The 67,122-nt window shown below is 38.9% G+C and overlaps 1 protein-coding gene across 1 annotated transcript; it reads left to right on the plus strand.

Moving 5' to 3' along the window:
• The first annotated feature begins 15,675 nt into the window (after window positions 1-15,675).
• On the plus strand, window positions 15,676-56,993 carry FBXO28 (F-box protein 28). Its single transcript, XM_004464698.5, has 5 exons — window positions 15,676-16,020; window positions 28,777-28,886; window positions 29,914-30,052; window positions 49,927-50,122; window positions 52,222-56,993. The coding sequence occupies exons 1-5, from the start codon at window positions 15,754-15,756 to the stop codon at window positions 52,614-52,616; spliced, it is 1,107 nt and encodes a 368-aa protein (XP_004464755.1). The 5' UTR covers window positions 15,676-15,753; the 3' UTR covers window positions 52,617-56,993.
• The last annotated feature ends 10,129 nt before the right edge of the window (window positions 56,994-67,122 follow it).

Raw genomic sequence — 67,122 nt, forward strand, 5'->3', positions numbered from 1 at the left:
CCAGGAAGAGAGGAACGCTAAACCCAGTAAGAAGCAAGCCCAGGAATGGGAGGAACCTTGAACCCAGAGAGAAGCAAGACCCTGGGAGAGAGGAACCCAGGAAGCCTGAACCCTCACAGATGTCAGCAGCCATCTTGTTCCAACACGTGAAAATAGACTTTGGTGAGGGACGTAACTTATGCTTATGGCCTGATATTTGTAAGTTTCTAACCCCAAATAAACACTCTTTATAAAAATTAACCAATTTCTGGTATTTTGCATTGGCACCCCTTTGACTGACTAATACACCAACTCAACAAGCAATACCAAATGGAATTCTTCAGACTGAAATGAAAGGTCATTAGACAGTGAAACAAAGCAGCATAAAGAAATAAAGACTTGTAGTAATGGTAACCATTTGCATAATTATAAATACCACTATTATTATAGTGTATTGTTTGGTATATAATTCTACTTCTTACTCCTACAGGTGCTAAAATACAAATGTATAGAAAGTAATCTGTGGTTTTGGACAAAAAATGTACAAAGATATATGTGGTAACAAGTACCAAAAATGATGGGTACAGAGGGATATAGGAAAAGTATAATGCATTCTATTGAAGTTGGTATCAAACTAAATATAATTGTTATATATTTAGAATGTTAAATTTTAAACTTATGATAACCACAAGGAAAACAGATGAAAAATATATCCTGGTAGAAATGAGAAGGTATTCAATAAGGTACAACACAAGAAAATAAAAAATATAAAACAGGCTTTAAGAAAAGTGAGGGACAAAAAGCTATAAGACTTACAAAGGCTAATTTGCAATATGGCAGAAGAAAGGCCTGTATCATCAGTAGTGACTCTACATGTAAATGGATTAAAGTCTCCACTCAAAATGCAGAGATTGGCAGAATGGCTGAAAAGCAAGACCCAACTATATGCTCCCTGCAAGTAACTCACCTTAAAGTTAAAGATAGAAGTAGGCTGATGGTGAAAAGATGGAAAAAATATATACCATGTAAATAGTAACCAAAAGAGAAATGGAGTTACTACACTAATATAGGATAAAATATATATTTTTTAAGATTTATTTTTTATTTATTTCTCTCCTTTTCCTCCCCCATGCCCCTGTGTCTGCTCTCTGTGTCTATTTGCTGTGTGTTCTTCTGTTTCCAGTTGGATTCTTGTCAGCAGCACCAGGAATCTGTGTCTCCTTTTTTTTCTGTTGCATCATCTTGCTGTGTCAGCTCTCCGTGTGTGCAGTGCCACTCCTGGGAAGGCTGCACTTCTTTTGTGTGGGGCAGCTCTCCTTACATGGTACACTCCTTGCATGTGGGGCTCCCTTATGTAGGGGACACCCCTGCATGGCACAGCACTCCTTGCATGCATCAGCACTGTGCATGGGCCAACTCACCACATGGTCAGGAGGCCCTGGGTTTGAACCCTGGACCTCCTATATGGTAGGCAGATGCTCTATCGGTTGAGCCAAAACCGCTTCCTGATAAAATATACTTTAAGTCAAAAACAGTTAGGGGAAAAAAAATATGGTCTTAGTTTTCCAAAGAGCTGCCAATGCAAAATACCAGAAATGGGTTGGCTTTTATGATGGGGATTTTATTTAGGGGGAAACCTTACAGTTCCAAGGCCATGAAATGTCCAAATCAAAGCACCATCAGAGATGCTTTCTTACCAAAGTCAGACACTGGTAAATCTGGTGTCCTGCTACAGGGTGATTAGGCATATGGCAGGTCTCACCTCCCCAGCCTTGAGCTGCTCCATGGCCGCAGCATCTTGGGGGCTTCATGCTTAAGCTTTGACTGCTAGTAATCCTCAAGTCCTCTCTCTCACATAGCAAAAATGGTGGCTTCCTTTCTCTGGGTGTGTCTTTCTCTGTCTCCATTTAAATCAGACCCAGCAAGAGGTCAGAGACCCAAGCTGGCTCATGCCTCATTAACGTATTCCAATCAAAAGCAATCTTATCAAATAACCTAATCAAAGGCTCCTTAACTGAATCTAATTCTGAATCAAAGAACCCCACACCCACAGGAATGGATTAGTTTAAGAACATAATCTTTTTCTGGGATTCACAAAATTCAAACTGTCACAGTCATTATACACTGATAAAAGTGGCAACTTAATAGGAATATATAACAATTACAAATATCTGTGTACCTAACTGGAGAGCCCAAAATACACAAAGCAAATGCTCACAGATTTCAAGGGAGAAATTGATGGTTCTAAATTAATAGTAGAAGACTTTAACACACCACTCTCAATAATGGATAGAACATCTAGTCAGAAGATCAGTAAGGAAGTACAGGACTTGAATGATACCCTAAACAACCAACTAGACCTAACAGACATACATAGAATGTTGCACCCAACAAAAACAGAATACACATTCTTCTCAAGAATACATGGATCATTCTCTAGGATAGATCATATTTGGGTTGTGTGTTGGTTTGAGTCTTTTATATTGTGGACCACAGAAAATTATATTGAACCTATTATGGCCCTTTGAATTAGACCAGTTAAGGGCCACTTGATTGGATTGCTCCCATAGGGCATAGTCCAGGGCGGGTCTTGATCCTCTTACTGGAGTCCTTTATAAATGGAGGAATAAAAGCCACAGACACAGAAAAAAAAAGTGGCAGTGTCAGGAAGAAGCCTCCAGAAGTTGGAATCAACAAACCTGGGAGAGAAAACTCACAGACAGAGAACCCAAACCAGAACTAGCAACACGGCCTGGAGGAGAGGGAGAAGATGAGTGGACACCACCACGTGCCTGATCACCCACAGCTGATCTCAGGGAGAAAGTGAGCCTGGAAGAGAAGGCAGACATCAGCCACATGGCACAAGTCCAGCCAATCTTCAGGTTGAGCTCTTCACCTGATGCCTTGATTTGGACATTTTTCCTAGCCTCAGAACTGTAATAACCTAAAAAATCTGATTGTAGAAGCTAACTCATTTCTGGTATATTGCATCGACAGCCTTTAACAAACTACCTACAGGTCACAAACCAAGTCTGAACAAATTTTAAAATATTTAAATCATACAATGTATATTTTCTGACCACAACAGAATGACCTAGAAATCAAGATCAGAGGGAGAAAGGAAAAAAAATCACAAATATATGGATATTAAACAACATACTCTTAAACACCTAATGGGTTAAAGAAGAAATCAAAAGCAAAATTAGGAAATACCTTGAGGAGAATGAAAATGAAAATACAATATACCAAAACACGGGATGATTGGGAAACGGACTTTGGCCCAGTGGTTAGGGCGTCCGTCTACCACATGGGAGGTCCGCGGTTCAAGCCCCGGGCCTCCTTGACCCGTGTGGAGCTGGCCCATGCGCAGTGCTGATGCGCGCAAGGAGTGCAGTGCCACACAGGGGTGTCCCCCGCGTAGGGGAGCCCCACGCGCAAGGAGTGCACCCATAAGGAGAGCCGCCCAGCGCGAAGGAGGGAGCAGCCTGCCCAGGAATGGTGCCGCCCACACTTCCCATGCCGCTGACGACAACAGAAGCGGACAAAGAAACAAGATGCAGCGAAAAGACACAGAAAACAGACAACCGGGGGAGGGGAGGGGAATTAAATAAATAAAAATAAATCTTTAAAAAAAAAAAAAAAAAAAAAAAAAAACACGGGATGCAGTAAAGGCAGTGCAAGGACAGAAACTTACAGCTCTAATTGCTTACATTAAAAAAGAAGAAACACTTCAAATCAGAGACCTAACCTCAAAACATGAAGAACTAGCAAAAGAAAAGCAAACTGGACCCAAAGCAAGCAGTAGAATGGAAATAACAAAGATCAGAGTGGAGGTAAATGAAATAGAAAACAAAACAACAACAACAAAAAACAACACTAGAGAGAGTAAACAAAACCAAAAACTTTTAGCAGTGGATGCTATAAACAGCTATATGCTAATAAATTAAGTAACTAAGATGAAATGGACAAATTCTTAGAAACACCCAAACTACCTATGTAAACTCAAGAAGAAATAGAAGATCTCAACAAACCAATTACTAGTAAAGATATTGAATTAGTAATTGAAAACCTACCAAAAAAAGAAAAGTCCATAACCAGATGGCTTCCCATGGGAATTCTACCAAACATTCCAAGAAAATTTAACTCCAATTCTGCCCAAACTCTTCAAAAAATTGAAGAGGAAGGAACATTTCCTAACTCATTCTATGAGGCCAGCATTACCCTCACACTAAAGCCAGATGAAGATACCACAAGAAAAAAAATGACAGATGAGTATTCCTTATGAAAATAGATGTGAAAATTCTTAAGAAAATACTAGCAAACTCCCAGAAGAAACTTTGGGGAAGCATTTTCAGGACCTTGTGTTAGGCAATGGTTCCTTAGACTTTACATCCAAAGCACAAGCAACTAAAGAAGAAGAAGAAGAAAAAAACAAAACAGAAAATGGGACCTCATCAAAATAAAAACTTTTGCTCCTCAAAAGGTCGTTTCATGAAAGTAAATAAACTACCAACACAATGGAAGAAAATATTTGGAAACTACATATCCAATAAAGGATTAATATCCAGTATATATAAAGATATCATTCAACTTAACTACAACAAAAAAAACACATTAAGAAATGGGCAAAAAATGGGTCACAAAACAGGTCTCAAAAATATTAAAATATTGAAATTATGCAAAGCACCCTCTCTGATTAAAATGAAATGAAGCTGGAAATCAATAATAGGTGGAAAAGGGGAAATTTTACAAATCTATGGAGGCTAAACAATACACTCTAAACAATCAGAGGGTCAAGGAAGAAGTTGCAAAAGAAATTAGAAAATATCTCAAGACAAAAGAAAATGAGAACACTACTTATAAAACTTATGTGATGCAGTAAAGGCAGTATTGAGAGGCAAATTTATAGCCCTAAGCACATATATTAAAAAAGAATAAAGAGCTAAAATCAAAGACATAACTAAGCACTGGAGGAACTAAGAAAAGAAGAGCAAACCAATACTAAAGCAAGCAGAACAGAAGAAATAACAAAGAATAGAGCAGAAATAAATGAAATTGAGAACAAAATAACAATAGAGAAAACCAGTAAATCCAAAAGCTAGATCTTCATGAAGATCAATAAAACGGGCAACCCTTAGCTAGACTAACAAAGAAAAAAAGAAAATGCAAATAAATAAAATCATTAATGAAAGGGGGGAATTTACAACTGATCCCACAGAAATAAAAAGGATCATAAAAGGATATTATGAGAAACTGAATGCCAACAAACTAAACAACCTAGATGAAATGGACATATTCCTAGAAATGCACAAACAACCTACATTGATGCTACAAAAAATACAAGCACTCAACAAACCAATCACAAGTAAAGGGTCTAATTTTTGATATATAAAAAAGATCTTACAACTCAACAATAAAAAGACAAATGACACAATTTAAAAATGGGCAAAAGACTTGAATAGACATTGAATTTGTCATAAAAAATCTCCCAACAAAGAAAAGTCCAGGACCAGATGGCTTTACAGGTGAATTCTACCAAGCATTTCAAGAAGAATTAACACCAATACAGTTTAAACTCTTCCAAAAAATTGAAGAGGAGGGAAAATTATCAAACACCTTTTATGAAGCCAACATCACCCTAATATCAAAGACAGATAAAGATAGTATAAGAAAAGAGAATTACAGACCAATCTCTCTAATGAACATTAATGCAAAAATCATCAACAAAATACTTGCAAATAAAATCCAACAGCATATTAAAAGAATTATATACCACAATCAAGTGGGTTTTACTCCTGGTATGCAAGAGGGATTCAACACAAGAAAATCAATTAACAGTATACATCCCATCAACAAATTAAAGGGGGAAAAATGACATGATCATCTTGGTTGATGCAGAAAAGACATTTGACAAAGTACAGCATCCTTTATTGATATGATGTGAAGATGGCTTCACAGATGATAGGAATAGAAGGAATAGATAGGAATAGAAGGAAAGTTCCTCAACATGATAAAGTGCATATATGAAAACCCTACAGCCAACATTGTACTTAATGGGGGAATGTTGAAAGCTTTCCTTCTAAGACTGAGAACAAGATAAAGTGCCCACAGTCACCACTGTTATTGAACACTGTACTACAAGTTCTAGCTAAAGTACTTAGGCAAGAAAAGCAAATAAAAGATATTCAAATGGAAAAGAGGAAGTAAAACTCCCACTACTGATAGATAGCATGTTCTTATATTTAGAAGACTCCAAAATATCTGTGACAAAGCTACTGGTGCTTATAAATGAGTTCAGCAAAGTGGCAGGATACAAGATCAACACACAAAAATCAGTAGTGTTTATATATACTAGTAATGAGCAAGCTGAAGAGGACATCAGGGGGGAAATTCATTTACAAGTAGCAACAAAAAGACTCAAATATCTAGGAATTAATTTAACTAGGAATGTAAAGGATCTTGTGTTCAGAATACTATAAAACCCTGCTAAAAGAAATCAAAGAATATCTAAACAGATGAAAGGATATTCCAGGTTCATGGATTGGAAGACTTAAACATTGTGAAGATGTCAATTCTACCCAAATTGATTTATAGATTGAACTCAATTTCAAACAAAACTCCAACAACCTACTTTACAGAAATAGAAACATCAATGCCTAAGTTTATTTAGGAGAGTAAGGGGTTCTGAATAGCCAAAGACATCCAAACTACATTGGTCAAAACAGCGTGGTATTGCCCTAGAGATTGAAACATTGATCAGTGGAATAAAATTGAAAGTCCAGAAATAAACCCTCACCTCTACAGCCCACTGGTTTTTGACATATGTACCAAGTCATCTTTTCTGGGACAGAGCAATCTCTTCAAAAATGGTGCTGGGAGACTGGATATCTATAACCAAAAGAGGACCCCTATCTCACTCCCCATACAAGAATCAACTCAAAATGGATGAAAGACCTAAACATAAAACCCAGGACCTGAAACTACTCGAATATAATGTAGGAAAGCATCTTCAAGATCCTGTGGTAGGTGGAAGTCTCTAAAACCTTACACCAAAAGCACTAGCAATGAAAGAAAAAATAGATATAGATAAACAGAACCTCCTCAAAATTAAACACTGTTGTACCTCAAAGGACTTTGTGAGGGGGGTAAAAAGGCAGCCTACTCCATGGGAGAAAACATTTGGAAATCACACATCCAACAAGGGCCATTAATATCCATGACTTATAAGAAGATTATACAACTCAACAATAAGAAGACAAATGACCTGATTAAACAATGGACAAAAGACTTGAATAGACATTTGTCCAAAGAAGGAATACAAATGGCAGAAAAAAAAAAAGTGAAAGGAGAACCAGTGTAGTTCAAGTGATTGAGCACCTGCTGCCCATGTACAAGATCCCTGGTTCAATCCCCGGCACCTCCTTAAAAAAAAACAGACAAACAAATGAGAAAACCAACTTTCTTTGGGGAGCAGATGTAGCTCAGTGGCGGAGTGCCTGTTTCCCATGTATGAGGTCCTGGGTTCATTCCCCAGTACCTCCTTAAAAAAAGAAAAACATGAGAAAATTGTTCAACATCAGTAGTGATTAAGGAAGCGCAAATCAAAGCTACAGCGAGATATCATTTCATACCTATTAGAATGTGGAGCTATAGCAACGCTTGTTCACTCTTGGTGGGAATGTAGAACGACACAGCAGTTGAGTAATCCTTTTGGTGGTTCCTAAGGAAGTTGAATATAGATTTGCCACTTGACCCAGGCAATACCACTACTAGCTATATACCCAGAGTAACTGAGAGCCATGACATGAAGAAACATATGCACACCAGTGTCCACAGTAGCATCATTCACAATTACCAAGAAATGGAAACAACCCAGCTGTCCACAACTAATAAATGGATAAACAAATTATGGTATATACACATGACAGAAAAGTATTCAGCTGTAGGAAGAAATGAAGTCGTGAAGTATATGTCAACCTGGATGAACCTGGAAGACATTATGTTAAGTGAAGCAAGCCAGACATACAAGGACAAATATTGCATGATTTCACTATTATGAACTGAATATAATGAACAAACTCATGGAGTTAACAGCTGGAATATATGTCACCAGAAAATAGAATGATGTTAGAGCATGGAAAGTTGAGGTGTGATCTGTGCAGAATTGGTAAAAAGGTTGTTTGTAAATGTCTGGGAGTGAATAGAAATGGTGAACATCAATTATAAACATCAAAGTGTTTATAATTAGCAGAGCTAATAAATAGTTATAATAATGGTTGAAATGGAAAGTAAGGTCACATATTTACTAGAAAGACCACTAAAAAAATGAGACCTCGGATTGTATAGCATAGTGAACCTTCTTGTAAAAAATGAGTATTATTGATAGTGCATATATAAAAATGCTTTTCTCTGAAATAGAACAAATGTACGTTAATATTACACGACGTTAATATCAGGGTGATATTTGAGCAAAAATACAATCAGAGCAAACTATGGACAACAGTGCATAGTAATATATTAATAGCCTTCCATCAGTGGTAAAAAAATAAATAAAAAGGAAATATGTTAACTGAAAGAAACTAGACAAAAACTACTGCATATTGTTTAACTCCATCTATACAAAATGTAAATACAAACAAATTATAGAGAAAGAAATCGATTAGCAATTGTGTATGGAAAAAGAAGGATAGAAAGATTGAGAAGTGGGAAACGGACTTTGGCCCAGTGGTTAGGGCATCCGTCTACCACATGGGAGGTCCGTGGTTCAAGCCCCGGGCCTCCTCGACCCGTGTGGAGCTGGCCATGCGCAGTGCTGATGCGTGCAAGGAGTGCCGTGCCACACAGGGGTGTCCCCCGCGTAGGGGAGCCCCACGCGCAAGGAGTGCACCCATAAGGAGAGCCGCCCAGCGCGAAGGAGGGAGCAGCCTGCCCAGGAATGGCGCCGCCCACACTTCCCGTGCCGCTGACGACAACAGAAGCGGACAAAGAAACAAGACGCAGCAAATAGACACCAAGAACAGACAACCGGGGGAGGGGAGGGGAATTAAATAAATAAAAATAAATCTTTAAAAAAAAAAAAAAGATTGAGAAGTGACTACTAAGAGGCAGAGTTTTTGTTTCTTTTCTTTTTTTTTTTTGGAGTAATGAAAATTCTCTAATATTTCTTGAAATGATAAATGCACAATTTTGTGATTATACCAAAATATACATTGATTGTAAAGTTTAGATAGACCATATGGCTTATTAATACATTTCAATAAAATTGATAAAAAACAAAAAAATATAAATAAATTTTTAAAAAAGAAATGAGCAGAAGACTTGGACAGAAATCTCTCTAAGTAAGATATACAAATGGCCAGAAAGCACATGAAAAGATGCTCAACATCATTAGCTATTAGGGAAATGAAAATTAAAACCCCAAGGAGGGAGAACGGATATCCCTTAAGTGGTTGACTGCCAGCTTCCCATGTACAAGGTCTTAGGTTCAATCCCTGGAACCTCCTAAAAACACACACACAATTAGATGCTATTTCATACCCATTAGAATGGCTATTTTTTTAAAAAAAGAAAATAACAAGTATTGGGAAGGATATGGACACTCATTCATTTCTGTGGCAACGTAAAATGGTGTAGCCACTGTGGAAGACAGGTGGGCAGTCCCTCAGGAAGCTAAGTGTAGAACTACCACATGACCTGCTCATTCCACTACTAGGTAGAAACCCAAAAGAATTGAAAACCGGGCTGGCATTTGCACATCAGTGTTCATAGCAGCCTTATTCACAAATGCCAAAAGATGGAAGCAACCCCTGTGTCCTATCGACCAGTGAATGGATAAACAGTATGTGGGTGAAACAGGCAATGGACTATTATTCAGCCTTACAAAGGAACCAAGTTCTGGTAACTGCAACAACATGGGTGAACCTCGATGACATCATGTTGCATGAAATAAACCGGACACGAAAGACAAATATTGTATGGCCTCACTGATTTAAAACAATTAGAATGAGCAAACTCATAGAGTCAGAATCTAGAGTATAGGTTACCAGGGGATGGGGTAGGGATAGGGAATGGTAAGTTAAGGCTTAAAATGTACAGGGTTCCCGTTGGGAATGACGAAAAGGTTTTAGGAATGGATGGTGGTGATGGTAGCAGAACACTGTGAATGTAATTAACAGACCTGAAATATACAGCTGAATATGATTAAAGGGGGAAATGTTAGATTGTATATGTAACAATAGGAAATAAAAATCCATGGAACTACACTGCACAGTGAGCCCTAAGTTAAAACATGTACTCTAGTTAATAGTACAATTATAAAAATGTGCTGTCATCAATTGTAATAAAGATTTGACACCACTGCAAGGTATTGGTGGTGGGATGGTATATGGGAATCCTGTATTCTATGCATGATTGTTCTGTAAACCCACAACTTTTCTAATAAAGGGGGGGAAAACTAAACACAAACACATACCCTGATCAGGAAGGCAGGACAAGGGGAGCCAGGATAATGCAGAGTGCCTGGGTGCAGTAAATTGACTCTAACACCTTCAACCCAAGTAATCCAAAACTCCACTGCCTTCTTGCCTTAGCTCATCCTCATATCAACTGTGTGAAGTGAAGGAAGACAGTATTTTTCCATTTTATAAATATAAAACTAGAAACACATAGATATTAAGATGTGTGTACCCACCCTGTTCTTGAAACCACTCTTTTACAAAGGTCCTGTGGTAATTTCTTGGCCTAAAACCACATTTTGGAACCCAGTATCCCTTCTAAAATCCAAATATTTGTTTTAATTACAAATATTTATTTTTATTATACAGCATATCCAAAAGAAGTATCGATTCTAATCCTTAAAACAAAGCAACTATTTGTTTTGAAAACTCTTTTAGCAAAATTAAAAAAAGTGTGGGAAATATAAGGGCACAGATCCAAAATACATAGACAGAAGACAATCTGAATGAACCGAATGGCAGGAAATGGTTTAAATTGTTCTCTAAATTATATCCTGTTGTTTTAGATCAGAGGTCGGCCTACCCTGGATGTTAACTAGTTGACCATACATGGAGAGTTAAAGGAGTAGGGGGCTTTTCACATGCACACTTCAAACAAAACCAAAACTGCATGTAAGACCTGGATTTACAAAATAGATACATTTGCGAGTGATTTTCTATGGGTTTTCTTTATATTGCGAATTCCCATAACATATATTTTTTTAAAGATTTATTTTTATTTCTCTCCCCCCCCTCCAGTTGTCTGCTCTCTGTGTCCATTCACTGCGTGCTTCTGTTTCCACTAGTGTTCTTTTCAGCGGCACAGGAATCTGTGTTTCTTTTTGTTGCATCATCTTGTTGTGTCAGCTCTCCGTGTGTGTGGTGCCATTCCTGGGCAGGCTGCACTTTCTTTCGTGCTGGGCAGCTCTCCTTACGGGGCACACTCCTTGCGCGTGGGGCTCCCCTCCGTGGGGAACATCCCTGTATGGCAGGGCACTCCTTGCACGCATCAGCACTGCGCATAGACCAGCTGCACACGGGTCAAAGACCAGCTGCGGACCTCCCATGTGGTAGACGGACACCCTAACCACTGGGCCAAGTCTGCTTCCCCCCATAATGTATTTAAAATATGATTCCATTACAGAAATTCCTTTTCAATCCAAACTATTAAGAAAGCATTTAGCTTTAATAAAACAAGATAGAAAATGAATTCAATTTAGACCAAATTGCAATAGATTTGATGAAGAGATAGCAATACCTTAAGTAGAAAAGTGAAATCTTTATTAGTGGAGATAAAACCAACATAAATACGCAAAGTGCCAGAAAATTGAAGCATCAAGTGTATGTTAATGCTAAACAACCCCCGGTAGGGGTATTTAAAAAATAACTTCAAAGGATTTTGCAACCTGGAACAATGGTAGGTAAAATGACCAACTGTTGACTTGACCAGTGAACGGGAACAGGATGCCCATTGTGACAAGCTAACCACCACATCACCAGCACCTCCCATTCATCTCTTTGCTTTAGTCCTCCCCCCCATTAGTCCTTAGACATGCTTCGCTTTCTTCTGCAGTTTTCATATTTACCATGCAACAATTAGATTCCAAAATAAAACTCCAAAGAAAATGCATATTGGAAACACTAAAATTAAGACACAGAACTAAAGAAGGGAAAGCTTCCAAAACATTCTGGGTATAGAATAATGAAAATGCTCTAAAAATGATTGAAGTGATGAATGTACAAGTATGTGTATATTAGTCAGCCAAAGGAATGCTGATGCAAAACATCAGAAATCTGTTGACTTTTATAAAGGATATTTGTTTGGGGTAGGAGCTTACAGACACCAGGCCATAAAGCATAGGTTACTTCCCTCACCAAAGTCTACTTTCACGTCTTGGAGCAAGATGGCTGCCGACGTCTGCGAGGGATCAGCCTTCATCTTCCTCTTAAGGCCGCGTTGTCCCAGCTTCCTTCGATAACAGCTACAGGCTGGGATAAGTCTTGTCTCTTTCCCAGGGTTCATTCCTCTCTGGGCTCAGCTGCTCTGCTCTCTCCACAAGGGCAGCTGTAATCATCAGGCTCTCTCTCTTCCCAGGGCCTCTGCCACATCTATGGAGCTGTCTCTGTTCCTCTGAGTTCTTCTCCTGTGTGTTTACTGCCCGGGGACCCAGCATCCAAGACTCCAACATCAAAACTCTAACTTTCTCTTCTGCCTTGTTGTTTTCTGTGAGTCCCCACTCACCAAGAGGGCGGGAACTTGAATATGTACTACGATGTGACCCAATCAAAACCTTAATCAAAATTTAATCAAGTAAAAGTGAAACCTCTAAATTCAATACAACCTAAGGGTATCACTAGCCCAGAAGAATAGACCAGTTTACAAACATAATCAGTATTTCTTTTTGGAATTCATCAACAATATCAAACTGCCACAATGTGATTATACCAACCATTGCTTGTACACTTTGGGTGGGTTAATATTTTATTAATATGTATCAATAAAATTTATTTGCTGAAAATAGAAGGACTCTGCAGACATTTACCTTTATCATAAAGTATTATGAGGATACAAAGATATGGAAATATCGAGCAAATTTTAAAAGCTCTTTATTCTGAAATAATTGCAAGATAATATGAGGGACTCTCATGTGCTTATCACCCAGATTCAGCAATTGTTAATGCTTTGTCATATTTGCTTTATCATTCTCATTGGCTATCTGAACTATATGAGAATAAATTAAGATATCATGCCCCTTTATTCTAAATACCTCAAAATATATTTGCTAAGAATAAGGGCATTCTCTAACAAGACCACAAAATAATCATCCAGATCAGGAAATGCAACATGATTACAATGTTATTATCTAATATACAGCCCATTTTCAAATTTTGCCAATTGTCCCATGTCTTTTGTGGACCCCAGAAAATTATGTTCTTCAGCTAACATATTCCTGTGTGTAAACCTATTGTATGTTGGAGCTTTTGGTTAAATTCAGTTAAGGGACCTACCTTTTGATTAGATCACATTTGATTAGAACTTCCGTTAAGTGCCTTTGATTACATTGCAGGACCAGGGTAGGTCTTATTCTCTTACTGGGTTCCTTCCTAAATAGAGGACTAAAAGCAGAGCAAAGGGGAAAAGCTGTAGTGACAGAGAGAAGCGGGAGAGACAAACCCATACCATCACTATGCACTGCCGTGTCCCTGGCAGCCCACACCTGAGAGGCTAGGCCCATGGAGAGAAGAAGCTGAAGGCAGCAAGGCCCTGAGAGGGGAGAGGAGCACACCAGCGCTGTGCCCTGTCATGTGCTTTATCGCCGTCAGCTACATGTCCAAGAGAAAGCATCTTTAACGATGCCACCACGTGCCTGATCACCCACAGCTGCAACTTGGTGAGACAGCATCTCTGGATGATGGCTTTGATTTGGGTGCTCTCGCAGTCTCAGGACTGTAACCTTTTTTTGTAAACTGATGTACAATTTTTTAATATCAATGTTACAAGTAACTCAGTTAACACAAGATAATAACTATTCCAAAGAACTGGAGAGTAGGAATTGGCTGCAAATCTGCTGGGTTTCGGGCTCAAGTGGCATTATGAACAATCTGAAGATTTAAGTCTCTGAGAAATATACTTAACATGTACATTGAAAATTATAGGTTCATATTAAAAAGAAGAATCATGATTAGGGGGACAATAACTGAGTATAACTATGTTATACTGGGGAAACAGATTTTCATGTATTCCAATTAGGGTCTGCCCAGGGGGGTATTGATTTCAGGAGGCCATGTGGCTTGCCTATGGTGTCAAGATGTCCCTAGAGCCCTTGGGATCTCTTTTGTTTGAGGTTTTATTTACTGTGGCAGTTTGTGAGATCTGCCTGAGACCTGCATTAGTCTAACCTCTGCAATGACCTCCCATCTCACTTTCAAATCTTTTAGCCATGAAAACTGTTCCATTTACTCTTTCCCCTTTTTGGTCAAGGTCTTTTTCCAAATGCATCACTGATTAATGCTTGGTAATAATCCCTCAGTGCCAGGGAGGCAGTACCTAATAAACTCCCATTATAAAAGCCAGCACATGGTTGGTATATTGCAGTGGCAGCCCTTAGAAACTAAAATGTTCCAATAACGTCCTTGATAGCTATTTTCCCCCTAATCCAGTATCCAACCCAGGATTACCCATAGATTTAGTTGTCATGTGTTTCTCCTTTAATCTGGCACAATTCCTTAGTCTTTTGTCTTTCATGCTACCAATATTTTTCAAGAGTATAAGCCAGTTATCTAGATTTGTCTACCTCAAATACAGGTTATGCATTATGCAATACTACATAATGTGTCTTTCTCAAGGAATCACATTGGGAGACACTCATGTTGATCTTCTCATAATTTGTCATGTTCATATTGATCACTTGGTTATAATAGTATGCACCAAATTTCTCTATTATAAACTTAGTCCTTCCTCTTTGTAATTAACATGTAATTTGTGAGGAATCATTTTGAGACTGTACACATCATATTCCTGATCACTCATTTTCCTTCTAGTTTGAGCATCTTTTGGTGATTCTAGACTAAATTATTTTGAGATAGTCACATACCAGAAAATTCATTGTTTTTTAATATTCGGTGTTTTTTTTGTATATTCACAAGGTTCCACAACCATCACCACTATCTAATTTTAGAACATTTGTCATTACCACATTAACAGTCATTCTTCATTCCCCTATCCCTAGTCCCTGGCAACCAATAATTTATTTGTCTCAATGGATTTAATTATTCTGGACATTTCCTATAAATGGAATCGTATGCTGTAATATATGGTCTTTTGTGACTGGCTTCTTTCCTTTAGTGTGTTTTCAAGGTTCATCCATGTTGGAGCATTTATCAGAACTCTATTCCTTCTTTCTTGCCTACACTAATTAGTACCACCACACCTGAAACATGGTGATAGTCGTTCCTTTCACACTCACCAGGTAACATTATTTTTACCACCCTTTGTCAGGAAGCTCTTAAATAAAACTGGACCGGTGCAGTTCATTTACCTGCCCTCAAGTAGTTTCCAATCTTAGCTAAAAAGGCCTGCAAAGACCACCTGTCCAGAGGTTTGCTTACTGCTCTCTCCCTTCCCCTTGAACAAGCAGCAATTTGTGCTCTCCTCCCGCCCATCAGCTCCAGGCTCCTCCCGCCCCGGGTGCCCCTCCCAGGCAGCCGGCGGAGGAGGAAGTGACGCAGCGGAAGTGCCCCTGTTCCCCTTGCAGTGGGGGGAAGGAAGCAAACCCCCAAGATGGCGGCGGCGTCGGAGGATCGAATGGCCGAGGAAGGAGGCGGCGGCCCCGGCGACGGCTGCTCCTCTTCGGCCGCCTGCTCTGGTCAGCGACAGCCCCCACCGCCCCCACCGCAGCCCTCGCAGCCGGGGTCCCAGGCGCTCCCAGCCCAGGCACTGGCTCCGGACCAGCTGCCTCAAAACAACACGCTGGTAGCGCTGCCCATCGTAGCCATCGAGAATATCCTCAGCTTTATGTCCTACGACGAAATTAGTCAGCTCCGCCTGGTGAGGCCCGCCCCAGCGGGACCCCCGCCGCCTTTCCCCGCGGGCTGAAGGCTGGGGAGGGGAGGGGCGGGGAGCGCGGCCCCTGGGGAGGGAGTCTCTCGCCAGCCCCAGCCTGCGCCAAGAGCACCAAGCGCGCCCCTCGCCCCAAACTCCGTGTCGACCCGTGGGAGTGGGCTTGAGCCCGATTGCGTTCTTCCTTCGGAGCTGGGGGCGACGACCCGAGGGAACTTCGCCTCGGGGGGCTCCGTGCACCTCACCCGGAAGCCGGGCAGCGGGCAGGGAGATGGCCGGAATTAAAATGTCCACGTCGCGCCGCGCCTGAGCGTGGAAACCCGAGGGGTCTCTTCGCCTGCCGTGATGTGTTCTACCTTCCAGCTCCCCGGCCGGGGGTTTAATTGAAGAGAGCGCTGGGAAGTAGGGAAATTATCCTAGCGACGGTTGGTTTGTCTTGCAAAAAACAGTGTATTATTTCCCCCAACCACCCAAGTGTCCTGTTGGAGACGATGAAGTAGGGTTGATCAGCTCGCCCTAAACCCAGGTAGATGTTCTGAGGAATTCGGACGTATTTTCCTAGCCTTAGACCCAGTGCCCTAGTTGACCAATAGAGTCGCGCCCTGGGATGTGACGGTTCCGCTGGCCCCTGCCTCTCTGACCGTAGTGAAGCAACTTGCCCCTGGACAGGCTTTCTCTTGCAATTCATTTTCTAACTAGTGGTTTACGTGCACCCTTCAGCTTTAGGAGAGGTTTTAAACCATAAAATCTTGTTCGTTCAGTCCATGGTTTCTATAAGTAACGAATTTGCCCCAGGGATTTTACTTCAGTCCAGACATTGATTGGATGGATGTCTTAGTTTAGTGCGGTATTTTGCTTCCTTCCCGTGAATTTATCTTTCTTAAGCGGATAAGGAAATTGAAGGAGGTGGACATTTTGAAAGGATTGCAAACCGATTCTGTGAAGAAGCTAAATCTATGGTCGGGGTTGTTTTTAAGAGGACAAAGACTTCTGAGTGCGCGGTGTAGCGTTTTTTGAATATACCATAATTTAGACTGACACCTCCAGTTTAAATTGGATATAATTATATTTTTAAGGGAAATAACAGTTTTGTTTTTTTTTTAAAGAACCCTTATAAATATTCAAATTGGTGGCCAGTTTTTTTCTGGTCAACCCAGTGTTTCAGCCATGCCAATCTGCAGGATGGAGAATTTTTTCTGTTGAAAAGTGATGTCTCAAAATTGATTGACCCTGAATTTCCAAAACATTTCATGGGGAATTTTAAATATTCTTTCAGATTTTTACAAGGAGTAGTTCATCAAGAGTCACGCTGTATATTCATGATTTCTGGAAATCGGGGGGTAACATTTGACTGAATTGAGCCATTCAACCAGACAATGGCATTGTAAAGCTTGGAATGTTCACAGTTCTGGTTTATAAGTGTTGAGAAAAACTATGGTTGGTTAGCTTGTTAGCCCTTTCACTTTAAAAAAAAATATTTTAAAAAGAAAAGCAACCTACCGAGGGACATCAGCTATTAATAAATGACATCCTCTTTCAAGTGAAATGGTCAGCTGCATTCTTAAATTTTAAGCAGTCATCCTAGTGTTTAAGAATACAGATTTTTTATTTCAAACATAAAGATTTTTAATGAGTCCCTTTCTTACCCACCCCCAGGAAAAATTACTGCAGCTGGTTTTACGTCTGCAAAAATGGTTTTTCATCTACCTTAATAATGGGGAACTCTTCTCCTATTATACTTTTTTTCACTTGAGGTTAATGGATAATTCTTAAATAGCTTGACTTATCTTTTGTGGGGATTTGTCAGTGTCTTTAGTTTTAGATTCATTGGTTTGGTGTCAGAAAGGACAATTCAGTAACATAAAAGAAGGATATTCTTCCCTGCCACTAGATGTCAGCATTAATTTAATTATCATCTTCTTATGAATTTGGCAGTCTAGAGACAGTGCCTTGTAGGTGCTTTACATGTCTTTTCAATTTAAGTTGTCATTTATACCTAAGGAATTATTTGCCATAAAAACAAGGACCTTTTTGTCAATATACTGCTATCTGGTTTATAAATTTGTTTCTTTTATTGTGGATTTCTTTTAAGTGGAATTGAGTCTGTATATGCTTGAAAGTGATATTAAGAACAGAATCAGTTTCCATAAAGCTAAATGTCAATTGTTCAGTGACTGACAAAGCAGTTTTATGTATTGTTCGGGTGTTGGGGTTTTTTTCCTCCTTGCTCTATTAGGACCCTAATCATAACTATTTTTAGCACCCAAATTGAGGACAGGTCCACAAATCCATGTACTTATTACTTGGTATTTTCTTTAAAAGATTTGCTGTAAGTTGATACTGCTAAAATAAGATTTTTAAATTATGTGTGCAGTTGAGCTGATGGTTGTCTTTGCCTCCTGTTACCACGATTAATTGAAATTTGACTCTCCAGCCCAGTGATTTCCAAGGATTGTCCAAGTGCTTTAGACTGAATTTTTTTTTCTATCAACTGTTCCTCCAAAAATGTACCCAGAACCTGAAAATCCTGATTACACAGAAATAGTTCTTTAAATATTTAACTCCTCTGGTGTACTTAAAATTATTTCACTGAACACAACTTTTGAAATGACAAAACATGTACTTTGAGTTGTTTTTCCAGGAAAACAGTCAAGTTTATGCTGATTCAGCATTAGTCTATCCACCTAGGCACCCTTGACAGGTTTGTGACGGACATCGAAACAAGTGGTAAAGGAACAATCAAAGCTAACTTTGAATCTATAACTTTGACTCTTAAATACAGTGTTCTCACCCGTTGAAAAATAAATACGGAAGACTTGCAAAGAAATTTTTTAAAGATCCTCCCAAATTGTTTTCTTTCGTTGTTCAATTGGAACTTCTAGTAATTTAATGGAATTCTTTTCCCTGTTCAGGACACAAATTTGCTAAAGAGCCTCTAAAAATGCCAGAAGACACAAGAATAAACAAAATGTATATTCCAGTGGTTGTCAGAGAAATAATGTTATTATCACTAGTCATGCTGCCCCTGGAAAACTCCTCTGTATACTTGTGAGAGAATGAGTAGAAAAGGCAAGTTACATTTTAGTATTATAAAATAGTTTGGGCTTGCAGACCCTTCAAAAACATCTTGGAAACCCCAAGCATCCTCAGGCCCCACTTTGAAAACCACTGCTCTGTACTCTGTATTGTTCATTTTGTTTTTGTTGTTTGCCATCTCTTCTTTAGGCAGTTGATTTTATTAACAGGTACTTAAGTTGGGGTAAGAAATTATATCTTGGGGTCAGTTCATTTTTCCTGCTAATTCTGGTATCATAAAGTGAAAGGGTTCAGTTAGAACCCCTGTCCACAATATCACCGTCAAAACAAGGTACACACCCTCCCTGAGCATACTTAGAAAGAAACTTAATAACAGATACAAAAATGGTAAATATGAGTGTTGAGGTTAATCCAGGAGAGTTTAATCAGGGAAGGCATCCTGAAAATAATGAGTTTTTATCCAATTAGTAAAGGTGGAAGAACCATTTCCAGCAAGAAAAAATATTGTATACTAATGAAGTAATTGGAAACAGGTGACTTAGAGTGATTGAGATGATTTTGGATTTGAATTTATAAAGTTTTAGATATTCTAGATTAACGGTCATTCTCCCTACTTGCCCCCAAATTCTTTCCACAAAGATGAGTCAAATTTAAGAAACCATTTTGAGAACCCCCTGAGTTGATAACTTGTGGAGGAAATAAATAAGGACATTTACAAAACAGTAGTGTCTATCACTAATACCATTGGCATTTTATAAGAGGCTAATTATAAGTACCTGCTGTAAACCCTATTGTAGATTCTTAGAATATACTATATTAAAAGGATGACCTATGCATATAAATTCAATTTAATGATTTTTGAAACTAGGAGCAAGAGATAACCTTTAATAGAGGCTTTTCCCAACTACATGCTTCTAGCATCGTGCACTTGAGAATGGTTGAAACAGGGAAGTGGATGTAGCTCAAGTGGTTGAGCACCTGCTTCCTGTGTATGGGGTCCCAGGTTTGATCTCCCATCCCCCCTAAAAAAATAAAGAATGATTGAAACAAATATCAGGCTCTTTCATTTTCCATATATCTCAGGACTCTCTAAGCACATGCTTTTCTCTTCCTGCATGTTTCCTTCTAGAAAACATCTGTGCCTTCAAGATATACCTTAAGTGTTACTACCTCAGTAAGGCCTTTTCTGTCTTTTAACCTTACTCAGGTCATGTGTCGAAGATGCCGTTACATCATTATTGCATTTACACATAATATTGAAATTATCTTTGGGAAGGACCTGTTTAACCACTTCATTTTTTTAAATCAGTAGGATTGATACATATTCATAAAGCATACATTTCATCCAAAGTATACAATCAGTGGTATTTGGTATAATAAGAGTTGTGCAATCATCATTTCAATCAATATTAGAGCATTTTTATTACCCCAATAATAATAAACAAAAAACAAAAAAACTCTACCCCTTAATAATCACCTCTCAATTTCTCTATCCTTCCTTTGCCGTATATAGCTGCTATTCCTTTTCCGTCTCTCTAATTTATTTGTATTTATATTTTGTATAGATGGAGTCAAACCAAACATAGTACCTTTTATTTAGTTTCTTTCACTTAGTATATTTCCTTTTTTTTTTTTTTTAACTCTTAGTGGAAGATTGTTGATATCTTCCTATACACTGTTGTCCATACATATTTTGGTTGTATTTTTGCCTGATAGTAACATTATGTATCATTAATGTACATTTGTTCTGTTTCAAAGAAAAACAGTCTTATATATGCTGTATTACCCATACTCATATTGCATATGAGGTTTTGCTATGCTGTACATTCCTGTGTTACATTTTTTTTAGCTTTCCTTCTGGTAACATACAAGATCTTAGACTTTATGTTTCAGCCAGTCGTACCCATGTATTAGCACTGCTAGTTACAAACACTATACTGTGTTTTCACCAAAGATTTATGAACAACCTTTTTACCAATTCTGCACAAATTAAAATTGAGCTCTCCATTAAAATTGAGCTCTCCATTCTCTAACCTCATTCTATTTTCTGGTGACCTATATTCTAATATTAACTACTTGAGTTTACACAATATATTTATTTCATAATAGCACAATCATTCGGTATTTGTCCTTCTGTGTCTGGCTTGCTTCACTAAACATAATGACCTCCAGGTTCATCCATGGTGTCATGCTTCACGGCTTCATTTCTTCTTACAACTGAATAATATTCCATCATGTGTATACGCCACAATTTGTTTATCCACTCATCAGTTGATGGATACCTGGATTGTTTCCATATTTTGGCAGTTGTGGAAAGTGCTTCTGTGAACATCAATGTGCAGGTGTCTGTTCATGTCAGTGCTCTTAGTTATTCTAGGCATATACCTAGTAGTGATATTGCCAGTTACATGGCAAATCTGTGTTCACCTTCCTTAAGAACTGCCCAGGAGTTCTCCACAGTGGCTGTACCATTCCACATTCCCACCAACAGTGAGTAAGTGTTCCTATCTCTGCACATCCTCTCTAACACTTGTACTTTCCTGTCTTCTTAATAGTTGCCATTCTCATAGGTGAGAATAATATCTCATGGTAGCTTTGATTTTTATTTCCCTAATCACTAGTGATGTTGAATACTTTCTCGTGTGTTTTTCACCGTTTATATTTCTTCTTTGGATAAATATCTGTTCAAGCCTTTTGCCCATTTTTAAATTGGGTCATTTGTCTTTTATTGTTGAATTGTAGCATCTCTTTATATATTATGGGTATTAAGCCCTTGTTGGATATGTGATTTGCACATATTTTCTCCTGGTTTTTCTTTTTTTTTAAGATTTATTGATTGATTGATTTCAATCCCCTTCCCCCCCACCCCGGTTGTCTGTTCTCTGTGTCTGTTTGCTGCGTCTTTGTCCGCTTCTGTTGTTGTCAGCGGCACGGTAATCTGTGTTTCTTTTTGCTGTGTCATCTTGTGTCATTTCTCCATGTGGGCAGCACCATTCCTGGGCAGGCTGCACTTTCTTTTGCGCTGGGCGGCTCTCCTTACGGGGCGCACTCCTTGTGCGTGGGGCTCCCCTACACGGGGGACACCCCTGCGTGGCAGGGCACTCCTTGTGCACATCAGCACTGCGCATGGGCCAGCTCCACACGGGTCAAGGAGGCCCGGGGTTTGAACCGCGGACCTCCCATGTGGTAGACGGACGCCCTAACCACTGGGCCGAGTCCACCGCCTTTTCTCCTGTTGAGTCAACTGCCTTTTCAACCTTTTGACAAAATCCTTTGAGGTATGAAAGTGTTCAATTTGGAGGAAGTCCCATTTATCTATTTTTTCTTTCATTGCTGAAGTGTTGGGTTTAAGATTTAAGAGATCCCCACTTACCACAAGATATTAAAGATGTTTCCCTATATTATCTTCCAGGAGTTTTATGGTCCTGGCTTTAATATTTAGATCTTTGATCCAGTTTGAGGTGATTCTTATATAGGGAGTGAGACAGAGGTCCTCTTTCATTCTTTTGGCTATAGATATCCAGTTTTCCCAGTACCGTTTGTTGAAGGGACTGTTTTGTCCCAGTAATGTGGACTTGGTAGGTGTGTCAAGAACCAGTTGGCCATAAAGGTGCGAGTCTGTTTCTAGACTCATAATTCTATGCCTTTGATCAATGTTTCTGTCTATCTTTATGCCAGTACCATGCTGTTTTGACCATTGTAGCATGTTTCAAGATTAGGTAGTGATTGTCCTCCCACATCCCCACATCAATCTCTCTTCTTTTTTTAGGATGTTTTTGGCTATTCAGGACCCCTTTCCCTTCCAAACAAATTTAGTAATTGCCTTTTCTATTTCTTTAAAGTAGACTGTTGGAATTTTGACTGGTAAGGCATTGAACCTTAGAATTAGTTTGTATAGGAGTGGCATTTTCATGATATTTAGTCTTCCAGTTCATGAACACAAAATGTCTTTCCATTTGTTTAGGTCCTTTTTTTTTTTTTTTTTTTTTTAAATTCAGCATTATTTTTGTAGTTTTCTGCATAAAGGTCCTGTGCTTCTTTGGTTAAATTGATTCCCAGGTATTTGAGTCTTTTTGTTACTATTGTAAATGGAATATTTTTCTCCCAATTTCCACCTCAGATTGTTCAGTACTAGTGTACAGAAAGATTAATGATCTTTGCATGTTGATCTTTTTATCCTGCTACTTTGCTGAACTCATTTATTAGCTCATGTAGCTTTGTCGTAGACATTTCAGAACTTTCTAAATATACAGTCATGTTGCCTTATCACTTTCTTTTTTTTTTTTAATTTATGTCCCCCCCCCCCCCCCGCCCAGTTGTCTGCTCTCTGTCCATTCGCTGTGTGTTCTTCTGTGACTGCTTCCATCCTTATCAGCAGCATCGGGAATCTATTCCTTTTTGTTGCGTCACCTTGTTGTTATGTCAGTTCTAGGTGTGTGCGGCGCCATTCTTGGGCAGGCTGCACTTTCTTTCGCGCTGGGTGGCTCTCCTTATGGGGCACACTCCTTGCTTGTGGGGCTCCCCTATGCAGGTGACACCCCTGCATGGCAGGGCACTCCTTGCACGTGTCAGCACTGTGCATGGCCAGTTCCACACCAGTGAAGGAGGCCCGGGGTTTGAACCGGGGACCTCCCATGTGGTAGGCAGACGCCCTATCCATTGGGCCAAGTCTGCTTCCCTGTTTTCACTTTCTTGATAGTGTTCTTTGATATACAAACAGTTTTTATTTTAATGAAGTCCCATTTATCAATTTTTTTGTTGGTGGTCATGCTTTTGTAATAGTTAAGAAACCCTTTTTGGAAATCCATGGTTCTGAATTTTTTTTCTCCATTTTCTTCTAAGAGTTTTATGGCTTTAGCTCATAAGTTTAGCTCTTTGTTCCATTTTGAATTAATTTTTTCAGTTGTGTAAGATGAGGACCTAATGTCAGTCTTTGCATGTGGCTGTCAGTTTTCTTAGCGCGGTATTGGAGAGACTATTCTTTCCCCAGTGAGTGGGCTAGGCATCATTGTTGAGAATCAGTTGACCAAAGATATCCCTTTTGTTTTTATAATGCGTATTTTTCCTAATCTCTCAATGTACTGATTTTTTTTTTACATAGTCATCATCACTGTAATGTAGACTCCAGGATTTTATATCCTCTCGTGTAAATTGCCAAATTGTTAGGATTTTTGTTTAAAAAAACAAATGGGGAAACAAAATGTCCTCTCTTTAGAATCTTTGGTGTTTTAAATTAGTTCAGTTGGATTTTAAATTTGGGTCTGTGTAGGGTCAGGCAAGACACACGTTGGGAGACCGAGACCATATACATGAGAAAAGATTGTTATTACTCGTAGGTTCCCAGGGGATGGGGTGGGGGTGTATGCCTTGAGCGTCTGGTAAGCTGAATCATCTCCAGGCCTCAGCCAGCTGGTAGGAGCACACAAACAGAGCAACAGGGACCTGTGGGAATGTGCCTTTATTGCCCAGGGGTGGAGTTAGTACATCTGCCTTGGAAGTCTTGGGTTGGTTAGTTTAAAGCAAGCCCCCTCAAAAAGGAAAAGGAACTGGGGATCTGAGGGCATTGTGATAGGTAGCTTATCATTTGGGGCCAGCTATGGGTTTTGGGTAATGCTTGTGGGTAATAGCCTCAGATGTGGATTTGCACTCTGGGGAGTCAAAGCCCCATGGGTGGAAAACTGTTAATTAACTAGGCCAAAGGTTAGTGTTGAGTGAAGTGGTTTAGCCAAAGTAAGATGGATACCAAGGCAGCACACAAAAATTTTGGATAGTTATGACACTTGGGAAATTATTAAAATACCCTTAAATTTAGAGGTACCTTTTAAATGAGATAATTTTTCATTGCATATTAGCATACATTGTCAGGAGTTATTAAACTGCTTGCCTTCAGGAAAATAAATATATTTCTGTTTCCCAGAGATGACTTTGCTTCTTTCTGAATCCTCAACAAAAGATGATCTTTTGTGTCATTATTTTTGTGATATCAGATAATCAGTTCTTATTGAACATTCCCTAAAGGAGATTACCGCATTAAATACCTTTCTTTTCTTGCAGTATTGATTGCTGAAAATCTTTTTGGTTTTTGGGGTGCTGAAGCCAATTTTTTATCTTTGCAAGTTCAATTTCTGTTCTTTCTGCCAGCTTTTAACTGTAAAAGTCAGTTGAGTTTTCATTTATAAGCCTTTATATTTTTTATCTTTCATTTCTTCTGTGGGGTTTCGCTACAGTGATTTCAACTCTCTTTATATGAAATTTCCAGAACCATTTATTTAGTCCTGATATTACAGTTGCTTATAGAAAGTAATCAGTCAGCTGTCCCTAAACCAGATCTTTTAAAAAAGGATATGGCAAGGTCTTTTTAATGTAATTTCTTGTTATCGTTTCATTCACCCTGCTAAAAACATGGGTGTTTTCACTCCCCCAGCTTTGTCCACACATCTCTATCTTCTGAAGTTTGCCAGACCTCAAATTTAGCAGCCCTTCCCTCCATTCCTTCAAAGCCTAAATCAAATCTTGTCATGTGAAGTCTTTTTTTTTTTTTTTTTTTTAAAGATTTATTTATTTATTTAATTTCCCCCCCTCCCCTGGTTGTCTGTTCTTGGTGTCTATTTGCTGCGTCTTGTTTCTTTGTCCGCTTCTGTTGTCGTCAGCGGCTCGGGAAGTGTGGGCGGCGCCATTCCTGGGCAGGCTGCACTTTCTTTCACGCTGGGCGGCTTTCCTCACGGGCGCACTCCCTGCGCGTGGGGCTCCCCCACGCGGGGGACACCCCTGCGTGGCAGGGCACTCCTTGTGCGCATCAGCACTGCGCATGGCCAGCTCCACACGGGTCAAGGAGGCCCGGGGCTTGAACCGCGGACCTCCCATGTGGTAGACGGACGCCCTAACCACTGGGCCAAAGTCCGTTTCCCTGAAGTCTTTCTTGATTGATCTTATCTGATTATTTATAGTCTCATTGTCTAGTCAGTATTCAAATATTTGGTTTAGTTTCTAGATAATTAAATATCTAAATCTTTGCAGTTAGACTCAGGGCAGCAAAATTCTAGTATAATAAAATAACTTAGATAGTTCCGTAGAACTTAATTATAGTATTATTTGACCATATTTTTTTCCTTTGTAAATATATTGCTGCTAAAAAATTAATTCCATCATTTCATTTCAAACTATCAACAAGGTTGTAGAGTCTACAAAGACAGGTGTCTTTCTGCAAGATTGTGTTAGAGGGTTCTTCAGTTTTCTTCTTTTTTTTTTTTTTAAGATTTATTTACTCCCACACACACACACATGCCACTTAAACACTTGCTCTCTGCTCTCTGTCCATTCACTGCACGTTCTTCTGTGTCTGCTTGTCTCCCTTTCTTGCATCATCTTGCTGCTCCAGCTCTCTGCGGTGTGGCCTAACTTGCCTTCAACAGGAAGCTCCAGGAATCAAACCCAGGACCTCCTGTATGGTAGGCAGGAGCCCAATTGCTTGAACCACATCCCGTTCCCCAGTTTTTCTTCCTAATCAGCTGTATATACATTTAGATGATTTAAAACATTAAATAGTTTTAACAACAAAAGTAGTTATTACAACACCAGTTTTTATTTCTTAGAGGCAAGCACTTTCAAATCTTTTGGCTGTTTTTTTCCTACTTGATATTATCTTTTGCTATTTTATTGTGACAGATGAAGATTTAACCCTCTTTCACTTTATTCCTGTTCAACACACACACATACACACACAGACACACTTCTTTCCTTCCTCCTATAACACAGTGAACCTTTACTTTTTTCTCACATACGTTCAATACAAGTGTTTTGGCAGTATGATTATTCAGGATTTGGGCACTGGTTATCAAAGTGTGGCCTGGGAATTGCCTTTTTTACTCTCATTTTACAATGGAGTTTCTTAGAGGCTATGTCACATGTGATATCATATTGATAACTAATGGAATGTATGCTTGTATATTTTGTTCTCTAGAATTTTCTAAGGTAAGAATACCTCAACAGATAGATTACCAAAGCAGATATGGGAATTCAGCTGTCTTCTATTGAGCCTCACATCAAAGAGATTTGCAAAACTGTGAAATAATGCAACTCTAAATGTTTGTTTTGGAAGAGTTACTTTTCATTTTTAAAAGGTTATTTATGTTAATATGTATTGGGTTTATTATGGTTATTTTTTACAATGGACACTGAAGAACTGTTGATGACTAATTTATTTTAGAAATAGTTCCCACCACATTTTAAAATATCACTTACTAGAAATTGCTTTTAGTACTAGCGCTTAAGATTTATTAGTTTTAGTTTGAAATTGAAAAAACTTTTCCTTAATACCTTTGGTATGCTTTTATTTAGGAAATGTCCAGTATTTAATATTAGAATACTTAAACTTTCATTAGCTTCAGTCCAGTTTCCACAATTTTTATCCCTATATTCTCAGGAGAAAGCAAACCTACATCAAGAGTTTCACCAAGTGTTTCATTTTAACAAATATTTGGCAAGCATTTGTGCTTGGGTACTGTGAGAAAAAGAAAGTATATGGGGAAGCGGACATGGCCCAGTGGTTAGGGCGTCCGTCTACCACATGGGAGGTCCGTGGTTCAAACCCCAGGCCTCCTTGACCCTTGTGGAGCTGGCCCATGCGCAGTGCTGATGTGTGCAGGGAGTGCCGTGCCTCGCAGGGGTGTCCCCCACGTAGGAGAGCCCCACGCGCAAGGAGTGCCCTCTGTAAGGTAAGTGCAGCCTGCTCAGGAATGGTGCCACACACACGGAGAGCTGACACAAGATGACGCAACAGAGAGAAACACAGATTCCCGTGCCGCTGACAACAACAGAAGCGGGCAAAGAACACGTAGCAAATAGACACAGAGAACAGACAACTGGGGGTGGTAGGGGAGGGGAGAGAAATAAATAAAATAAATCTTTAAAAAAAAAAGAAAGTATATGGAGCAGAGGTTTTGATTTAGTACTAAATTAAGCAGAAATTTTATTTAATATGATTTTATGTAGTATTTTAGAGTTTAACAAGTGATTTAATCCTAGTGATATCACTCTAAGTTAGATATTATCCCCTTTGTACAGATGGCCAACTAAGTCTTCCAAATAGTAGCTGAACTTGCTCAACAATAAGTATAGATTAGACAGAAATTTAGGTGTTCTGACTTCTGATCTTGTGCTTTTACTGTATATAAACACCATATTGAAACTATGCTTTGAGATATTTTGGAGGTTTCAACAGTTCATAGCATAGGGCATTATCCATCATAAATTCTCCATGGTTAACCGAAATCACTAGAAGAAATAGGTAAGAATTCTCATTCTGATTATTAAAGATGTAAACTATGTGAGAGCTTGGCCTCATTTGAATATACGTTTTTGGCTAAAAGGGAATTTTTCTTGTTTCAGACCATTAAAGCCTTCAAACAGTGTTGTTTTGCTAATCTCCAGGACTAAAATCTCTGACAATAATGGTGCAAATACATTCAGAACATGCAGCCTAAAGTCATTGATAATGTTACATGTAGGCAAGAGATTCATTTCTTAGTATGATATTGCAAGTGTCCCATGGTATCAGGACTTCAACAGTGTACCTGGTATTGATTCAGAGAGCAAACTGGAAAACAATGCTAGCACAGAGAACTTACACCTGCTGTGAGTCTAAGTTAATTGTCTGCTGTTAATTTCTTTATTAATTTTTAATTTTTTCTCTTCCTCTCTCCCTCATAGGTTTGTAAAAGAATGGACTTGGTTTGCCAGAGAATGTTGAATCAGGGATTTCTGAAAGTTGAAAGATACCACAATCTATGTCAGAAACAAGTTAAAGCACAACTCCCAAGGTATGTCATGGTTAGCAATTACAGTTATTTACAGTTGGGAGTTTTGTTTGTTTGCTTCTTGATTTCTTTATGTTTTTATTTGTTTCTTGATTTCTTTACACCCACAATGGCTAAAATGAAAGAGATAAAGAAAAACAAATTTTGGACAGGATTTGGAAAAATTGGAACCTTCATATATTATTGATTATAAAATGGTATAATCACCATGAAAAACAGTCTGACAGTTCCTCAGAAAGTTAACATAGAATTACCATATCACCTAGCAATGTCATTACTAGGTATGACTCCAAGAGAAGTGAAAGCACATGTCAGCACAAAAACTTGTATGTGAACATTCATAGCAGCATTATTTATAATAGGTAAGAGGTGAAAACAGTCCACATGTTCACATTTTGCCTCTGTGTTCATGGGTAATTCTTTTATTGATGTATTTTCTTAATACAGATTAAAAAAATTAAAATACTAGTTTTTTAAAAACATTTATTTGCTTTTTAATCCCCCCACCCATCCCCCACTAGCTCTCTCATCTGTCTGCTCATTGTTTGCTTACCTTTTCTAGGAGGCGCTGGGAGCAGAACCCAAGACCTCCCACATAGGAGGCTATGCCCAGCAGCTTGAGCCACAGCCGCTCCGCGCAGGCTGCAGGGTCTGCTGGCTTGTGGCATCTGCTTGTTTAGCATCTGCTTATTGCAGCAGGTGCAGCATCTGCTCATCTTCTTTAGGAAGCACCTGGACCCAAACCCAGGACCCCTCCCCCCCCCCCATGTGGTAGGCAGGCCCAACTGGTTGAGCCACATCCACTTCCCTGCTAGTTTTTTTTTCCTTAATAAAATTTTCTTCAACTATTTTATTAAGGAAAAGTAGTCCTTGACATGAATTTCTTGGTATAGTGATTCATTCATCATTAGATTATGACCCAACTGTAGATTTCTAAATTAACACATAAAAGACTATTTCATTAAGACATTTTGATGGTTTAACATTTTAGTTCACAGTACGTCTTTAATGGCCACCTCTTTAATTGTAGGAGAGAGTCAGAAAGAAGAAACCATTCATTAGCTCGTCATGCAGATATCCTTGCTGCTGTTGAAACAAGACTATCATTGTTAAATATGACTTTCATGAAGTACGTGGATTCTAATCTCTGTTGCTTCATCCCAGGAAAGGTAAGCTAGAATTACCTGTTTAGAATATCTGGATTGTACTATGTAAATATTAAAATATTATAAAGTTATAAAGTGGTTGCTGAAATGCCAGAATTGTTCCTCCTCCTCTGAATGAGTTTCTATGAATGGATTTGCTTGCCTTCTGTATAGTTATCAATTAAGTATTGATCTTTATATTTAAAATTATCATTATGGACTATGCATCAGAAGCCCTAATTTTCTTTATAGAAGGAAAACTTTGAGCATTCTTTGCTAAGATGGCAGAGAGAGTAATAAACAAGATATGTGCTATCCATACCTTCAATATTTTTATTACTTTTGGGAGTGGAGGGTGGGAGAGAAACTGGTTTGTTTTTTTTTATTTGAGAAATGTTTTATAAAGGCAACAAAAAATTTGAGATATGAACACATAATAAATGGATTTATTGCAATATACTCAGAGCTAATTAACTGTTGTTTCACATAGAAATAAGTATATTGTGGCCTGCTCACTATTTCTAAATTAATAGTCTATGCCTTGCTTCTTGAATTGAGTATAAATTCAGATGAAATATGTCTATATTGTTTCATATATAGAGGGGGTAGAGATGAAATTAAACGTCATTTGCTCCTTAGTTGGTCCTGGCAAAGGTTCCCTTAAAACATGGTTGGAACTAATTAATATTTATCCTGTAGTTATTTCCATAGATGATTAAAACTGGCAAGATTTTCTATGTACTTTATCCATTTTCAACTTCCTATAATGCTGAGTTTTGAGGGAAATACTGTTTGTTATTTTATTTGAAATTTTCCTTGGTATGTCTCACTTTTCTCATATTAGCTATAAATGCTTTTGTAACTAACTATACAAGAGTGACCAATTAGAAACCCTAGCTTCAGATTCTTAAGCCAGATTTTATCCAAATCTGAATTATAAGCCTAACTCTTCAGTATTCCTGAGAAGCTCATTGTTTTTGTATAGGTTGCCTCTATAGCAATCATAGTTTTTATTGTATTTCACATTGTTAAGAGTATGAATATTTTAAAAATACCTTAACAATTTTCATGACCTCAGAAGCTGTTCAGTCATTAGCTAAAAGAAAGATTAGTTAATACCAACTATATACATAGATATAAGTATAGATACAGGTGTCCATAAGCCACAACTATGGTTTGAAAACAGAGTTTTATGAATAAAGTTTTATTGGAACACAGTCACACCCATTCTTTTTAGAAATTGTCTATGGCAGCTTTCACACTGCAACAGCAGAATTCAACAATTTGTGAATTTGTTGTCTGGTCTTTACAGAAAAAGTTGTTAGTCTTTGTTCTGATTGATCAGGACCACATGATTCAAACGATGATCTTTGCTCTCTAAGGTTAAATTCAGTTGAGTCCTGTTGGTATTTTTTTGTTTTATAAGATTTCTTTTATTTATTTCTCTCCCCTTCCCACCCACCCCCCCCCCCCCCCCCCCGCCCCAGTTGTCTGTTCTCTGTGTCCATTTGCTGCGTGTTCTTCTTTTTGCCTGCTTCTGTCCTTGTCAGCAGCACCGGGAATCTGTGTTTCTTTTCGTTGCGTCATCTTGTTGTGTCAGCTCTCCGTGTGCGGTGCCATTCCTGGGCAGGCTTCACTGTCTTTCTCACTGGGCAGCTCTCCTTCCGGGGCACACTCCTTGCGCGTGGGGCTCCCCTATGCAGGTGACACCCCTGCATGGCAGGGCACTCCTTGCACGCATCAGCATTGCGCATGGGCCAGCTCCACACGGGTCAAGGAGGCTTGGGGTTTGAACCGCAGACCTCCCATGTGGTAGACGGACGCCCTAACCACTGGGCCGAGTCCGCTTTCCCTGTTGGTTTTTTTGGAAAGGACTTGACTTTTCACTTTAAATTCTCATATCAAAATAAAAGAACAAAACTGAAGTGACAGCATCAGAAAGCGTTTTACACTTTTAAGATGCATTACATCCCCTTGGCTATTTGCTCTGGACAGCTCTTTAACTGAAGCCTTTACCATTCAGACAGTAAATGAGCAGTTGGATAGGAGTTTTGTACCTAACTTTAACTTACAATGTGAATATCTACCTATCCCTTTCTCTTGTTACTGCCGTTGTCTTACATTTTGAAGTACTTTCTAATACTCAACGTACTCACATAAATGATCTCATTTGCTTTCCATCACAGGCTTGTAAGATAGATGGTATTAGCTGTCCTTATTTTACTGATATGAAAATTGAGTCCTAGAGAACATAAGTGATTTGACAAGAGCTACACTTGAGTTTTCTAAATTTGGTGTTGTCTTCAGTTACATTATTGTTTTCTTCCATTTTGCCTTGATAGTATGCATTTCTTCACAAGAACTACCTTAATTTCTTTTTTCTCCTGCAAACTTCAATCTTGATTAAAAGTAAACAGCCAAGAAAATAAAAATATTTTTGTTTTTAGTTATACTTAATTCACCTTAGATTATTTTGTTTCTTTAAAATGCCATTTTTGTTGCTGATATCTTGCCTAAAACTATACTCTATCCACTCAGAATATTACTGTTTTATTTATTGAGAGTCGATTGTATACTCATGCTCCTTGAACACATAATACTTCCCTGTACCTTTCCTATGTACAAGGATATTGTAGAGCACAACTGCCATTCCAACTTGTAACTGCCTATCTGTGGACTATTATGTAAGAGAGAAACCTCTGTTTTTTTTAATCTACTATTTAGAAAACAAACCCCCCCCCAAAAGAAAGCCGTCTTTTAACTCTTAAAAAATACAAGAAGTGGTGCAAGAAAAGAAAACGTATATACAAATAGCTCATGTGTGAATAATGTTTGTGTAATCATAATAATGTAAAATTGAGCAAGGATCTGATTTAAAAACCATCATATAACGATATTGGGAGGCAAGACGGGTGTGTTATATGTTGGTGTGGGAGCAGAAAGGAAAGACCTAAATTCTCATTTTCCATTGTAGGAAAACAGAAAATCAGCAAATAGCAGTATAAATGTGTAATTAGAACTATAAAGGTAAAATTTGAAAGAAATTTCTAAAAAAAAAAATAGAAAGTGATTGTCTCTGGGACAGTCTGAATGAAAGGTTGGGAGGTGGACAGCCATTTTTCATATCAGGTGTTATAAAGCCATTAAATTCTTATGTTCATGTATAATTAGGAGAGAAAAATGTTAAAAAATATATATATATATACTGCACAGGAACCCGAAAAAAATAAAGCACATTATGCTTTTAAAAAAAAAATGCGCTTATAAAATTATATAAAATTCATTCTCTATTGACTGATGCATAAGTCTAACCTTAATAAGGTTTGCTTTGATAGATTAAATAAGATAAGAGAGAGTATTAGTTAGCCAAAGGGGTGCTGATGCAAAGTACTAGAAATCTGATGGCTTTTATAAAGGGTATTTATTTGGGGTAGAAGCTTACAGTTACAAGGTCCTAAAGAGTGAGTCACCTCAAGGCTGCTTTTTCACCAAAGTCAGCTACCATATGTGGAAGCAAGATGGCAAGTGATCTCTGCCTGGGTTCATTTGTCCTTCCTCTTCAGGATCTGTGGGCCCAGCTTCCTCAGATCTCAACTGTAGGCTGGCAGAGGGCTTGTCTGTCAGGGTTCCTCAATTACTCAGCAGCTCTGTTATCTTCAGCTGCAAACTATCAGGTGAATGGCTCTTCTCTGCCAGGGCTTTAACTGTTTGTCTCCTCTGACATCTATGGAATTCTCTTTCTACCATGTGTCTTCTTGAGTGAGTGTCCATTTGTATAGCTCACCAAGGGGCTGGGAACTTAACACTGATTGAATCAAAGCCCTAATCTTAACAGGTAATTTAACCCGGTCATGTCAGCTGAATCTAATGCATTCAAAGGGTATCACACCCAGAGGAACAGATTAGTTTAAAAACATAATCTCTCTTTTGGGAATTCATAAATAATCTCAAACTGCCACAGAGAGATTCTCTGAGGATTAAATTATATTCATTGTATTATTTATTACTGTGCCAATTTATGCATAGCATGATACAGTGAACTGTGTGTATTAGAAACATGGTGGTTTATTATATTTGGTTACACCATATTTTTTTTAAGTAAGCAGAAATTCTATTTCCAAACTCTTCAAAGAATATTATAAACACAAAGGGTTTAAAAAGTATCCCAAATCAAACTGAAGGCACTTCATCAAAATAAAACACTGTGCCATTTATTAAGAATTTTTTGAGGGAAGCAGACTTGGCCCAGTGGATAGGGCGTCCGTCTACCACATGGGAGATCCGCGATTCAAACCACGGGCCTCCTTAACCCGTGTGGAGCTGGCCCATGTGCAGTGCCCATGCGTAGTGCTGATGCGCGCAAGGAGTGCCATGCCACACGGGTGCCCCCCCACGCAAGGAGTGCGCCCTGTTAGGAGAGCCGCCCAGCGCAAAAGAAATTTCAGCTTGCCCAGGAATGGCGCCACACACACGGAGAACTGACACAGCAAGATGACATAACAAAAAAGAGATTCCCATGCCGCTGACAACAACAGAAGCGGACAAAGAACACGCAGCATATGGACACAGAGAACAGACAACCAGGGCAGGGGGGTGGGGAAGGGGAGAGAAATAAATAAAACAAATCTTCACACAAAAAAAATTCTTTTTGAGATCATATTTTTCATATTACTTTGTTTTTTAACCATTTGAATGTTCTGTAGCTCACATTTTAAACACTTTTTAAAGACATGAAATAATGTATTTTTTAAAGCACAACCACAGAATGGAGGACCTTAAGAAGCAGTGATCAAATCTGCTTCATACATATGATGGGACAATCTCATACATAAGACAATCATTCCCAAAAAAGTTTGCTAGTTGTTGCTAGCAAATTAATGTTTACAGGTAAAACAAGGAAGCGTGGTTAATAATCCAGTTGTCAAATGTCAATAAATAAAGGAAAAGTCCTTGAAAGCTATGGAAAGATCTTTTCTAAATTATGATTAAAACAATTTAAACAATTATAATATATTCCAGAACCTAGCCATCAGTACGCTTTTACGATTATTCATAGTTTTAGAATTTTATTAAGGGAAAGAGGTTTTAGCCTCCTGTAAAGGAATAGAAAAGAACCTTCCTTTCATTAACTATAATGGTTTCAGTGTTATTTAGCTTGGGTGTAATTTCCCCTAGGTTTATAGGATACCAATTAAATAAATTAACGTATGTATTAAATCTTTTAAGATGATGAAAATTCTAAGTTCATATTTAATGAAATTAAGTTAAAGGAACTGTAGATCTGCCCTCTCTTAAATGGATAAAGTAAATTTCCTTGGTTACTAATTGTAATAAGCTTATTTTAAGGTAAAGTAACCAGTTTATGTGGTTATGGTTAATTACAAGGAGTTTGTAAAAGCGTCTTCTAAACTGAAGCATTTATTATAAATGGCTAATTCCAGGAAGCCATTATTAATTAGAAACCTAAATTGATATTAATAACAAAAAGTAACTCCATAACAGGCTGTCAGAGGCCACCTCAATCTGTATATTAAAGTGGTGGTAAGGAAAGATAACCTTGATTCCATTGGGAATCTTAGATTTTCATAAAATAATTGAGAAAGTAATTTTTCCTATACTGCTAAAGTAAAATACCTGTTAATTATCATGATACAGGTGTAGAAGTAAAAAGCAAAGTACTAGAAAGTTAAGTCCATTTGATATGTTATAAACTGCATTGGAAGTGTTTAGAAAGTGTCTAAAAATCAAGAGATAAACTTCAATATTACCATGCTCTCTTGTGCATTCAAACCAAGCTCAGATACCTTGCATGGTACCTCTCCATTTGAGTTATTGGCTGCTATGTCTAGGTTGGTCACTAACCCCTAAAACAAGGAAGGTATCTACTACATCTCTGGTTACACTCCTGAAGTGAATGGGGAGACATTGTAGTTTTGGATTCTTACAGCAGGCAGCGATGGCTCAATATGGCCAGATGTAAAATGGACACTGCCTCCAGACTGGCTCTGTTTCATAGTGCAGAAGGGCACTATGCACCAGGCCAGTGGAATACTGGAGCCTACCTTCCTAGCTTCTCTCTAGGGTCACCAGTGCTGCAGCATGCTGGCTGTGTGAAGGACATACCAAGTAGAGCAACAGTTACCAGGGTACTGTGAGTAGAACTTAAACAAATACAATCAGAATTATGGCCTGCTCCCATGGAAAGAGAATATGTATGGTATTACAAACCTGGAGCTTAGATCTATTCATTGCAGCTCAAAGAAGAACTTGTGCATTGATTAGTATTAAGTACTGTACCTACATGCCTGATGATTATGATAATATCTTTTCTGTTCTAGAGCATAGATATGTTAAAAGTCCTAGTAAACTTAATTCATTTTCTAAGTAGTTAATGAATGTGCTTATAAGATAAAGGAATGGCTGTCTTAAATATTGTCTTTATTTGTTTGCTATGTGCTTGTCTTATATTGTTGCATATACTGTCTTTGAGAGTTTATGTCTAGGGCAGTGCCTCTCTTCATACCTCTCCTAAGCATAATCACTACTGTGGGAACTGGGGTTGGCAGTTTATACCCAAACCCAGCGGGTATACCACAGTCTCTCCCTAGAGTTAACCAACAGCCTAAAAGAACTCAAGGAAGGATGCTCTTTCCCATCAACTTTGGCAGGATGCAGCCTCAGAAGGCATAAGGCCTTTCTCTTGTGGTCCATTATGTCATGGCTGGCCCCTTTTTGGGCCTGCCTACCATCATCTTTATCCTTTTAATAGGACCTTGTATCTTCAAAATTCTAATTAGATTTATTTCTTACAGAATCAACTCCTTTTTAGTTATGCAGGGATTTCATCCATTCCAACCAGGGTGCCAGACCCATCTTCCCTCAACCACAATAGAATAGCCAAAGAGGGTTACGCCCTGTCGGGCAGAAAGTACTGTCCTAACCGACAGGAAGTAACTAAAGAATGACCATCTCCACTGAGTACCCCCTTAAGAGTAAGTGCGTGAACTCTCATAGGGGGAGTTGCAGGTTAGTAGAGGAAACAAGAAGAAGACAAGCCACAGTATGGCCAACAGGCAGCGTGGTCTCAACCCTGCTTTACTTTGAGACTCAGGGGACCTCTTTCTGGGGCCGAGGATATACCCTGGATGCTCCAAACAGGCCTCACCATTGACCTGGACCATTGGTGGAGTAACCAGTAACAGCTGGGGCTGCTCCCCTTAGCACTAGCAAGGGGAGGAATAAGTAATAGCTTAAAAGGTGACCTCACAGCCAAAGCCTGCTCTTTCTGCCTAGAGGAGCACTGACCAAATCTCTGTGTATTTCCGTCCTTCTCTCCCATTTCTCAGCAAGCTCTGTTCTTTTCCCGCATTTCCCAATAAATTATTTTTATTGGCCTAACTTTAAAACAAAAAATAGGGAAACGGACTTTGGCCCAGTGGTTAGGGCGTCCGTCTACCACATGGGAGGCCCGCGGTTCAAGCCCCGGGCCTCCTTGACCCGTGTGGAGCTGGCCATGCGCAGTGCTGATGCGCGCAAGGAGTGCCGTGCCACGCAAGGGTGTCCCCCGCGTGGGGGAGCCCCACGCACAAGGAGTGCACCCATAAGGAGAGCCACCCAGCGCGAAGGAGGGAGCAGCCTGCCCAGGCATGGCGCCGCCCACACTTCCCGTGCCGCTGACGACAACAGAAGCGGACAAAGAAACAAGAAACAAGACGCAGCAAAAAGACACAGAAAACAGACAACCGGGGGAGGGGAGGGGAATTAAATAAAATAAAAATAAATCTTTTTAAAAAAATAAATAAATAAATAAACCAACAAAAAGGGTAAAACAAGGGGAGCAGATATAGCTACATAGCTCAAGTGGTTGAGTGTCTGCTTCCCATATATGAGGTCCTGGGTTTGATCCTCGGTATCTGCTTAAAAAAAAGGTAAAAAGATCTTGTTTAGAAAATCAAGACATCAATAGTAAAGCCTATTCTTCCCCAAAATTTTATAGTTGTTTATCTTCATTTAGAAACTAAATTTACGAGACAAGAACAAATTTTATTACAATGTAAAAGTCATAGGAACAATAAATTACAAATACTTAATTTTTGAAACACAGAAAGGTTTTCCTTCCTAAAATGTAAACATCCAGTAAATAAACCAATACATGATATTCTAGGTGTAGAAACACTGATAAATCCCTTATGAAAGAAATGTATTTGGGTATATTTGGTGGTAGGATTTTTGTTTGACTTAAATATAAGATACTTTACTAAAAGAACCAGGTCATTATTATTTAAAAGATCAGCTCTTTCATTCAGTTTCCTTATATGAGCAAAAAAACATCAATTTCTATAGGACTTTGGCTATAGAACCAGGCCCAGGAAAGGTCTCAATACCTTGAAAGTTGTTTGGCTAGAGCAAAGTGTTTTCTTGAAACTCGTAGGCAGTAGTCATTCATCACTTTGCTTGAAGACATAACCCTAGAGAACTCCTTCCCCACAATAGTGACCTGCCTAAAGCCTGTGGTCTTCCCACTACACCTCAAGACAGAGACCATTACATTTTTTAAAAATTAATGTATTGATGTGTATCACTCATACATAAACTTACATAAACAATAAGTGCATAATAATAGTTGTGAACTTAAAAAACTAACATATATAACATACAGGACTCTCATAACTCACCCTACCACCAGTAACTTGCATTGTTGTTAAACCTTTTTAACTAAAAGAGCATTGTCGAACTATTATTACTAACCAAAGTATTTTCCCCTAACCAACCGTATTATTATCTTTATATCATTTATATATGAACGTACATAAACAAGTGTATAGTAAAAGTTGTGAACTTACAAAGCAAACATGCATAACATCATACAGGCGTCCCATACATCAACCCTCTACCAACACCTTGCATTGTAATAAGATGTTTGTTACAAATATGAAATATGGTCAAGATCTTACTACTGATCGTAATCATTACCTTACGCTTGGTGTGTTTTTCCCCCAACCTACCCTATTTTTTTTTGTTTTTTTTTTTTAATTATTTTTTATGACAGAAGTTGTAAACTTACAAGTCAATCATGCTCATGTGCAGAATTCCCAAACACCCTTCCATCAACACACCACACTGTGGTGGAACATTTGCTACAAATAATATCATCTGATTATTACTATGTCCATAGTGTACATTTGGGTCATATTTTCCATACTACCTCATTATCAACACAGTACATCTTTCGCATAGATGCAAGCATATTGTATTATTACCTGCTTCTCCACATTCCCAACACCCTGCAGTAGTGATGATGTACATTTGCTTTAGCTCACAAAGTACTCTTGCATCTGTACCATCAACCACAGTTCTCTTCCACCTCTTGGTTTACTGTGCTATTCAAGTTCCTAGATTATTCTCTAACATTCTGTCAACTGGCATTTATATCCCTAGACTGCCATTTTCAGCTATACCCGATTTATAAATTAGCTGTTATTCACTATGTATTACCATCCACTCTGTATATTTCCACACTTTTAAGTAAAGCTAAGTAAAACTTCTACATACATTAAACACCAGTAGTCCAACTCTGTCATCCTCTTATCTCCTTTAAGAATCCACCACCTACCACTAGGTCTTGAAGATATTTTCCTACAATTTCTTCTAGAAGTTTTATTGTTATTTTTATTTTTAGGTTTTTGATCCATGTTGAATTAATTTTTGGATAAAGGATGAGCTAGGGGTCCTCTTTCCTCCTTCAGCTATGGATATACAATTCTTTCCACATCATTTGTTGAATGGACTGTTCTCCCTGAGCTGTGTTCATTTGACAGCCTGGTCAAAAATCACTTGACCATACATGTGAGGATCTGTTTCTGAACCATAACTTTGCTTCCATTGGTCTATGTGTCTGTCTTTATGTCAGTACCATGCTATTTTTATCACTATCACTAAGTAATATGATTTAAATTCTGGAGATGAGGGTTTACTTTTCCTTTTTTTTTTTTTTTTTTTGATGTTTCTGGCTCTTCAGGATCCCTTACACTTCCAAATAAATTTGATGATTGTGTTTTCCATTTTTTTTTAATGCTGGTGGAATTTTTATCAGAATTGCATTGAATCTGTATATAAATTTGAGTACAATTGACATCTTAATGATATTTAGTCTTCCAATCCATGAGCGTGGAATGTTCTTCCAGTTATTTAGGCCTTTTTTTGTTTCTTTTAACATTGAGTTGCAGTTTTCTGAACACAGGTGCTTTACCTCGTTTGTTAAGTTTATTCCTGATTATTTGAGTTTTATCTGTCATATTTATTTTCACCACTCTTTTGGCACTTTTAGTTTTATTGATATAATCTTCATTTTTAGACTCTCTTCCAGACCTCTCTCTCCTGTCTTTTCTTTTCAGGCTCTAGCATACCCTTTAGTACTTCCTGAAAATCTGGTCTCTTGCTTAGAAATTCTCTCAGTTTCTGTTTATCTGTGAATATTCTAATTCACCCTCATTTTTGAAAGACAATCTTGCTGGATATAAGATTCTTGGCTGGAAGGTTTTCTCTTATAAAGTATCTTAAATATATCAGACCACTGTCTTCTTGCCTCCATGGTTTCTGGTACGAAATCAGCACTTAATCTTGTTGGGTATCCCTTATATGTTATGCAATGCTTTTCTCTTGTTCTCAGAATTCTCTCTTTGTCTTTGGCATTTGACATTCTGATCAGTATGTGTCTTGGAGTTGATCTATTCGTATATTTTTGGATGGGAGTACATTGTGCTTCTTGGACATGAATATTTATGTCCTTCAATAGGGCTGGGAGATTTTCTACCATTATTTCTTCAAGTATTCCTTCTGCCCCTTTTCCCTTCTCTTCTTCTGCGACACCCATGACAAGTGTGTTTGCATGTCTTTTGCTGTCCCTAAGATCTAGTTCAATTTTTTCCATTCTCTTCTTCATCTGTTCTTTTGTATGTTCACTTTCAGAAGCCATTTCTTTAAGCTCACCAGTCCTTTCTTCAGCCTCCTCAAATGTGCTGTTATATGATTCCAATATTTTTTAAATTTCTTTGATTGCACCTTTCATTCCCATAAGATCTGCTATTTTTCTATATACGCTTTCAAATTATTCTTTGTGCTCATCCAGTATCTTCTTAATATCCTTAATCTCTTTAGCCATCTCATTGAATTTATTAAGGAGATTTGTTCAAACATCTGTAATTAGTTGTCTCAATTCCTTTATGTCATCTGGAGGCTTATCTTGTTCTTTTAACTGATCCGTAGTTTCCTGTTTCTTGGTGTGGATTGTAATTTTTTGTTGGTGTCTTGGCATCTGTCTTCCTAGAGTGTTTATTCCGGTACAGTTTTTCTCTTTAGTTTAGGGCTTCCTGCCCTTTCTCCCTTGCTTGTTGTGCAGTAGGAGCCAAGGTTGTAATTGGTACTGTAAGCTGTGGAGGCTCAAGCTGCCCTCATTGCACCAAGGACCAATGAAGCTTCTCCCAACTTTCTCCTTTGCCAGGGGTAGGGACAGTCTTACAGCTGTGTGGAATAATCCAAGTCATGCAGGCCTAGACTGTAGTTGCCCAGAGAGACTAATGAAGCTTCCCACCCCTTTCTCCCCTGGCCTGGGACAGGGATAGAACTGCAGGTATGGGCAGCAGTCTATGCAGTTGTGGGTCTAAGATGATTGCAGTTGCCCCAGTATACTTCCAGTTATTCAGTCTGTGCCAGCCAAAGATACCTGCAGTTAGCTGGATAGGCTGGTGTGGGAGTCCCCCAGCCTCTTCCCTGCCAGAGGCGGGCCTGAAGCCTAGTCTAGGACTGCAGGCTGATCTGGGTGAAAGAAACAGGTTCCTACTGTCACTGTGATTTTCGGTCAGCCTGGCTTCCCCTCAGGCTGAGGGCGTAGTCAAAATGTCGGCCACAGGCCTCTTTCCAACTTGGACAGATTCAAACCCCAGCTGTTCTCAGGGTTATATCTTGGCCAGCCGAGTCTCCCAATCAGTAGTCAAAACCAGCAGCCAACAGTTTCCTCTTCCCCTGATTTTGAGAAATGAAGCTTCCATTTCCAGCCACAGAATAGCTCCTGTGGCAGCTTGTGCCACCAGAGTAGAATAATCACCACCCCCTGCGGCTTGACAGTAATTTCCCAGAGAGGCTGGCGCAGGTCCCTGCAGCTTCCTCCTTGCTGGAGGTGGCACTGGGACCTAGACTAGAGCTGCCATCTGAACTGGATGGAAAGAAGCTGGTCACCACCAACACTGGGATTCTCATTCCACCCTGCTTCCCATCGTGCCAGGTGCAGTGTTAAGATGGCGGCTCCTGGCCTCTTTCTGACTTGGACAGTCTCAAACTTTAGCTGTTCTCAGGATTATACTTTAGCCCCTGAATTTGCTCCTCAGTAGCTGAAGCTGGTGCCCAACTGTCTCTTCTTTCCCCATATTTGGGAAGTGGAGGTTTCAAGTGCAGCCACGGAACAGTTCCTGAGGCAGCTTGTACCTCCAGTGGAGGATGGGTACTCGCCTCTGGGGTGTGGAGCGTTCTACCCACAAGTCTTCTCTGCAGATGGGCAATCCTTCTATTCCTTCAAGGATGTGGCAGGATGCTCTTCGGGCCTCCTGGAACCCCCAAACAGGTGCTTCAGCTAGCTCCAGAGAGCTCTGGATGGTCACTAACTGCCCTATAGCAGGAGCTGACTCTAGGGCTCCATACCCCGCCGCCATCTTGCTTGTTGTTCCAGACCATTATGTTATTGTTGTTAAAGTAATTTGTAAAGAGCGATTAAACCACCTCAGGAAATGAAATATGTTAAAAATTGGGTAAATACTATGCTTTCTTAATATGTGCCCTAAATCCCTTGTAGCCACAGATAACTGAATGGTTGAAGCAGTGTGGTTCTGACATGCAGTGTCCTTATTTTCCTTCATCATTGTCCTTTGCTTATAACTTTTGGATGGAGGAAAGAGACAATTTCAAATTTTATTGAAAACATAGCTTGATTAAAATAGTCTCTATATAGTAAGATGTGAAAATATTATCATTCCCTGTGCAAGACTTGAGTAAATGATAAGACGTATGTAGGCTTAATTAGCAACCCCTGTGGGATATTTTGATGAGAAATTCATTCTGAAGAATAAGGGTTATAAAGGGAATTAATTATATAGTGTAAGTAAAAGTAAAACCTAGAATAATGCATAGTATGTAATAGTACTACATAAATGTCAATTTCTAACTCTCCGTTCCCGTCATCCATCTATTCAGTCCCACCCACTCTTTCTTTAACCAGGATGACGTTTCTCCTGCTCTATTCTTCCCTTACCTATTGAAATTCTACTTATCTCTCATTGCCATGTCCTTCGTTAGGCCTACCCAGTGCTCTCAAACACATCTGATCTTTACTTTCTCTTTTTTGACACGGTACTTTGCTTGTACATTCAGTCTATTATGGTCTGTTTTGCTTTGCTGTTTGTGGTTCTTTTACTGAGTCATCTTCACAGTGGATAGGATCTGTGTCTTACTCATGCTTGAATCATTATAACAGTCATTTCCAGTCTAGTTCAAACAGGCTGTAAATATTTTTCTGACTACCAATATTTATATACATAAGCATAAACATACATAGATCCGTTAATAAAGCTATGGATATTATATTAAGCATATAAGTGCTATTTTTTTTTAATCCCTTTCAATAGGAATTCTAACTGTGGTCTTCATGTTCAAATAAAATTTGCCCTCTAAAAATCATATTCTTATATTTTAACCCTTGTTTTAAACATTTACGCTTAGATGTGTCAATATCAGACAATTTGTAATATTTGACCATCTTTACCCCTCATTTAATAAACATTTGTTGAGCATCTGCTGTGTACCAGACACTGCTGGGCTCTAGGTATCTGACAGTGAAACGAGATAAGATCTCCTCTCTCCTGGAACAAAATATATTATGAGGAAGACAGAAATTAGCAGGAAAGACGTACTTACAACTTGTAATATACATTCTGAGGGGAAAATAAAGGGTTTGATGAAGATGTTATCCTAATTTAAAGTGCAAGAGGGTTCAGAAAAGAAAGGGTTTTAAGAAAGCGAAATTTTACTGAGACTTCAAGTGTGAGTAAGGAAGTTGGGGTGGTGGAAGAGATACGCAGGGAGAACATTCCAGGCAAAAGGAGCAACAAGTGCAAAACCCCTGAGGCAAAAAAAAAGGGGTTGATGGCTAATTTGTACCTATCAGTTCAGCATAGCATACTGGCCTTGAGGACAACAGAAAGTAGTGATGGAGTATTGTGATGCTTTTCTTCTTTTATACCACCCACTTAAAACTTTAATAAACACAAACTACTATGGATAATTAAAATCCTAGCACTAAGCACATGGGATATCAGTCAATATGAAGACCCTTTTTTAAAAAAAGTTATTCCTACTTTAACTTATATTTTAAAATTTTTATTAACCATTTAATTATGTATAAATATTACATAATTATTTTTAAAACTTTGAAGGTTCTAACTTCCATAAATATTTAGTATTTGGATATACATATATGCCTATTTCCATTCCTTGAACTCCTTGAAAAAAATGACCTGACTCTGACCTTGGGGCTAAGCCATTGCTATCCCTACCTGAAAAAACACTTTTCACCCCAGATATTCAGGTAACCATTGAGTTATACCTTAAATATCTCAGGGAAACCTTTTCTAAGCACCCCATTTAATGTTATTCCTTCCTCCTCCAATAGTAACTATCTCATTATCCTCTTTTTTTTTTCCAATGACAATGTTTTAAATTATTTTATTGTTTGTGTATTTTAGCTTCATGAGAATAAAGATCTTGTCAACCTTGTACATTGTTTGTAACCCAGTGCTCTGAAAAGTGACTAGTACTTAGTAAAAACTCAGTTAATTACTTGTCGAGTATCCTACAAGTAAGAATATATTCACATAAATTGTAAGCCTAAAAATAATCCATTTTTCATATATAAATATTTAAGAAATAAATATATATAATAGTTCCTAACATGGTAGTTCAATAAGTTCTTGTTTTTTGGTTTTGTTTTTTTTTTAAGATTTATTTGTTTATTTAATCCCCCCCCTCCCCTGGTTGTCTGTTCTGTGTGTCTATTTGCTGCATCTTGTTTCTTTGTCCGCTTCTGTTGTCGTCAGCGGCATGCGAAGTGTGGGCGGCGCGTGGGGTTCCCCTACGTGGGGGACACCCCTGCGTGGCAGGGCACTCCTTGCGAGCGTCAGCACTGTGCATGGGCCAGCTGCACATGGGTCAAGGAGGAGGCCCGGGGTTTGAACCGGGGTTTGAACCGCGGACCTCCCATGTGGTAGACGGACACCCTAACCACTGGGCCAGGTCCATTTCCCAGTAAGTTCTTGTTGAAAAAGTTACTTTCTTCTAAAGTGAGTTGGTAATTTAGTAGTAATGTCGGAAATAAATGTATCACGTAACCTCCGGTGCTTGTTCTGCCGTGGCTATTGAAGTCTCGCCATCCTCTGCGATTTCTCTACTGAGCTCCTGACCTATATCTTAAGCTCCCTGCCAGCACCTGCCACCTGCATGTCCAGTGTAATTCAAAACCAGCGAACCTCATCTCCTATTACATCTACCCAGTTGCAGTTCATCTCTCCAGGTGCACAAACATAGCCTTTTCTGTGAAGTCTGATAGGGCTTTATATAAGATCACATCCTGACAGTTTCTGACATTTATAAAGCACAGGATTAGTCAGCCAAAGGAATGCTGATGCAAAGTACCAGAAATATTTTGGCTTTTATAAAGGGTAGTTATTTGGGGTAAAATCTTAGTTACAGGGCCCTAAAGAGTCCAACTCAAGGCTGCTTTCTTACCAAAGATAGTGGGCGATCTCCACCTGGTCTCTCTCCTTCCTTCTTCTTAAGGCTCCATGGTCCAGCTTCTTTCCAATCTCAGCTATAGGCTCTCTGGCAAATGGCTTCTCTCTCTTCCTGTGTATTTTCTTTTGTGGGTCTTCTTGAGTGAGTGTCTCTGTCAGCCCACCAAGAGGATGGGGACTCAGCCCTGAGTCACACCCTACTGATGTGATTGAATCAAAGCCCTTAACATAATTTAATCACTGAAATGAATCTAATACAGTCAGAAGTACTACACCCAGAGAAACAGACCAGTTTACAAACATTATCTTTTTCTTTTGGGGGATTCATGAATACTATCAAACTGCCATACTCTGTCCTCTGAATTCAATTATTGAATATTGTAACATACTACAATATTCAAAAAAAAACTTTAAATCAGTAACTGCTAAGTACAAAATCACATCACAATCAGTTTATAGAAATACACTTTGTCTTGGGGCAAAGTCCCCTCAGGCTGTAGAACTGTGCAATCTACAAAACAAGTTATCTGCTTCCAGTATACAAAGAGACAAACATAGGATAAAATTTGAATTACCATAAGGAGAACTTGGGAGGGAAACATGAGTCACTGGTCCCCACAAGTTCTGAAAGCCTGCAGGGCATACTCTATTAAGTTTCAAAGTGCGAGAGTCATTCTTAAGATGATTTCTTCTCCTTGAGGCCTCATGGGGACCTACCCTTTCCACAGGCTTTTCCAACAATCATTTTCTTGGTTTCCCCCTCATCAAGCATCAAGCTCCAGTCCTCACCCTCCAAGAACATTGAGATGGTGGCAACATTGTCCCTAATCTCTGACCTATAGGCCCAGTCTCCTCAGAACAGTGAGTGGAGACCTGGCCTTCCCTCATCTCTGGGGAACAGGTCCACCCTCTCTCCAGCCTGGGGCAGCAAAAACTCTCCCTGAACAGCAGGCTGGAGCATCCACCCTCTTCCAGTGCTGGGCCACACTTACCCTCTGTATATACATGGGTGGGGTCCTTCTCTTGACCTAAGGAGATATCTTAATTCCAGACCTCAGTTTTTATGAATTTCCTCTTTCTTTTTTTTTTTTTCCCCTCGCATTTCATGAATACATTTTTTTTTGTCTTTATTTTTTTAATATTACATTCAAAAAATATTAGGTCCCCATATACCCCACACTCCCTTCACCCCACTCCTCCCCCTGAATTTCCTCTTAAAGCCATTTTCCCTTCCAGGTCCCTTTTAGTACAGGTTGACAGTGGTTCTGTTCATACAGAGCTTGCAAAAAGCTTGTTGGTTTAGCATGCAGGAAACAGGAGTCCAGGCCATCAGACAGTAAGACTTTCTACAAGTCTTTCTTGGATAACAACATTTTCAGTTCTGACTTACAAGTTCCAAGTTTAGTTAATTCTGCAAATTTGGCACTATTGCCTGGGGGTTTGATTTCCAGAGGCTTGGAATCTCCAGAATCAGCTTCTGTTTCCTTTGTGCCCAGCAGTTCAGATCTCAGCTTAATCTCTTTCATCTAGCATTTTGCTATAAGCTGCAAGGAGAAGCCAAGCCACATTCTCCGAGTTTACTTTGGAAAGCTCTTCAGCTAAATGTCCAGGCTCACCATTTTCAAATTTGCCTTCTATAAAACTTCAGGAATCAGTCTTGCTTTGTTCTCTGCAATATTAAAACACAGATTGCCTTTCCTCCAGTTTCCAATAATAGTTTCATCATTTCCTTCTAAGGCCTTGCCAGAAATAATTTTAGGCTCCATAGTACTACCAGCAGTCTCTTCAAGGCAGGCTAGGCCTGTTACCGCAAGCATCTGACAGTTTCTCCAAAAAATATCCTTTACCCACTTAGAGAATCATTCCAGCATTTTTGGTAATTGCATCAGACTATACCCCACTCTCCTGGTACCAAATTCTGTATTAGTCAGCCAAAGGGGTGCTGATGCAAAGTACCAAAATGTGTTAGCTTGTATAAAGGCTGTTTATTTGGGGTAAAATCTTACAGTTACAAGGCCATTAAAGAATCCATCTCAAAGCTGCTTTCTTACCAGAAATAACAGGTGATCTCTGCCTGGTCCCTCCTTCATTCTTACTCTTAAGGCTCCTTGGGCCCAGCTATGGGCTGTCAGGCAATGGCTCATCTCTCTTCCTGTGTATCTTCTTCTGTGTGTCTACTTGAGTGAGTGTCTGTTTCTAACAGCCCACCAAGGGGGCGGGGACTCAAACCTGAGTCACACCCTTCTAATAAGGTTGAATCAAAGCTCTAATCTTTTATCAAATAAACTTAAAACCTTTGAATTTAATACAGTCAAAGGGTATCACACCCAGAGGAATAGACCAGTTTACAAATAATAATCTTTTTGGTGATTCATAAATAATATAAAACTGCCACAGGCACATATCATGACAGATTGAAAAGGACCATCACATTACACTGAAGAGTCTATAAAACATTAAGGACTACAAATTTGTCCTAGTACTATTCTGCAAAAATATATTTTTCTCTAGCAGCACTCAGCAAAGTAAGTAAAGGAGAAGAGATGACATTATGAGATTGATTCAGAGTTGGGAATGGGTTATATGAAGGTAGTGGGAGGAATGGGAGGGATTCAAGGTTGTTTGAGGTTTTGGTGACATAATGGTTTAGTTGGTTAAACCAAAATCTTGTGAGACAAGGATTCATTGAAATTGATGTCACCCATGCTGGAGATTTTCAGAGATGTGTGAATTATTTATACCAGTTGGTTGCTGTAATTTCCTCTTCAGGTCTATGCTAAAGTAGTGGGAGGTATTAAGGATAACCTCACAAGGATAAACACCGAGGGCAAGAGTCTTAGGAAAATTCAGTAGCCATCCCAGCAAAAGAGTTAGGAACCAGAATTTTAAGAACTTTTTTTCTTCTCCATATATGTTATGCCTTGTATTTCCCCTTTGCAATTATCATTAAAACATAAAAGGATCTCTTGCTCCCCTTTGGTGATAGCAAGGAAGTTATATCTGAGGAAACCTCATTCCAAACCTTGGAGAAACAAAAATTCAGGGGATGGGGCCTGTAGTAGTGGTGTAAAAGAAGGAAATCAGGCTGAGTCACGGGGGCTTTGGGGAACAGATCAGAGCTAGAGTGACGTGGGCTTGGAGAATTAAGAGAATATCAATTTGGTAACCTTTCCCCCTCTTGCCCTGCAGTGCCATGTAGGATTTAATTTCTTAGTATAGTCCTCTAGTTTCTTGAGCAATTTATGCATCTAACTTTGTATCACTTGTTTACACATCTGTCTCCCCAATTAGACTGATTTCCTTCAGGGCAGAAAATGTGTGTAGCAGTTTGATATAGTTATGAATTCTGAGAACAGATACTGGATTATGTTTGTAAACTGGTCTGTACCTGGTCATGATTAACATATAATTAGGGCTTTGATTGGGCCTCATCAGTATGATGTTCAGTCCCTGCCCCTTGGTGGGTGGGGACTCACAGATAAAAGACATGGGAAAGGACAGAGTTGGAACTTTTGCTCTTGGAGGTTTTGAGCTGGAGCCCAGGAAGTGAACACACAGGAGAACAACACAGAGGAATAGAGAGCCTCATGGTCTACAGCTGACCTTGTACAGAGAGGCATAGCTCTACAGCTGACCTTGTGAAGAAAACAGAGGCACTGAGCCCTGAAAAGAACCCAGGAAGCCTGAACTCTGGCACACATCAGCAGCCATCTTCCTCCAACATGTGGCACCCAAATAAAAGCCCTTCATAAAAGCCAACAGATTTCTGGTATTTTGCATCAGCACCCCTTTGGCTGACTAAAACACCATGTTTTATTCATGCAGATTCCTCAGCCCCAACACAGGGCCTGGTGCATAGAGGTGTTTAATAAATATGAGAAGTAGATAATATCGTAGCAAGCCCCAAAGCTGTGTGTTGTCGGTAGTAATGTCAGTGGTCCATACATTGACCTCATCTTATAGTCTTTTTAGCAATTGTAAAACAAGGAGTCACTTCTCTCCCTATTTAGGTGTTTTCTTTTATGAAAAAAGAAGCTAAAGTCCTAATGAGAATTATTATTTTAGGTTATTGATGAAATTTATCGTGTATTGAGATATGTCAATTCTACCAGAGCCCCTCAGCGAGCTCATGAAGTACTTCAAGAGTTAAGGGATATTTCCTCCATGGCAATGGAGTACTTTGATGAGAAAATTGTTCCAATTCTAAAGAGGAAATTACCAGGATCAGATGTATCTGGAAGACTCATGGGCTCTCCTCCAGGTAACTCTTATTTATAATATGTTCAGTTTATAATAACATTCATACGTAGTCTTGTAACTTGCTTTTTTCTCTTAACCATATATCTCAATTTTCTATGTCAGCTCATAACTGATCCTTTACTGTTAGACATATATGTTGTTTCCAGTTTTTCAGTAACTCTGAAGAATAATTTTGTGGCAAAATCTTTGTACATATCCACAACTATTGACTTAAAATAAATTCATTAGAAGTAGAATTGCTGGGTGAAAGATTATATATATGTATGTTGATGAAATATTAATTTTTTAAAGAAATATATCAGATAAAATAAAAATTCTTCATGGAAATATTTTATTAATTATATGAGCCTCAGAAATATCTGGCTGCTATTTTAAAAGACAGGGTGCATAAAGCTATTTTGAACATTGTCCCTTCTTCTGTGGTAGGTGTTTTGCAAAAGCATATTGAGTCCTAGACATTTGTGCAGTTATCTACCAAAAGAGAAAATGTTCAGTGTCCTCACACCTTGGAAATAGTTTAAATTAGGAAAGGTTTTTAATAAAACTTGGTTTTATTTGGATTAGTTAGCTCTGTACAGTACTCAGTGAGTTAGCTGAATGGCTTTCTGTAATAATAATAAAGCCTATTGCATCTCAGCATTAATGCATCTGTTATTTATTGAGTACGTATTATACGCACAGCACTGTAGTATGTCCTGTGAAGACTAAAAAAAGTGTAGTACGTAGTGTTTGCTCTCAAGGATCTTACTGTTTCAGAAGGTAAGACATATCAGACTCAAAGTTAAATTATCATAGAAAAGAAAACTATTTTAAGGCAGTGTCTAATTAAATGCCAGATGAGTATCAAAGATTCTTGAAGAAAAGGAGATCATTGTTGACTTGTCTCAGACATCAGAAGAGGTAAGAATTGATCTGAGCCTAGATGTATGAATGGAAGTTGGATAAGGAGAGAGGGAAGGAAGAATGTATCAGTCAAGGAAAATACTATGGTTATATAGATTTATAAGAAGGGAATTAGCATGATGCATTTAGGGTATGAATAGATACACCTGGTCCTTTTAGAAGACTTTCAGGAGATAAGAGTAAAAAAAAATTTATTAGTTGATTTTATGCCCATGGTATTCATTACCTCCCTAGCCATCCTGCACCATGTCAGAAATTCTTCATGTGATCATGCCTTGTTATATTCCCACTTTTTGATGGGAGTTTCCATTGTTTGACTGAAGTCGATACCTTAGTATATGACATGATCGTCCTGTACTTCTAACTTGAAATTTTATGTATGCTTATGGAAAATAAGATAGACAATAACTTTTTTCTAATTTTGCTACCAGTATTTTCTTAGTAAATCCTAAAAATGTTTTTAATATTTTAAATCCAAGTTTATGCCTTTAAACACCCATATTTGTTGGCAGTCCATATATTGCTACTTGAGCATGAGAATCAGAATTCAAACTCATTTATGGCTAAAAACAAGGCATCTGGTGAATTCATAGACCAAGTAGATTGCAAAGAAGTAGAATAATCAGAAGTGATGTAGTAAGAAGATTCCACTTTGAAATTTTCAAAGTTTAGTTAACCAAATATTACTGGTAGGGAATTATTTGTTTTTTTATTGTGGTAAAATATATAAAACAGAATTTACTATTTTACCCTTTTGCGAAAGTGGCATTCATTTTACAATGTTGTGCTATCATCACCACTTCCATTACTAAGACTTTTCAACCTAAAACAGAAACTCTGTACCCATCAAGCAGTAACTCTCCATTCCCTTCCCACTAGCCCCTGATAACCTGTAATCTTACTGTCTCAGTATCTTCTTATTCTAGATATTTCATATAAATGGAATCAAGCAATATTTGTCCTTTTATGTCTGGATTATTTCACTGAGCAAAATGTTTTCAAGTTTCATCCACATTGTCGCATGTATCAGAACTTCATTCCTTTTTATGGCTAAATAGTATTCCATTATATGGATATACCATATTTTGTTTATCCATTCATCTGTTGATGGACACTTGGGTTATTTTTCTACCTTTTGTCTGTTATGGGTAGGGAAGCATTTCAAGTGATTGATCATTTTATACTGTTTCTCCACAGTCCCAGGACCCTCTGCAGCCCTAACGACAATGCAGCTCTTCTCCAAGCAAAACCCTTCAAGACAAGAGGTTACCAAGCTCCAGCAGCAGGTTAAAACAAACGGTGCTGGTGTGACTGTTCTCAGGCGTGAAATTTCTGAGCTCCGCACCAAAGTGCAGGAACAGCAGAAACAGCTTCAAGACCAGGACCAGAAACTGCTAGAGCAGACACAGATCATAGGTGAACAGAACGCACGGTTGGCAGAGCTGGAGCGCAAACTGCGAGAAGTAATGGAAAGCGCAGTAGGAAACTCCTCAGGATCTGGGCAGAGTGAGGAATCTCCTCGGAAACGAAAAAAGGCAGCAGAAGCCATAGACTCTCTTAGGAAATCTAAACGTCTTCGGAATAGAAAATAAACTGGAATGTGGTCCTAGCTCCAGAGGAAGGCGTGGCTTAGTTGCTTGAGCAGTTATGCATATCAGGACGCTGTGGACAGCACGGTGTTCCCTTAGGCTTCTAGGCTTTCAGAACACAGTTTAACTTGAACTCTCATGGTTGGGACATTCTTTTCCTGCTTCTCCTGGTTGTACTGATGCACAGAATCTTTTTACTTTGCAATAGATTTGTACTAACGAGACCTGGTCTATCATGTTTTGAGGAGTTAACTTTTTTCCTGTGCAGATAATGTTTAAAGTAACCTTGTTTCTGCATATATGCACATTACATAAGGATCTTATACAAACCCAGTCATGACAGACTAGAAGTTAACTTTAAATACAGAAAATGTCCTGTTCACTTGAAAGGAAAGACCTACTTTTTAAATGGACACTATCTTGTTTTAAAAAAAAAAAAACAAAAAAACAAGTTGATTTTTTTTGTTCTAAGTGACCTTTGTCTGGAATGTCTGAGAAGTAGTTAATGCTTTTTGGTATTGAAGTAATGGGTAACTAAAATGGACTTTCATAGTATTGACTGTAGAAGGGGCCTCTACAGTATTGACTATATATTTTTATAAACTACTGGTAAGGGATTTACCCAGTTGTTATATACATGTTTTCCAATCTCTCTAGGGGGCCATGTCCTACATTTGCATGGATGGATGCATGCATTGCATAGTCAGCTCACTTAAAAAGCTCTTGCACTGGTATTAATCTTGAACCTCTGTACTTCTCTACTTTTTAGAGCAGCTTCTTAGATTATTTAAGCGCTTAGCATCTTCCACCACAACAGGTTGCCCCTAGAGAGGAAATTGTTAGTCCATTTGTCCTCCAGTTTTAAGGGGCAAGAGAGTATTGACTCCCATTGCTTTATCTTTTCTCTGTAGGGTTCAGGTGCACTGGCTAAGGCAGAACCCCAAATTCCAAGGCTCTTTCTGTCAATATTGGACCTCTGGTAATGAGTACTTACTCACTTTTGTGTTGCTCATTGATCAAATGTGGTGATTGAGGAGCAGCATGACTTGTATGATGCAGCTTTGCAATTGAAGCAAGATTCATTGAAGAAAACTGTACTATGAAAAAGCCTTTTGAGCATTTCGTTTGCGGGGGGGGGGGGACTTAGCAAAGCTTTTTAATGTTGATTTCAAGTTTTCCTTATTTTACAATTTTAAAAGCTTTAATTTTTTTTGCACTCCTCTTTTGAGCTTGTAACTGGAAAAGTATGTCTTGCACTGTTCAACCTTCTGAGGGATCACTTTAACAACCTCCAAATTTTGTACAGTGGTTATTTTCCCCAGTTGTATGTTTTTCAGACATTAACTATCACAGTCTTATTTTTTTCCTTTTTATTTTTTATTTTGAAATAATTTCAAATTTAAAAGACAGTTGCAGAAATAATAGAAACCCCGTACAGAAAACTGCCATATTACCCCCACAGCCCCAGATCTACCACTAGTTTTATTTTAATGTACTAAATGATGTGGCTGTTATTCGACTGTTAGATTCTTTTAAATAACTGTTGCCTTGTGTTTCAGTTATTTAAGGTAAATTTGGGTATAAAATAGAAAACGCTCCCTTTCCAGGTAGGAGTCTGACAGCTGTGTAAACCTGGGGTTTGGGCACGTACGTACGTTGAATAAAAGCGCAAGGTTGCCGCCTTCACAAGCTTTCAGCATAACATGGTTATGCGTCCTTTAGATTAACCCCACCAAATGAAACTTTTTCCTATCCATTTTTAATACTGTCCTTAGATTTTGATTGATTCTATGTCTAACTTTGAAATTCCATTTACAATGTAGTATGTTTTAAATGAAAAACCATAAAGTAGCATCCAAGTGTTTCATGGTTTGTTGGGAAGATAATTTTAAAATAAACAATTTCCAAAAAAAAATTTGTCAGCCAAGGTTATCCATAAAAGTCCCTGTCTGGAACTCATTTTCTCAGCAGGTCTCATTTTTGTAATCATAGGATTTAGCCATATTGTCATAACTTTGGAGGATTGGAATACTCATGGCCTTTAATAATTTGCTTTTCTGGTGTTGGAAGTCTTTTTAGAGTAACAAAGTACATGTGTACAGGTTTACTAAGAATGATCCTTATGCATCAAAGGAATGTAGCCTCAGATTATTTGATAGATGTTCATGAATTAACAAGATTTTCCTGAATTTCTTTATAAACTACATCTAGATACCCTAAATGGACCTGTAGTCTTCCTTTAGTGAATATGAGTAAAGGGCTTTCATAATAAACATTCACACTTTGAGAAGATAAGTTTTCAATTCCAAAATCCAAATATCTGCAGCATACACTTGTAATCACGTGTCCATTAGGCTGATGAGTTGCATTTATTAATGCATGAATGTTCCATAACAGTAGGAGAATAAAGCACTACAGTTATTTAAGTCTTAAATCAGACTAGCTAAGACAAGTTAGGGAACTGCTTTCACCATTAATCAGGACAGTTATTTGATAGCTGTTATATTTGCATTTGCTTAGCATAATGTTTAAGCTTCAATAAATTACAAATTATTTTGAGCAACTAAAACTTGACATATGTTATAGCAAAATTGTAAATTAGCTACCTGAGAGAGAACCATCCTGCCCTGCAATATAAGTTAGTAATTTAAATGCTGTGTGTTTTTAATATTATGTTGTCCTAGAGCAACATTTCATAAAGTATTCCCATCATCTTCGTTGGCTGTTTTTCAGAGTAGAGTTCTCTATTTTAATAGATCATCCCCACTTGTAAATTTATTATGGAACAACACTACAGACCTGTTACAGAATGTGAAAAGGCATATATAAGAAATTAAGATTGGCCCTATTCCTTCACCCCAGTCAGATCCTCTGCTTTTCTCCTGCATGGACTTGGTTTACTTACTTCTGACGTGACAAAACTGTTGTTTTTCAGACTCCTCTTTTGTTGTATAGAGCCTGGAAATAATGGGGCAAACACATGTATTCAGAGTGATCTTAACTGTTTTTAAAGACCACTGGGGTACCATCAGGTCAAGAGCCACTGTGTTGGAAACAACTTCTTTTGTAAAACATGATTTGGAGTGCTGAACTTTACAGGGGCTTGCCTTAATCTCTAGTAGTTTCAAGATGTATGCGCTATTGTTCTACATGTTAAAATGTTAAAATATTCTATGTAGCCCCAAAGGTGGGTAAAACAGAGTATAAGTAATGCCTAAATAAATAAGCTAAAAGGTGTCACTACAGCTGGATTTTTGAGAGAAAATGGGCATATGGAAATAGGCTATGTGTAATAAAAATAATGGCACCTTAAGATTGCACTATTTTATGCATTATTTTATATGCCATTTCATAGCCTGCACTTTAATCTCCAAAGAAACAATGTATTACGTCCCAGTTGTTCCTTATTAATAAATTTTTCCTGAGACAGGGAACCTAATTCTATTTTACTATACTGAATTAGTTTCTTGGAGGTGGATTCCTTTTGAGTTCTCTATTTCCTTAGCCATAATATTTTCTAGGATCTGGGAACTCCCTATCTTGTCTATTTCCAACAATATATAATCTTAATTTAATATAATGTAAATCTCATTTTTGGTGATCAGCACATTCTTATATCCTACTCTATCAGTGAGTACCCATTTGTTACACTTACTGAACCCCCTAAAAACATCATGCCGTAAGTAAAGTTTGAAGCTGGGGATAAAAGGCATTCTGAAAGGAAACATCCTGTATGGTGCAGTCTCTTGGAAATGGCTGGTTCTGATAGGAAATCTAACAGATACTATCCAATTCTTTGACTTGGGATATATATGCATTCCTCTAGTACACAAAAGGTTAGTAAGTTTAAAAAAACTACTTTAAAAAAATAACAGACTTCTATAGCCTGCCCCCTGAGGCAAATTATTTTTTTTAAAAGGTACTAAAGTAATCTACAAAAGGAGACATAATTAATTGACCACTGTTTGCCATGATTTTACTTTCAGTAGCAATATAATTATATTGGTGATAAAGATGATAGGCTTACGTAATGTTGGCCTTTTCCAGCATCCTAAGAATGTTAAATTTCTAAAGTTCAAAATTAACCAAACTTTTCCTATTATGTCTGAAGAAAACGATGAGATTTAGAGGCATATAGGAAATATATTAGGTCCATTGCTATAGTATATTGGTCCATATTCAAGCTAGACCAAAAGATCAAAAGTGTTTAAAATTCCTTTATGTGGTACCATGTCTGTTTACTTATGCTCGTGGGCAACAGTAAATTACTAGTTTACCTTCTGGAATTTTAATTGTTTATGACCTAATTCAATTATTGGAAAATGAAAAACACTCCTGGTCACACAACAGGGTACGGAAATAAATGTGTTGTTACCAGTGCTACTTGTTTTCTTTGTATTTCGTGCACAAAAAAATATGAAAGCAAATACCGTATTAATAGCAGCCATCGCTTGAAGCAGTGTACTGTGTGGGTTTTACATATGTTACTTTAGTCCTCACAGCCACCTTGCAAAGCAGGTTTTACTCTACGTGGGGAAGTTGACCTCAAGCCTCTAGTCCACAGTGTTACACGAAGCTTATGTCCTTCCCGCTACATTGTGCTACATTCTAAAAATGCTGGGAGCTATGAGTTAGACTCTAAGTTGCATTAATTCTAAATTCTAAGGTAATAATAAACATATACTCATTCCATATATTAACTAGAAGCAGTCAATGCCAAAATCACATGCTAAGGAGAGCATATGGAACTTGAGAGCAGGAAGAAGTTGGACCTGGAAGCAATTTTTATCCTAATGGTTTTTGGCACTGGATTCACCCTAGGCATGCAAATAGAAGAAAGCATTTTTATGGCTTCTAGAACCTATGTACTCTTAAGTAGGGAGGCAGTCCCAGGGGTAGACATCGTCTGAGGCCTCTAGCATAGGCTTATAGTTCCCCTACTGTATATATAAAACACGTGCTGCCCGTCAGTACAGACATAGTAACCGCCAATTCTTTTGCCCTGCCAGGGAAGAATACAGGTTGTTCCAAACTTCCAGCTCCAAAACTAAATACTAGAGTTTCAGTAATCGGACAAATCCTTTTTATCTCTTAAAGGTATAAGGAGGGTTGAGAATTGCTCAAAACAAAGTTCTCTGAGAAAAACTCTTCTCTGGTAGGTGCTTTACGTAGTCTGTCCACACTTGATGTTCACAAAGAAAGACGAGACGTGACGTGACTGCCGACGTGTCGGGGTGAGAGCAGTGCCGGCAGCTGTCCCAGCGCCAGTGCTGCGTTCCAGTCATCCAGATGCCACAGCAAGGCCAGGAGAACTAAGGCTGCTGCTGTACATCCCAGTCTTCAGAAGGTAGATCAGGGTGGAAATCTTAAATTATTTATTATTTTTAATGAAACTTTAGATTACATAAATGTTAACAGAAAATATAGGGAATGCCTATATACCTCACCCACTCCCCCTCCCACACTTTCCCCCATTAACAACATCCTTCATGAGTGTGGTACATTTGTTACTATTAATGAACACATTTTGAAGTATTGCTAACCATGCTCTATAGTTTACATTATGGTTTACACTTTGCATTGTGCAACTTTGTAGGTTTTGACAGAATGTTTACTGGCCTGTGTCCGTCATTACAATATCAGAGAACAATTTGAATATCCCCAAAATGCCCCATGTTATACCTAGTCTTCCTCCTCCTTCCCCTCAGAACCCTGGTGGCCACTGCCTTTACATCACTGTACACTGTCTTCCATTATTACAAAAATAAGGTCTACTTCAGTGTATGGTTGCAATCCCCCCTTGTGTTTGTTCATTCCTCAGTCTTGAGGATTTGGGGATGGTGATGCCCACCCTGCTTCCAGTTAAGAAGGGACTTTGATCCCTTGGGGCAGGTGGGGGGAACTGTCTTGCTTGCAGTTGTAGATACTGTGTTTTGGGATGGGCGTTGTCCATCATCATCCTTCTGTTAGTTGTACTGAGCCAGTCTGATGAACTGGAGAGTAGGTGTTGGCTGCAACTCTGCTGAGATCCAGGGTTCAACCGGCATATGAACAGACCAAGATTTAAGTCTCTGCGACATACATTTAATGGGTACAGTGCTATTTATAGGTTCAAATAAAAGGGAAAGAGGAACCATGTGTAGGAACATTACAAACGAGTCCAACTCCGATACATAGGAGGGACAGGCTATCATATACTCCAAGATAGTTCCCACTGTTGTAGCAGTTGAGAGAGGTTCAATTATTTGCGTATAGAAAGGCCAGGACTCAGGAATGATTTTGAGAAGGAAAAATGGTTTATTGACGGGGCCGACCGGACTCAGGAGCTTTCTGTTTCAAACCTGAGCCCTGAACAAGATTTTCAAGTTCCTTTTATATAGGGAGGGGAGTCAAATGGTGCTTTTATCAAAGAAAACTACTTTCAGGGAAACGGACTTTGGCCCAGTGGTTAGGGCGTCCGTCTACCACACGGGAGGTCCGCGGTTCAAGCCCCAGCCCTCCTTGACCCATGTGGAGCTGGCCCATGCACAGTGCTGATGCACGCAAGGAGTGCCCTGCCATGTAGGGGTGTCCCCCGCATAGGGGAGCCCCACGCAAAAGGAGTGCGCCCCGTAAGGAGAGCCGCCCAGCGTGAAGGAGGGAGCAGCCTGCCCAGGAATGGCGCCGCCCACACTTCCCGTGCCGCTGACAACAACAGAAGCGGACAAAGAAACAAGAAGCAGCAAAAAGACACCCGGGAGGGGAATTAAATAAATAAAAATAAATAAATAAATCTTTAAAAAAGGAAAAAGAAAACTACTTTCTTTGTTAGTTAAGTCTTTGCCTGAGTACCGGGTAGGTTTTGAATTAACATATGCCCACACCTCAGGTGAGCTTGAATTAGCATCTTGCCCACATTCCATCTGGATGCAACCTTGACTACACATTCAGTCTTGCATCCTTTCTGCACATTTAAAGCCCATATCACATAACTGGATTTCTAGAGACTAGGCACACTTGGATACAGAATTAGATGGTTTTGAATTTATGCACAGACTATATTGTATTTCCCATTCAAGGCCAAGTCCAAGTTCCCTTAAGTTTCGGCATCACCACCATCAGAGTCTCCCTGGACTGAATGGTATGTATATAGAGTTTGCATTGCTAAATGGCCTGGGACTGGAGTCGTTGCCATGGTCACCAAGGGCAGGACTGCAGCCTCTTACCATCACACCCACAAGTCAGGACAGACAGCTTAGGTTAAGGTTCTCTCTGAAGAGACAAAGAGCCTCCCACCCATAGCCCACATCATTTCCCCCCTTATGCCAAAGTTTAACTTGCTAAGCTTTGGCATAATTATTTTGGAGCTATGAGGTGGATGGCTGCTTGTTGTTTTGATTAATTACTTATCAATTTTCAGTGTAGCATCCAGGAGCCTGTTCCCAGAAGTTTAGAAGTTTTTACTCCAGACAGTAGAATCCTGGGGCGGGAGCCCCCTGCAGTTATCCTGGGGCCACCAGCGCCCATGTAGATCTCCAGCCAGGCTCCAGATCCATCTATCAATCCTGTTTCACCCTTAAAGAGTTTACACCTTTAATCTTAACGGGGTGCTGAAGGGAGGTGATCTCTATTCTGTAACTGCTTCCTGCTGGCCATGGGCTGTAGTCATTGCCTAACAAGGTGTAAAACTCTTATTTCATTTTAACTGGAGGAAGATGGATCTGGCCTTCTGTACAAAGTTGGATGAAGTTTTCATATGGTTAATAAGATGTTCATTCTGAAAGAAACAAACTTAATTAAAATTTTGGAATACCCGGTTTTAAAAGAGGACACTGGATTACAGAGGTAGGCAAGGTTAGGTGCCTATAAAGATGGCACTCCTTTTTAAAAGCTGGTGGGAACAGTATATATATATATATATTCTAAGTTATTTATTTTCAGATAGAAATTGCAATAGATACTTAGCTTTGTTTGAAGACACATTTCAAGCTGTTTAATGATTGGCATTCGTGTGCTCTGTCAGATGCTCCTGGTGAACTGGCACCCTTTGGGCAATTGGTTTCATTCAGGATTAGTACACCAAGTTGGAAATTTTCTTAGTTTTTAGTTGTGGGAGTGATCAGAACTACAGAATAAAGGTTTTTTTTTTAATATTTTGGTTTTAATTGTACAATTTCTGGTAATTTTGACTGTTCAATAGGTGACTCATTATTAGCAAGCAAGCCTCATTTTTGCTACACAGAATACAGTAGAATAGTAGGTTGACTGAGCTTGGCTGAGACTGCCACCTTATTCTATAGACATGTTTATTAACTGTTTAGAAAATGAATTTACCAGGAATTTAACATGTCTAATATACTTTTGCACTTGATCTAAAATAGAAAAGATAATGTTATAATTATTAGGCATATATTTAGTACAGGATAAAAGTACAGCACTTAATATTAACTAATGTATTACTTAATGTATAAGGATTCAGAGTTGCAATTAATAGTTTTAAGTTTCAGGTTTGTAATACTTGACATGTTATCTCTCCATGGGAGCAGGCCATAATGCCAATTGTGTTTAACTTTTACTTACAGTATCCTGGTATCTTGGCTCCACTTAGCATGTTCTTCACACAGTGAGCAAGTTGCAGCATCGTTGATCCTAGAGAGAGTTTCCAGTATTCTACCAGCCTGGTGCATAGTGCTCTCTGGCACTATGGAACAGTGCCAGTCTGGAGGCGATATCCATTGTACACTTGGCTGTACCCAGTCATCACTGGCTGCTGCAGGAGCTTGAATCTGCAACGTAGTTTCCATCGACTTCAGGAGCAGAACCAGAAGCTGATACAGCAAATATTTCTAATTGAGGGATCAGTGACCAGCCTAGCCAATAACTCACATGGAGAGGCAACCTGTAATGTATTCAAGGCCTGGTTTGAATGCACAAAAGAGTTTGACAATGTTAAAGTTTATTCCTTGTTTTTATATATATTTTAAACAATTTAATGTAACACATCATATATCAAATGACTGTTTACTTATACAATTTTATTATTAAGATAATAGTAGGTATTTTACTTCAGTAACAGAGGGGAAAAACTATATTTTATTGTTAATTTGGAAACAGAAGATTCCCAATAGAATCAAGATAACTTTTTATTACCATTTACTTAAATATGCACCTTGTGGTGGCTTTTAGACAGGTTTTATTATCATGAAGTTATTTTTTGCCACCAATACCAATCCAAGTTTTTAGTTAACAATGACTTCTAGAACTAGAACTATTTAAACAGTTTTCAGTTTGGAAGATGTTTTACAAACTCTTTATAATTGACTACAACCACATACTAGTTACCTTACATTTAAATAAACTTATTAAATTACAATTACTAACCAAAGAAATTTACTTTATTTATTAAGAGAGCATATCTACAATCTTTCTTCTCTAGCTCAATTTTATTAATGTAGGGCGGCAGACTTGGCCCAGTGGTTAGGGCGTCCATCTACCATAAGGGAGGTCCGCGGTTCAAACCCCGGGTCTCCTTGACCCGTGTGGAGCTGGCCCATGCACAGTGCTGATGCGCGCAAGGAATGCCCTGCCACACAGGGGTGTCCCCGCTTAGGGGAACCCCACGTGCAAGGGGTGCGCCCCGTAAGGAGAGCCGCCCAGTGCGAAAGAAAGTGCAGCCTGCCCAGGAATGGTGCCGCACACACGGAGAGCTGACACAACAAGATGACGCAACAAAAAAGAAACACAGATTCCCGTGCCAATGACAACAACAGAAACGGACAAAGAAGACGACGCAAATAGACACAGAGAACAGACAGCCAGGGTGGGGGGAAAGGGGAGAGAAATAAATAAATCTTTTAAAAAAATTATTAATGTAAACTTACAATTTTTATTACTCTAAAGATTTGGTACATATAATGTTAATTTATTTAATGGGTGTTGGATTCATAAACTAAGGGAGATTATACCCAAGCTAAATAAAATTGATATCATTATAGTTTATGCAAGGAATGTTCTCTTTTTTACTTTACAGGAAGCTAAAACTTCTTTTCTTTGTTTAACTTATGAAAATGAATAATTTTTAAAAGCATACTGACTACCAGGTTTCAAAACACATTACACAATTACTTAATTTGTTTAATCATAACCCAGGAAAGATCTCTCTCATAGTTTTTATGGACTTTTTTTTACTTACTGAAAGTTGTTACCAGAACTACTAACTACCCTTATTTTATGGCTGACAAAAGGTTTAAACTGGGAAATTACAGGGCAAACTGATTTTTAATTCCCTAGCTTAGTAGATAGGTTTAATATACCACACCTAGTCCTGCCCTCAAAGCTCTTGCAAAGAGGAGGCCCTTTCCCAATAGTTCTTATAATTAGATGTCTATTTGACCTTTCCATCCTGCATAGTCTAATTTGGGCTTCAGGAATATTATTTACATATATAAATGCATATTTAATTTTTAACAATTTGAATAGAGCTCTTTTAAGAATTTTCACTTATTAATTTGAGACTATCATCCTGATGTATTAAGACATACGCCGAGCAAACAGGCAGACACAAATAGAGTTAGACATGGAAACAGAACTCATTGATGTTACTTCTATTTTGCATAATTTTATATACTGTTTAGCTTAATTTAGGTTCCAGAAATATATATTACTTATATAACTGCATATTTAACTTCAACAATTTGAGCAAATAGGCAGACATGAATAGTTTGACACAAAAACATAACTTTAGTTACTTAAAGCTTCCAATTTTTACAAAATAAATATGACTGCAAAACATTTCAAAGACTCCTGAAACTTTTCTTAATTTGCACTATGACTGTACAGTTTTACACAAGAATTTTGTTTCTTAACTAATGGCTTGTAACCAAAATGTTCCCAATGTTTTAACACAATTTTCTTTTGTTTAAGAACTTTATATATATTTACCTTGAATTTAGCAGAATTTTGGATAAGCAACAAGATTAATTCTATGTATATTTACTGAGGCTATTTGAAGCCTCAGGGAGACAGACTGGTTTCTCTCATGAATTGCCACTCTTAGGAACACTGACAGTTAAAGCAGGAGACTTTTTTTATTCCCCTCAGTCCTTGGAGATAATAAAGCTCCAGTAGTCATTTAACCCTAAGGGCTAAGAATTCTACCAGGCAGCAATTTAGTTTACACTTGGATTCATGAGAGAAGCAGGGTAACTAATACCAGGACAGGAGACAGGGATGTCCCAGCTCTTCTCTGGACTGTAGGGGCAGAAGCTATTATGAAATAACCATAGGCAAAGGCAAGGGGTGAGGCTAGACTTGAAGTAACCATAAATGAAAGTAAGTTTAGTTTAGAATTTACACTTGCAATAATAGTTTCAGGCTAAATTCACTCAGTTATTGCCTTTCTGCTGTTTTATAATATAAATGCATCTATAAATGATCTTAACTCTTAGTTACAGTTTTCATTAATTTTTTTAACCTTAAGGTGAATTGGATACTTTTATTAGTTAAGCTACAAGAATTTTATTAGTAACAATTCTGTGAAGTTCTGCTTTTCCTAGTAATGGAACAAATTCTCATCTGCAAGTTATGCATTTAATTTACCAGCAAGAGAGCATTGGCATTTAAAGATTCACTTTAAACTACTTTTTTTTACCTTTTTACTGTGAATTCTTAGGCGCCAGCAACTGACAAGCCAAACATAGATTTTAAAGTGGCGTTTCCTTCCTTTTTTTTCTTCTTTCTCTGTAGTTTCACACCCCTGAAGTTGCCAGCCAGACCATTAAAAAGGCTATCAAGTGATTAGAGGTCTATTGATTTAAGCACTAGGCTTTTTTTTTCAGACAAGTTTACAGTTCTAAAACATTTCAAAGTTTTTTTACAGTCTTACAGAGAGATTTGGAGAAGTAGAAGACCCTGGGCAGAATGTAAATGTATTTTGACCTTTGACACCCTAGGGAGGGAACTTTACTGCATTTATTTTATTTTATTTTTTTAAGATTTATTTATTTATTTAATTCCCCCCCTCCCGCCCCCCCGGTTGTCTGTTCTCTGTGTCTATTTGCTGCATCTTGTTTCTTTGTCCGCGTCTGTTGTCGTCAGTGGCACGGGAAGTGTGGGTGGTGCCATTCCTGGGCAGGCTGCACTTTCTTTCGCCCTGGGTGGCTCTCCTTACGGGGCGCACTCCTTGCGCGTGGGGCTCCCCTACGCGGGGGACACCCCTGCATGGCGTGGCACTCCTTGCGCACATCAGCACTGAGCATGGGCCAGCTCCACACAGGTCAAGGAGGCCCAGGGTTTGAACCGCGGACGTCCCATGTGGTAGACAGACGCCCTAACCACTGGGCAAAGTCCATTTCCCACTGCATTTATTTTGATTCTGCTTTTCATCCCCTTCACCTCCTCCCCTGCCAGGCAGTAGGGTGCACAGCGAATAAACAGGAATGAGGTTTATGAATAGAAGGTGTGGACTCCCTGGAAAGGGGCAAGCCGCTCCCCCATTTCCAGCTTTCCGCCAAAATGAGCAGACAGAACTTAACTCAAATTTGGCACCCCTCCCAGGGACCCAGCCACTTCTGACTGAGGCAGCCCCAACAAACCCGGGTGCGTGGTGCAGACACAGACGGCCTCCAAGCCCCAACAAAGGGGTGGACCAGAGACAAGGCAGCAGAGCATGTGCAAACACCCAGACTCCTCAGTTTTGCCTCATAATCAATTCACCCCCTTGCCAATGCCAAGGGAGGGTTCCAGCTCAACTAAATTCCACCACTTTACATAACCACACAACTCTAACACCAGCATTGAGCTGACACAGACAGAAGCACAAAGGTTACTAATCTGACCCATAAGTTCTATATATATGGGTTTTTTTCAGCATGGCTGCCCCACAGCCATCACAAACCTTAGAGAGAACACTTAATATTAACATCTTGTATAAAGACAATTCATTTGCAATTCAGCACCATAACAAAAGATTCCAGCTAGACCTTTTCTACTGTTTAACTTTACACCCAGACCAAGCTTCACTAGAAAAGCTGACCCATTTTCCTGTAACCAAGTTGTTTTTTTTAATCCAGACCAATTTCCAGGACATTAGGACTCGAACCTATAACATCCCTTCCTATTATAACCAAGCCTCCACTCCTTCAGTGGATATAAGACCAGTACCAGATTCCAACATGCAGTTAGACAAACCCAAAACACCAAGCCTCTTCCCTGTTTTTCTTCAGAACATTAGGACTCGAACCTATAAACATTCCTTCCTATAAAATCAAGCCCCCACTCCTTCGATTGATATAAGACCAATACCAGATTCTAATATGCAGTTAGACAAACCCAAAACACCAGGCTTTTTCCCGGTTTTTCTCCTTTTCTCAGACCTAGAGAGATGGCTTCCCCCCAATTTTCTGGGGCTACTAAGGTTCTCTCAGGAGGTGATCAGCCTCCCCCACTAGCAATTAAAGCTAGGGTTCTCCAGACTGTGCTCACCCAGGAAGTCTTACCTTTTTCCATGTTCGGAGTTCTTTTTCGTTCCCAGAATCTTTCTCTTCAGACCTTCCATTGCCCTCGATTTTTGTCGGGAAGATTCTGGTGGAGCCCACATCTTTTCTGGATTAAATTTAATCCAGGGGTGCCCAGATTTGAGGTTTACCCGAGTCCTCCGGCTTTCTCAGGGATTTGGAAGGGGCAGCAAAATGCTACCATCTCTGGCCTTTGTTTGCAACTCCGGACGAGCCCCAAAAAATGTTGTAGCAGTTGAGAGAGGTTCAATTATTTGTGTATAGAAAGGCCAGGACACAGGAATGACTTTGAGAAGGAAAAATGGTTTATTGACAGCTGGCCGGACTCAGGAGCTTTCTGTTTCAAATCCGAGCCCTGAACAAGATTTTCAAGTTCCTTTTATACAGGGTGGGGAGTCAAATGGTGCTTTTATCAAAGAAAACTACTTTCTTTGTTAGTTAAGTCTTTGCCTGAGTACCAGGTAGGTTTTGAATTAACATCGCCCACACCTCAGGTGAACTTGAATTAGCATCTTATCCACATTCTGTCTGGATTCAACCTTAAATACACATTCAGTCTTACATCCTTTCTGAACATTCAAAGCCCATATTACTTAACTGGATTTCTAGAGACTAGGCACACTTGGATACAGAATTAGATGATTTTGAATTTATGCACAGGCTATATTATATTTCCCATTTGAGGCCAAGTCCAAGTTCCCTTAAGTTTCGGCATCACCACCTTCAGAGTTTCCCTGGACTGACTGGTATGTGCATAGAGTTTGCATTGCTAAATGGCCTGAGACTGGAGTCATTGCCATGGTCACCAAGAGCAGGACTGCAGCCTCTTACCGTTCCACACCCACAAGTCAGGACAGACAGCTTAGGTTAAGGTTATCTCTGAAGAGACAAAGAGCCTCCCACCCATAGCCCACATCACCACTGACGGCCCTATTTCCTGGGGTTATCTTCCTACCTATTGTTTGAGATGTCTCTAGAGCCCCCAGGAGCCCCCCTGCTTGAGGCACTGTTTACTG

The sequence above is a fragment of the Dasypus novemcinctus genome, chromosome 13 (genome assembly GCF_030445035.2).
Source record: "Dasypus novemcinctus isolate mDasNov1 chromosome 13, mDasNov1.1.hap2, whole genome shotgun sequence".
NCBI lineage: Eukaryota > Metazoa > Chordata > Mammalia > Cingulata > Dasypodidae > Dasypus > Dasypus novemcinctus.

Excerpts from the sequence above, each read along its gene's own strand:
- FBXO28 (XM_004464698.5), top strand. The coding sequence starts at position 15,754 with ATGGCGGCGGCGTCGGAGGATCGAATGGCCGAGGAAGGAGGCGGCGGC. Across the intron at positions 30,053-49,926 it reads GTTGCTTCATCCCAGGAAAG|GTTATTGATGAAATTTATCG; the intron begins GTAAGCTAGAAT and ends TTATTATTTTAG. Across the intron at positions 50,123-52,221 it reads ACTCATGGGCTCTCCTCCAG|TCCCAGGACCCTCTGCAGCC; the intron begins GTAACTCTTATT and ends GTTTCTCCACAG.